Source organism: Prionailurus viverrinus, chromosome F2 (genome assembly GCF_022837055.1).
Source record: "Prionailurus viverrinus isolate Anna chromosome F2, UM_Priviv_1.0, whole genome shotgun sequence".
NCBI classification, from domain to species: Eukaryota; Metazoa; Chordata; class Mammalia; order Carnivora; family Felidae; genus Prionailurus; species Prionailurus viverrinus.
In genome coordinates, this window is record NC_062578.1 from 46,771,138 (window position 1) to 46,832,085 (window position 60,948).

General features: G+C 40.8%; 1 protein-coding gene across 2 annotated transcripts; it reads right to left on the reverse strand.

The window, feature by feature from the left end:
* Positions 1-17,369: 17,369 nt before the first annotated feature.
* ANKRD46 (ankyrin repeat domain 46) lies at positions 17,370-59,197 on the reverse strand. Of its 2 annotated transcripts, XM_047842207.1 has the most exons (5): positions 59,113-59,197; positions 28,580-28,681; positions 25,594-25,931; positions 24,608-24,766; positions 17,370-19,392 (listed from the first exon to the last, which is right to left on the reverse strand). In XM_047842207.1, exons 3-5 carry the CDS (start codon positions 25,902-25,904, stop codon positions 19,176-19,178), a joined length of 687 nt encoding a protein of 228 aa, XP_047698163.1. In that variant the 5' UTR covers positions 25,905-25,931; positions 28,580-28,681; positions 59,113-59,197; the 3' UTR covers positions 17,370-19,175. The 2 variants fall into 2 exon arrangements, with proteins under 2 accessions (XP_047698163.1, XP_047698162.1); XM_047842206.1 differs by lacking the exons at positions 28,580-28,681; positions 59,113-59,197 and adding an exon at positions 26,654-26,857.
* Positions 59,198-60,948: the final 1,751 nt, after the last annotated feature.

Genomic DNA, 60,948 nt, shown 5'->3' on the forward strand with positions numbered 1-60,948 from the left:
GCTGCTGCTGCTGCTGCTGCTGCTGCTGCTGCTGCTGCTGACAGTGAAGCACCAGGGCTAGACCCAAGGAAATGTGTACTGGGGAAACATTTGTAAGGAAATATGCTAAAATCCTCATGGTAGGTGGGTGCATTAGGAATAATATCCCCCTTTTCTCTAATTAAAAAACAAGAAGTTCTTGTTTAACAGGAAGATACATGGATTCAGTTTTAAAAATACATTCTCATTTATGCTGTAGGGGACAAAAGGGGCTGTCCCCCTTTGGGGAACCATGGGATGGTTCCCACAGTAGCCCTGTGGCACCCGTGAAAAACCAGAGCTTAAGCCTTTCTCAAACAGTGTTGGGTGAGAGGCCGGGGTTGTGTGGGGGTCGGTGGTTGTGTCCCCGGCAGGCATGTGAGGGAGAGATGCCATGAGGATATTTGTTGAAACAATTTTAGTGCAAGAGATAAAAACCACAAACTGGACCGAGCCAAAATAAACGGGAGAAGAGAGAGAAAAAGGCAGGAGGAGGAAGATGAGGAGGAGGAGAGGGAGGGAGGGAAAAAAGAAATTTGCTTGGTCTGTAACTGACAAGACCAGCTGGAGCCAAGCGCTCCGAGGATTCAGTCAGGACTATGTCCGCCCCTTAGCTTTCCTGCCCTCGGCATCAGCTCCGTCGTCGGGCAGGCTCCGCCCTGGCCCCCAGTCTAGCAGTGCTTGCCAAAGTCGACTCCGACTGGCTCAGCCTGTGTCCATTCCTGCAGCCAGAGAAATGTGCCGCTGTGCTGGGCCAGGCCTGGGCCCGTGGAAGCACATGAACAGACGGGGAAGAGCTGCTGCCCCAAAGGAAAAGCCTTGTGCTGCCCTCACAAGAAGGAGATGCTGGGCAGGAAGAACATTATCACATCTGCTTCGACCAATGGGGTTATCGGTTCTTTTGAGCTCACCCTGAGGTCTGTCCTGGGCAGTTTTCAGACTTGTGCAGAGGGTTTGGATAAGGCCTCGAGTGGCTGCAGGCTTCCACAGAGAAGAGCTGCCTTTGGGGTGGTGGGGGACAGGGAGATTCTTACTCACCAAGGTTAACACTGCGCATACTGTTATCCGGAGGAAGCGGGAATTTCCACACGGTAAGTTCCCTTCCTTGTACGATGAATTACTATCTTGATGAGAAACCCGTGGGCAGCTGGTTGAGAAGACAGCGGTATTCTCTGAATGAGAGGGAATTTACCACCTTCTTTTATGGTGGCCGTTCTTCTGGTGTCACAGCAGGGTATGGATTGATTCATCTACAAATATATAGATCTATATAGACACCATACTGCTAGCCTCTGCAAAATACATGCCTGGAGATCATTTCTGCCGCCCAGAATAGGTCACCTCTGTCACCACTCCTCTGTCCACCACCCCCACACCCTGCGGGCCCAGGCATGTGGGCCTGGGGTTCCCCAGTTGGAGGCCAGATGAGAGTCTCCCTGTGTAGGGATTGGGGGTGGGGGTGGGGAAGTGGGGCTGATAAGCTGGCTGGCAGTGGCCCAAGTCCCTTCCAGGGCCTGTCGCGGGCCTCTCTCTCCTGGGCTGTCTCTTCCACCACTGAGTTTCTGACCTGAACCTCCAAAGTCCTTCATATCTCATCCCCGCTGCCCTGGGGTGCTCAGACTTGGCTCTCCTTGGAGCTCCTTGCCAGGGCTCAGAGCCTTGGTTGTTGTCCTCAGAGCTCTGTCCTCCCAATGAGGGGACAGAAGAAACAGAGCCCACTGTTCTGGATTCTGAGTTGGAGCCAAGCAGCTCCATCTGCTTCTTCCTTCCCCTAGAACCCTCCCCTCAGCCACTGTCAGCTCCCACAGTCCCCGCCAGACGGCCCCGGCTACACAGTTCCTCATGACAGATGTCTGGCTCCTTCCTACCCAAGGAAAACACGGGCTCTTCCCCAGCTCTGGAATCCCCGTCCTGTCTGGGATCCTGTGGGCTGAGGAAGGAGAAGGCGGGAAGGTGAGGGCTGGGGAGAGGGGCCATCCTTCCGTAAGCACTGAGGGGTTTGCTGGATGACCGGATCTAATGCCGGGCCATCTATGAAAACTCTGCCCGGACCTCTACAGGTCCTCTGACTTCCAATGGGGCCTAAAGAAACTGAATAATGGGTAAAAGTGGCGTTTAAAATGACACGAGAAAAGGCCTGGTGGGGACTCTAATGATGAAAAATTTGTTAACACTTGCTGAAAAAAATGAAAGAAACTCTCACAATATCTGGCTCCACCAACATACAAATGTGCTGTTATTTCCCCATCGTTGAAAAAGAAGGTTTTTGGAGCGCCTGGGTGGCTCAGTTGGTTGAGCATCTGACTCATGATTTCGGCTCAGGTCATGATCCCAGGACCGTGGGATCAAGCCCCGTGTTGGGCTCTGGGCTGAACATGGAGCCTGATTGAGATTCTCTCGTCCCTCTGCCTCTCTCCCCCTCTTGTGCTCTCTCTCTCTCTTTCTAAAATAAACAAAAAATTAAAATATAAAGAAAGCTTTCTCTGTAAAAACGATTCAACCAAGTAAATAAAGAAGGGGAAATCTGCCCTAGAGAAGACTTCCAAGTAATACATGTGATGCCCCCCCCTTCCAGGAGCTGGAACTTAAATCCCCTTTCCCTGAGGGTGGGCTGGACTCAGCGACTGGCTTCCAGAAAGTAGAGCATGGAAAGGGAAAAAGAGTAACTTTATAGGGAAGACACCTGACAGACACCATGTTAACCAAGTGATGAGGGTAACATTACCAGTGATAAGCCATGTTGCTGTCATGTGCCCCTGATGTGATCTAATGTGAAGGGCACTTCACCTCTGGGGTGTTCTTCCTCCAAATCCTATCACCCCAGCTGAATCATAACAAAAGCTCAGATAAACTCATATTTATGGACATTCCATGAAATATCTGACCAGTACTCTTCAAAACTGAAAAGGCATTAAAAACAAGGAAAGATGGAGAGAGGGCCACAGACTGGAGAGACTGAGGCCTGACCCAACGTGGCCTCCTGGGCCAGAGAAAGGCCATGAGTGAGAAAACTGGTAAAATACGGTTAGAGACTGTAGAGGGGCTACTTGTATAATGTGAACGTCAGTCTCTTCGTTGTGACAAATATACTATGGTGCTATAAGAAGGTAACATTGGGTAAAGCTGGGCAAAGGATGCACCAGAGTTCTCTGTTCTGTCTTTGAGACTTGTCTGGGAATCTAAAGCTATTCTGAAATCAAGTCTATCCACTCAACCCCCGTAAAAAAAAAAAAAAAAAAAAAAAAAAAAATCTTCATCTACAATTTAAAGACTGACAATATCAAGTGTTGGTAAATCTGTGAAGCAACTGGAACTCATACATCGCTGGTGAGGGTGTAAAATTACATTTTAGAAAATATTTTGGTAGTTTCTCATAAAATTGAACATACATTACTATATGACCCAGTAATTCTACTCCTAGAAATTTACTCGAGAAGTGAAATTTATGTCCACACAGAGACTTGTATACAAATGTTCATGGCATCTTTAATCATAATAGCCCCAAACTAGAAACAACTTAAATGTCTGACAACAAGTGGATGAGTAGTCAAATTGAGGTATAGCTGTATGACAGGATACTACTCAGTGATATAAAGGAAGGAACTATGATACATGCAGGGCAAAAGAAGCCAGGCATAGGAGTACATCCTGTATGATTCAATTTGTACAAAATTCTAGAAAAGGCGAAACAAAGCTCAGTGATAAAAAGCAGAACGGTGGTTGCCTGGGGTTGGGTTTGGGAGGAGGGGGTGGGAGAGACTGACCATAAAGGGGCACAAGGGAATTTCTGGGGTGACGGAAGTGTTCTATATCTTGATTGTTGTGATTACATGGGTGTATACATTTGTCAAAACTCATTTAACTGCATGCTTCAAATTTAAATTATTCCTCAATAAAGTTGATTTTTTAAAAAAGCTTCCTCTTGCTCCCACTTACCCTGCCAGCTACTGTTTTGCAAGGCTCCTGAAGGAGTTATCTATACTTACTGTCTGCAGTTCTGCCCCAGATTCTCTTACATCCACACCAGTCAGGCTTTCGTTCCCCTGGCGCATGGAACTGTTCTCCTCAGGACTAAAGTGACCTCCATGTTGTTGTTAGACCCAACGGTCAGTTCTCATCTCTCACATCTGACCTGACCTGCCAGAACATCCCATACAGTTCACATTTTTTTCCTTGAATCTCTCTCTTCCTCTGGTTTCCAGGGCACAATAGTCTCCTGGTTTTCCTTCCGTCTCTGATTACTCTTCCCCAGTGTCTTTCTTTGGTTCTCCCCATCTTCCCAACCATCTACTGTTGGAGGGCCTTGGGATGCTCTTCCTGTATGCACTCGGATGATTTGATTTCATTGCATCTTAGGGCTTTAAGTTCTATCCATATGCTGAGAATTCCCAAATCTGTACCTCAAGCCCAGGCCTCGCTCCCAAATTCTAGCCTCATAATTCCAACTGCCTACTTGACCTTTCTATTTGGATGTCAAACAGACCTCTTACAGTAAACATGTTTAAAATTGAACCCCCTGGGGTGCCTGAGTGGCTCAGTCGATTAAGTGTCCGACTTCGGCTCAGGTCATGATCTCATGGTTCGTGAGTTCGAGCCCCGCGTCGGGCTCTGGGCTGATGGCTCAGAGCCTGGAGCCTGCTTTGGATTCTGTGTCTCCCTCTCTTTCCCTGCCCCACTCCTGTTGGCACTCTGTCTCTGTCTCTCAAAAATGAATAAACATTAAAAAAAAAAAAAAAACTGAACCCTTGATCTTCTCCCATAAACCTGCCCACCTGCAGCCTCTTCTATCTCCGCAGATGGTCCTGACATCTCACCGTTTATGCAAACCAAAAACCTAGGAGTCATACTGGACTATTCTTTTTCTCCTACTCCATTGGCTTTACCTTGAAAATACATCCATAAGGCGTGTATTCTTTGTCATTTTCACTACTACAGCCTTGGTCCAACCATCATCATCTTGTTGGAAATAAACTAACTGGTCCTCCTACTTCCACTCTTGCCTTCCTACACTCTGTTCTCAACACAGCAACTGGAGTGACCTTGTTAAAATTCAAGCCAGATCACATCAAAGTTCTGCAGTGATTCCCTCTCAGAATAAAAGCAATGTCCTTGCAATGGCCTCAAGGGCCCTACATGATCTAGCCCCCCCCTCACCTTACCTCTGTGATTTCATCTCTTAATATTCTCCCCCTTGCTCGTTCCTCTCCAGACACACTGGTATCTTTGCTATTTCTCAAACACACCAGGCGTATGCCTGCACACCTGAGGGTCTTTGCTCTAGCTGTCCTATCAGGATGCTCTCCTGGCCAACTTTCTCACCTCCTTCAACTCTTAGCATACAGATGTGCTACTGACCTACTCTCTTTAATACTGCAACTTGACCCACCATCAGCACTTGTTCCCTTACCTTGCTCTATTTTTCCTTTGTTTCTATAGCACTTACTTTCTAATGGGCTCCCGCACTGATTTGGTCATACCCTATGATCTCAAACAGATGCGGGCCTCTGGTTTGCTGGGCTACAGCTGTGTTCTCGGAGCCACTGCCCACTTCCCAGGACAGATGACACTTGTCTATAACTGCATCATCCAGCACAGAAGCTGCTACTGTGGCTTGAAATGTGGCCAGTCCAAAATAAGGTAGTACCAAAAAGAATATACAATATCTCAATAATTTTTAATATCGACTCCACGTTACTATTTTGGATATATTGGGTTAAATAACATATACTATTAAAATTAAGTTCGACTACTTCTTACTGCTTTTTAAAAATGTGGCAACTAGGGGCGCCTGGGTGGCGCAGTCGGTTAAGCGTCCGACTTCAGCCAGGTCACGATCTCGCGGTCCGGGAGTTCGAGCCCCGCGTCGGGCTCTGGGCTGATGGCTCAGAGCCTGGAGCCTGTTTCTGATTCTGTGTCTCCCTCTCTCTCTGCCCCTCCCCTGTTCATGCTCTGTCTCTCTCTGTCCCAAAAATAAATAAACGTTGAAAAAAAAATTTTAAATAAATAAATAAATAAATAAATAAATAAATAAAAATGTGGCAACTAGATAATTTAAAATTACTCAGTTGGTTTGTATTCTATTTTATGGGGCAACACTGATCTATGAGGAAAAACTACACGTATCTAGAAATCAAATCCCAGGAGCTTGAAAATCCACATTTCCTAAATGTGAACTGATGGTTTTTTAATTTCAAGTTCTACTGAGATACAGTCAAATTCCATTAAGACAAATTCCCCTTCAGGATTTGACTAATTGGGTTAATGGGGACATTTGAAGAAGCTTTGGCTTTGTTTTTATTCCTCTATCATTTGGTGATGCTGTGGCCGGGGGGCTGAAAGCCCCCACAAAGGACATATGCAGTCTCCTCCTGAGATTCCTCTGACATTGAACTTGCACCTGCTCTCCTTTCAAGAGCACGAACTAAGGTTCTCCTTTCAAGCTCTCCTTTCAAGAGCATGAAGCTGAGGCCTGGTGGGTCACTGAGGCTAACAGGGTGGAGGTGGGAGCCAGGAGGTGCCTGCCAGGCATGGGACAGTGCCCATGCCACGATGGCCCAGCTCAGACCTGCAGATGGGGCAGCTGGTGGGCTGAGATACTTGGGGCAGACCTGTGTGGGCTGGCAACCAAGCCATAGGCCAAAGGGAAGGGCTTCCTCTTCTCAGGACTAAATGCAAGGGGCTTGTCTCTAGCAACCAATCTGTGGATGGAAATCAAAGGCTGTAGTGAGTTGCAAGAAAAACCAACTCCCATGGCCTGGAAACACCATGGACTTCTCGGAGGCCAGGCCCCAAGAGAAGGACGCTGCAAAGCTGGGGGCAGGGGAACAGACAATATAGAATGAGAGGCTCAGTGACCTAGGGACCTGGCACCAGAAAGACACAATGATGGAAGGAAGGGCTAGGTTAGGGAAACTTTCTCTGATCTCCCGAAATTCTATAATCTCGCCATATTGTTTTTATATTCTTGAGGCAGGGAGGGGGAGAGGGAGGCAGAGCACTTGAAAACTTGCCCCTGGTTCTAAGCTCTCTGCCTCTGGTCTTTCCTGGCAGTGGTGACTCCTTCCTGACTCAGGGCTGAGGATCTGGACTAGGAATTATACTCTTAAATTTCTCATGAAAAGCAAAATAGAATTTCATCTTCTGTTTTCTCCCCTTTCTCACTGTGCCAACTGTAGGAAAAAAAAAAAAAAAGAATATGCAAAGTGAAAAGGATTCACAAGAGATTGCAAGGCTAGAAAGTGAATAAGAAATGAAAACAACAAAACAAAATGTTATTTTTAATTTGCTTTCAGAACTCAGAAATGCAGGTCAATCATTTAGGACAGGGGAGGTGGACGCAACTGTGCCAGATGCTCCAGGGATGAACTGGGCAGGAGGTAATTTCAGATGAGAACCAGGGAAAATCTGTCCCCAGCCAACTTGCCACTGGGGAACGGAGCATCTCCTCAGCGGACAGAGGAATTGCTCTCAGTCTTGCCAGAAGCCCCGGAGAAGCAGGACTGCTGGTGGCAGTGGGTGGGGGTGAAGGGCTTGGCCTCTCCAGAGGGCTCTGCTTCCATCCCAAAGCCATTGTCTGCCTGTGAATGTGCTTTCATCAGCTGCAAACCGTATTTATGGCTTCTCGGAATTTTCCGAATGAAGTAATTTTTTTTCCCCAGACCATTTTTCTTCACAACTGAAATCAGATCCCCGCATTCCATGGAGACAAACAAAACACCATGACATCACCGCCGGGGAGCTGTCATTTTCGACACCATCGCAGTCTTTTGTTCAAGATCAAATAGATGTGCTTTGCCTAGTGGAGGTCACATCCTGCTCCGGCAGAGGGGATGGTCCTCTGGTTTCAGCTTGAGGAACTGTGAGGGCAGCGGGTACGCTGGGCAGACTGCAGGGTGGGACTGGACAGGAGGGGCCCAGTGGTGAGGTCTTTCTGCTTCTTCTCCAACTGCAGAGCTTCAGAGATGCCGCTCCATGACACCAGTCATCATGGGGACAGCCCCAGGTGTCAGTGACACTGACGTCTGTGTCTCTCCTTTCTTGGTCTCTGATGCTGAGGCGACAGCAGCCAGGTGCAGAGAGCACTGACTGGGGGAGGTTAGATGGCTTGGGCTCAACTTCTGTCTCGCCTTGCAAAGCTCCCAGGCCTGTTTCCTCCGCTGTAGAAGTGGGGAGGGTAAAAAATCCCAATTCTGCTACCCTACAGCCATGCACTGGGAGCAAATAAGAGACCAAATGTCTGGACCTGGCAAGCACAGGCCCTGCTTCTCCAGTTCTTGCCCTTACATCTCTCAACACCCAGAGGAAAGTGCTCTGTAGCTCCTCAAATGTCCTGGGCTGCCGGCAGGGAAGATTTAGGGGAGACTGGTAGAGACTGGTCAACATCCTCTTGAGCTAACAATTAAGGTATTATTTAAAGAAAGCTCAAAAAAGAGTGCAAGCCATCCAGTCATCTGGGAACCCAATCAGCCAGCGCCTGAGGGTCTGACCAATTACAAGAAACCAGAAGTTTACCTTTCTGCAAATAAATGCTTCCTAAAGTGCAGGGTGGGGACTGGCACAGTTCTAGGTAGTGGTTGGCCTAAAGGGAAAGAAATCATGTAAATATGGTAATAACTGAGAGCTATCAGAGCCTGCATCCAGTATTTTACATACTTTATCTCATTTGAGCCTCTGGTTCGTGTTACTATTTTCATGTAACAGACGGCGAAGCTGAGGCTAAGGAAGAAGGGTAGGTTAACCTGCCCAAGGCCCCTCCACTGTAACTGGAGGCTGGGGATCCAAAGCCAGGTCCGACTCCAAGGCCCATGTGCTTAACCACTAAGCCACTCTGCCTCCCAATCACAAATAGAGGGTGTCTGTGAAAAGGCGTGCCTTGCTTGTTTTCCTGTAAACTTGGTAAATAGCGAGGTAGAGAGACCAAGTTGTGGGTTTGTGTGTGTTTCCTGTGGAGCGCTGAATGTAGGGCATCTTGTCTCATCCCTTCATACCCATTCTTGCAACTCAGAAGCACCAGAAGCAAGACTGTTACATCTTACTTTATCAAAATTAAATTAGTAAAAAACATTATACATCCAAACACATTTTAAAAGGCTGACATTTGACATAAGGTGGTCATCTATATTTATTCCACAACCGGAAATGTTATTTGAGCAGTTGTAAGCCAGCGAACCAAAGTTAGGCCACGGTCTTAGTAATTAGGGCTCTATTAACGACGACAGAGACTCTCAACCAGCAGGAGAAAAGGGCCTTAGCCATTTATCTCTGGAATTGAAATAATTTCTAATAAGAATAAGCCTTTTGATTTAATAGCAGCCATACTGCCTTTTGATTAAATAGAGGTTGTATTCTGAGTAGGGTCAAATGTTTAGTCTGTCCAAAGAGAATCATAGTGTAGGATGGGAGCTCCAGGCCCCTTCTATTTATAGCATTCTTTGAGTCAGGACCAAAAGAACAAGAACTCCTTGCTTTTCAAGTCTCTCTCTCTCTTCCAATTGTAGCTCAAGACAAGGGCAGGGCAGGCCTTGCAAAGGTGAAGGGTTTGCCAAAGGGGAAATGAGATAGTGCAGAGCTCCTCTGTGTTGGGGCCTGGGGCTGCCACTTTCCAGAATGGGAATTCCAGTATGGCTGAAGGTTTAATTAAGGATCTAGTGCATTCCCATTTCATGTGACCAACACGTACTTACTGAAGATCATAAGAAGTAATGGTGGGTTTCTAAGCCCAGCCATTCAAATATTTTTGTAATCAGGCAAGATGATGTCACCACATCTCTGGGGATCTGACACTGTCAACATAATCTAAGATACAAAAATCATGAGAAAAATATCATGCTTCTCCAACAGAAAAAAAAAAAACTCAACCAGAAAGAAAATACAGGCTTCCATAACTTTCATTTACTCTGTGATATTCAAGAGTAGCTCCATTAGAAGAACCCTTTTGAAAGAATATAGTCAATGTGGCTACCCACATCCAGATCTTTTTTCATGGCACTCAATGGAAATCACCCTCTTCAGTCTTACACAGTATGCGTTTCACACTTTAAAACTTCACAATTGGTTTAAAAGGTACACTTCCCTTCTCAATGTAAACCTGAGATTGGGCAGTCCAGCTGTCATGAGCTTGAACATTTTCCTTCTCCCTGTCACTAGAGAGGTCTCTGGGCTCTCTATTCATGGCCAAGAAGCTCCATTATTAAGAAGGGGCAGCAAGAGCTAATGAGATGATGCCTGGAAGGTTCTATGGGTTCTTCTAGAGCTGCAGCTATGAAAAATCATGGACAGGGGTCTTAATTAATAAAGCAGTTATTAAAGCTTCCTCAGTAAATCAGAAATTGTGTGATAATGCATAGATCATTTGCACATAAAAAGCTAGAGTTCAGTTAATAAACCACGTAATTTACTCTGTCAAGAGAAGAGGAGAACTTACACTGAATCCCTATAGAGTACTGAGTACTTTCAGATGTGGTGACTATGAGAAGCACCATGTTCTAATGGCTACGCACTAAACTGGAAGAATCAGACTCTTGATATGGTCTACTCCGTGACCTTAGGAAACGGACCAAATTTTTTAAGCCTTGTATTCTTTATGGGAATAACAACACTATCAAAATTTATAGGGTCAGGCACACACACACGCAGGCACACAGCACACAAATAAATAAGTTTTATTCATTGTTAAGTCTGTGAGGTAGGTATTAATTGTTTTACAGATGAAGATAGAGGTTTAGAAAGCTTACGTTATTTGACCAAGGTCAGTCTACACTAATGATAGCTGGGATCTATCACCTCCCAAGTCTGCATGTTTTTCAGTATAACCACAGCCTCCACTGTCTGATCCAGAACTGGAATAAAAGCTAAAATAAAAGATGAATGTGGACAGTTTAATAAGGTGAAATACAGAACTGACACCTGATTAAATATGTCTCCCTTCCCCCAAGTCAGGGGCCCTACTAAACTATAGGAGAATCAAAGCCTGAACGTTATAAGAGTAAGAATTTGGGGATCCCTACATTTTATTTTCTCCTAAACTTGAGTCACAGGCTTAAAAGAACAGCCTGTACTGATGGAATGGTGCTAACTAGGACTATCCAAAGTAAGTTATAGCTTTTTGCCAGCTTTCTGTGCCAGTGACCTAGAAACTATTCCAAAACCTATTTTTGTTTCTTAGGGGCTGAAATTTCAGTGAAATAGCCCAGCCAACTCTGACCCAGAGTCTTCAAATTTAGAAATTAATCCCCCAAAGAAAGGGAATATTAATTTTTATTGTGACAGAGAATAACCTTCTCGTAGCCCAATTATATGAAGAAATAACTAACTCTGTAAGGCCACACTTCTAAATACCTGCAATTTATAGCATGAAGTTGCAAGAGAATTAGGCTGGCAATTATTCTTTAACCTCCAAAAAGGTTTTCTGGCGTATGGACACATACAAAAATGCACAAGGACTCTGTGGAGCTAACACTACACACCATACAATTTTAAAGGCACATTAAAGAATACTGTAAAAAAGAGAAACAACAGAAACTTGCTTAACTATGTTTACTCATAAAATAATATATGCGCACGTTAACTTGTAATGATTCCTACAACACCAACAAAAATTTAGCCATCTATTATTTTTTTTATCTCAAGAGTAGACTAACTATTGTACATCTCAAGTTGGAGCTACCCTAAATCAGAGCTTATTATGAAATTGACCCTTAGACGAATTTGGACATGAAACAATAACCCAGATTAAAACGAAGACAGAACCTTTAGGGAAAAAAGGGAGCAAGAAGGATCTACTGAGCACCCCTAAATGAGGGATTGATTCCTAAGCAGATACAATGACAGTTTTATTCTGAGTGAGGGTTATTCTATCTTCACTCATTTCTCACTGCCTTTTTAGAACGACTTCAAAGACGTGGAAAAGGACACCTGGGAACACCTACTAGAGGTACGCACTTAACACCCACAGACAGCTCTGCCACACTAGAGAACTAAGCACTTGTGTGCCCTATGAAGCACCGGCAAGCAGGGCATTTTAGAACTCCAGGGCTGACATTAACAAACAGTCCTGCCACCATCAACCCCCTCACTTTTAATTAAAGTATACAGCAGACAACAGGACTGAAGAAATCATTGGTCTCGTAAGAAAAAGTACTGCGACTGACCAGTGAAAAAGTGCTGCAGAAACTCGGGGGCCTTCTGCCTAGCTTGCTTGCAGCGTCTCCACGGTATGAGGTGCTTTACAGAGAAAATGCATTATTCAAAGTGGGTTTTTTTTTCTTTTTGAGAAGTGAAAGATTTCTCAAAGTGTTTATCAAGAGAAGATGATAGGTTTATGGTGATTCTCCCATAAACAAATAGAGTGGGGTTACAGGAAAATACATTCTTGGCTTGTGACATTATCGGTATACTGATCAGATCAGTATTTTGGTTATCTATTTAAAGTACACAGGGGCGCCTGGGTGGCGCAGTCGGTTAAGCGTCCGACTTCAGCCAGGTCACGATCTCGCGGTCTGCGAGTTCGAGCCCCGCGTCAGGCTCTGGGCTGATGGCTCAGAGCCTGGAGCCTGTTTCCGATTCTGTGTCTCCCTCTCTCTCTGCCCCTCCCCCGTTCATGCTCTGTCTCTCTCTGTCCCAAAACTAAAATAAACGTTGAAAAAAAATTAAAAAAAAAAAAAAAAAAAAAAGTACACAGAACACAATGGCAAGAAAGTTTATATTTATGTGTTTAACACTAGATACTTGTATTTTTAAATCATATTTACAATAGCCTGTGGGGAGGCTGGAAGATGTGGATAAGGGAAAGAGTGATAAGAGTAACACATTATATCTGGATTCACATGAACAGTTCTGCCCCTTTCTTACTTGTGGGACCAGTCATTCAGTCCCTCTTGGTTCTCTTCCCCTCCCTAGATGACTCCTAATGTCCCTTCATCTTTAAAATTCTGTGACTATAGAAACTTGTTAATGTTCAATTTTCAGGCTTCACTCAAATGATTCATCAGAATGCTAGAACAGAACCAGGACATTCGATTTCCATAGTTTAGAATAATACCTGCTTATTCAGCAGAACTTAAATCCTTTTTGGAACAGAGAGACATATGAATAAGGGAAACGGACAATTGCAGCTACACCAGAAACCATAAGTGTATTTTGAATAGGAGGCAACAAACTATTGTTTCCAATTGCAAAAGGTCAGTGTATTTTCTGCCGTTAGTTTCCAGAAATTGAGTTTTGTTGTAGTCCTACCAATCCACACTAATAAAAATAACTGTCTAATTAACTATCCATCCCCTATCACAATTCAAAAATAAATAAAGGGACTTAAATAATACAGAATTACATAAATAAAAAGTGAACATTTAGAATAGGAAAATAAAACTAAAGATGAGCATATAAACTAAACCAGGAATGAGGTTCTAGTAAAACACCATACTGACCTACATTGCAATTCCTTCTAGGGGAACCCAAATTTGGCATTAAGCTTTCCAGCATCTAGCGTGAATGAAAAATTCTACCTAATCGATTACATAAGTCATAGAGAAAATAAGATGAAAGCAAAAGCTCAGAAGAAATGTAGTTGTTTGCAGTTGGAAGAAGCAAAAGTTCCTCTTCAGGAGTCTTCATAAAGAATTGTGCCAACAGCATCCTCAGTAACTTCCCTTAAATAAATGCAGTGGTTGGGTACACAGGACTAGTCCTCAGGACAATTCTGGAAGCATCAGAGCACGAGGGTTAGGAGAGATTTCAGTCCTACACTGCCTGAACACAAATCCCAGCTCTGCTGTGTGACTCTGGGCATGCTATTCCAACCTGCCTCAGGTGCCTCAGTTCTCTAACTGTGAGGTAGGAATAATAACAGCAATTTGCAAAGATTTTGCAAGTCAAAAAGCATTGCATAATATTACCACCTATTAATGAAGAGCTAGGGAAAGTAATTGGGGTGGGCACTGCCATAATACAATTCAATATCTAGCTTTACACTGATCTGATTTGACCTCATAGATTTTAGAACAGTGCTGTCCAAAACAACTTTCTTGTGATCAGTATAATAGCCGCTGGTGGCTACTGAGCACTAGAAATGTGGCTAGTTTTATTTTAAAATGTACAGTGGAATTGGGTTTTAGGCTCAGATAACTGTGCTAATGAAGTACTGAATTTCTAATTTAAATAACCCACTAGTAACAAGTGGCTATTACACTGGACAGCAGGGATACAGAAATTTCAGAAAGTTTGAACGATACTAATCTGTAAACATCTTCCAAGCAATAACCTATAAATATCATTATAAGTTTTTGGCGAATATTAGGCAACAAGGACTCCATATTGCTTTCCTTGATATCTAACTGGGGTGTGGCCACCTCTACTGCTGGTTAACGTAGACGCTATGCCTTGGGCTTTGGAACTGTCCATTTTTGATGTGCAAAGTCCAAGGTGGCTGAACAGAACACGAGACTATCTGTGCTGTGAGGAAAGTCAAGGAGGTATCCATGGCAAGGCTAAAATCGTCCCTAGAACACCGCGTTGAAGCTACTTCAGAGCACAAAGAAATGTCTTGATCCCAAAGTTCTACTTCGTCTAGCACAGTTGGAATGGTTTAGACCTGAGCAATTTTAGAGAGTAGTTTCACCAGATGCTGGTCTCTTCCCTGCATCCCCCACACAGTGTTCTATTAACTTTGAGAAATGCTACTTCTTGGTGTACCCTCTAAGATAAACTATGTGGAAAAGGCATGCCAAAATGACTAAATAAGAGAAGCCGTAGTATGAATGTGAGTCCCGGATGAAAGTAATATTTGCTAAAATCAGTAGAACGATTTCATGTAAGTCATGTAATATAAAGGCAAAATAAGTGGAAAAAATTGATAATAAAATGTGTATTTCAATACATAAGTGCTCAGGCAAAGACACACAAGAAGAAGCAATAAAATCATTAGTACCTATACGCTACGCATGTCAGTGACTTAATTATCATCAGTGGCACTGCTGTCAGTAATAAGATTTTTTAAAACAGGTACTAGAATTCTTGGTCAAGTTTTAACAAAATAAAAGTATGATCTCATTGGTGTATTCTTGGAGAATTCAGTGTATATTAAAACTGTATAAAAAATACAGTTGGGTTTAGGGCTCAAATACCTAAGTTGTTTTTTTGTTTATGTTTTGAACGTTCAACAGAACATTCAAGAATCATGTAACATAAGGAATCACTCTTTGTTGAGCTAAACCATCCCATGTGCTGTGGGACATAAAACATCTACGGCCCCCGCCCTCTAATTGCCAGCCATACCTCCAATCATTTCTAAAACCTCTGCTCCAAGCCAATCATATAAACTCTATCACTTCCACCCTCACCAATCACTGGTTCATCAATCCGGGGTTAATCGTCCAATGCGTGGCCTTGGATGGTTTGAGAATAGGGAACATGATGTAATGTCAGTCAATGAAACCCAGAGAAAGTTTGCTGGGGGCCTGGCAGGAAAAGTTTCCCAGGAGAACACCACAGGAAGACAGTCTCTTTCTTCTTTTCTACATGGTTACAGATGGATGCTGAGGCCTGAAAATTCTAAACTCTTCTCAAAACTAGCTGGAGGATGAAGTCAACAAGCAGGAGGGCAGACCCAGAGGCATAGGAGAACTTGAGGTAAATGTGAATTGTCACCCTTGGGGTCTACTCTACCTCGAGACTTCCAGTTCCGTAATTTCCTATGGTTTAAACCACTTTCTTTTTTTAAAGTTTATTTACTTATTTTGAGAGGGGGGAGGGACAGAAAGTGGGGAGAGAGGGAAGGAGGGGGGAGAGAGAGAGAGAGAGAGAGAGAGAGAGAGAGAGAGAGAGAGAGAGAATGAATCCCAAGCAGTCTCCACCCTGCCAGGACAGAGCCCAACTCGGGGCTCAAACTCATGAACCGGGAGATCATGACCCAAGCTGAAATCAAGAGTTGGGACACTCAACTGACTGAGCTACCCAGGTGCCCCTAAACCACTTTCAATTTGGATTTTGGTTTCCTGCAGCTGAAAGCACTTTGATACATACACGAACAATTTCATACCACAGAAGCCTAATTGAAAAAAAAAAAAAACAACCCAAAGTAACAAACAATAGCAGGTGAATATTGTTCCTGGACTTCTATACCATGTATATACCAATTATGCTTTTTTGTTCGTTTGTTTTTTACCTGTAGTAAACGAGCCTGCACGCTCACACGTAAAGGAGCTACACTGATCGAGACTGCAATTCTTCCATCAAGTGGCAAGCATACTGTAGAAGAATGACCAACACAGGTCACACATGCAGCCTGTTAAAGAAAACATGTGAAATGTAAACAGCTATTTAAGCTGAAAAAATATATAGCTGCAGGTGAAAGAGTAATAGTATATTTGTGTACAGAGTTCTCCACAGCACAAGATGCGCTGTGGGCAGACAGGGTAGTACAATGGACTAAGCCCCTGGTCTCACGAAGCTTGTAATTACAGACAAATGAAACACAAACAAAAAACCATGTTTATTGAGTATGGTAACTGATGAGAAATAACAGCAAAGAAGGTTAATGAGGAAAGGTTTTCTGAACATGCCAGAGTCTGAACTTCAATTTTAAAGGTTGGTAATACTGAGAGGGTGTGGGAAATGGTGCATTACAGGATGAGGAAAAGTTAAGTATTTAGGAACGTGGGTGAAAATTCAGTAACATACTGCTGTGATGGCAGCAGGTAAGGTTCTAGACGACTCCACTGTCAGGTTCATGACACAGTAGGGCAGAAGGAAAAAAAACTTATAATCGGAGACAGAGCTTCAACTTGGAATGCCTGTTCCACTATGTCCATCTGTCTGACTCTGGACAAGTAACAACCCTCCCTGTGTCAGTCTCCTCACTTTACAAAATGGGAAAATGCAGCTTGGGTCGGGGGCCTAGAGATGACACGAGACGAGGCGTGTTAAGTAACATGTGATAGAAAGGTACTTGATCGTGGTAGTTATCACTTAAAATTTTTTTTTAAATGTTCATTCATTCATTTCCATAGAGAGAGAGTGCAAGCAGGGGAGAGACAGAGAGAGGGAGAGAGAGGGAATCCCAAGCAGGCTTCGCGCTGCCAACAGAGCCCAATGTGGGGCTCAAACTGAGATCATGACCTGAGCCAAAACGATGAGTCGGACGCTCAACCTACTGAGCCACCCAGGCACCCCAGTTATTACCACTTTTAAATCCACAAGCAATTCACCCAAATTAGTTTCAGAGCCTTTACAAGACAAACTTATGTGAAACTGAATATACCTATTACATCAGGTTTGAAAAAAACTTTTCAAAGGTTGCAATTGCAACGTATTCCAAAGTGCCCTAAAAGACAATGACACACTAAGAAAATGGGTTGTGATTAAGAGACTACAAATGCATTTATTGGTAGTATTACTGAATGCTGAATGCAGAGATTAAAATACAAAGAAATCAGCACTTAAAATCTTTTAAAAATGCAGTATCTGTACACACACATTAACCAATTCTGCATATCTATTTAGATTTACAAACATAGAGAAAATTCCAAAGCTTTCACTCTGAGTATACTTTGATTTTGAGTTCTAGTGTTCTCCATTCTAAAGCCAGTTGTTTTTTTGTTTTTTTGCTGTTTTTACCAAGTATGATTTATTTTGTTTCTACCCTAAAAACAAGACTCTGTGAGCTGATCCTGAAGCAGTCCGTTAAATCAGGAATTTTTAAACAGCTCTTTAAGAGAGGATAAAGCCACATGAGAGAAAATGCCTAATCCTACATATATAAATACAAGAGAAAATATCAAGAAGCAACAAGAATCACAGAAATACCAATCCTATTCTAAACTATAATTTCTACTTCTAGCGACAATTCAATTAGCAGTAGCTTAGATGCCTTTGTTCTAAAAAATAAAACCATTAGTTCTTTCACTACAGTTTTCTGACTATACTCAATGAATAATTAGGAACTCTTCATATACTTTTTAAAAACTCAAGAATATGATTTATATGGAACAGGATCGTTAACAAACAAAAGAGACCTTCAGACATACTGCTGAAAGCTGCAACACAGTTTGGGGACCAGATTTCAATTTCTCCAGTATTGCCATTCATAAAGAGTTTATGGCACCCAGCACATAGTGCTCAGCACTGTCAACTTAGAAACGCTACATCCGTTCCTGCATCAGAGAATTACTGACATGGATGGGACTGTTACAACAATTCTCACAGGGCCTCTAAACAGGACTGCGTGTAAAGTGAAATGATTGTAAACTATGAGACTGCTGTGACAACACAGCTAGCTTGTAGAGCTGAATTTTTCACAATAATAACACTACAGAATTACAGTGACAGCGACATGTGTCAGAGTCCTCTTTACCTGCTGACTATTAAGTAGAAAAAGAGTTTTCTGACTATGTTTTTCATGAACAGGAGATCTTTGAAGTAAACATTAGGGGAAACTGGAAAGTGGACAAAACGAACTCAAGTTCTCTTTTTCACAGACATTAACAACAAGCAAAGCAGTTTACAAAAAAGAAAACCAAAGTTGCCCTATAAACAAATAAATATATGATCAAATCAATCGTTTTTGAAGAAAATACAGCTCATTTTCAAAAGTTCTGTTTGGTTTGTAACTAGACTCGAAAATATTAAAATAAACCAAACAGATTCCTGCAATACTGATTTGCTATGTGAAAAAAGCACAAGTTTTAAGCTGAATCTTTCATTCTCTCCCCTACTCCCAGAAAATGAAAAGAAAAAAAAGCGGGGGACTCTTGCAAAAATAAAACCAAAACCAACCAACTAACAAAAAGTAATCATATAAGAAAACCCTTTTTTTTGAACACCTCACTTGAGTTGGTCCCATAATCAGGGTAAGGTTTCCGTAGCAAGGACTCCCTAGTCTCTTCCTTTGTCTTTCATTCTTCAATCACCTCCACGTTTTTATCAAACAAGGCTATGTGAAGGCTTTCCTAACAAGTCAGGCTGAGTCAGAGGTAGCTTTAGGATGAAGTATACTTGACTACGGTATGTGGTTAGTTCAAATGAAAACGTTACGTTATTCAAAAAGGATTACAACACCTAAAAATGCACAACGAAAAAAATGTACAGCCTCACTGCCTTGCCTAAGAGAAAACTTTTGAGAAACTCAGAACGTTGAGGCACTGGCCTCATCCCCATTAGCCCCTTTAATGCACCAGTTCAGGTTGGTTCTCCACGAAGGGGAGCACCCCGCTCACATAGTAGGCAATGCCAAGAGACAGCAAAGCAATGACAAAGATCAAGAGCAACACCCTCCAGAAGCCCAGATCCTCGACAAACTCCTGCCATGTGGTTCGGAAGCTGGACAGGACTCCTTCCCCTTGCTGCAGGTTGGGGTTGAGGAGAGAATGGCTTTCCATGGCACTGTGAAAGGAGCAAAGAAAAAGGAAAGAGACATGAACAACGCATTCCACCCATTTTGGAGACATACAACAGTAGCCACGTAACTTAGAAAAGACAGGACACAACACTTATAAGAAGAAAACTGACCTATTCCTACTCGCACACATTCAGATACTCATGTACGTATCTGCATATATCTGCACAGTCTACCTTTGACTGTAAATTAAACCACAATGACTATGTTTCTTGGTTTAGTATCCAGCAGAGCCAGAGTTAAAAATCATTTTCTAATGAAAAGGTCCTAAGCAGAAGTCTATTTTTTTAAAGTTTATTTTTGAGAGAGAAAGGGGGAGGGGCAAAGAGAGAGAGGGAGACAGAGAATCTCAAGCAGGCTCCACACTGTCAGCAGGAAGCCCGACGTGGGGCTTGAACTCATGAAACCGTGAGATCATGACCTGAGCCAAAATCAAGGGATGCTTACCCGACCGCTCCCCCAAGCAGAAGTTGTGAAGTTTGTAAAATGAGTTGTTTCAAACTCACAGTATCTAAGTAACCAAATTTTGGTTACTTTAAATTTAGAATTCAAAACAAAGATTCATACCTTGAGAATTCATGTTAATGAAAATAAGTCAAGATGGGCAAATCTAAAAAAGCATTTTATATACAGTGTGTGACTCTTAGAGTTAAAAGGAAATTATCATTTATTTAGTTCAATTATCTGACCAATGAAGGAATTTCTTCTTTTAACTGTAATCCTCTAAAAACGGACATTTAGCTCAGTCTGTTGTACATCTGAACAGGCCTAGTCATTACGGAATTCTTAATAGCTTCCTCCTACTGGTTGTAGTTCTATCTGGTACAGTAATACAAAATAAGTTTATTTCACTTCTGCATAAAGGCTGAATCTAATTGAAAATACAGTAGCACAAGTGCCATAAAAACGGATTCTTATGACGCCTGGGTGGCTCAGTTGGTTGAGCATCTGACTCCTGCTTTCAGCTCAGGTCGTGATCTCACGGTTTGGGAAATAGAGCCCCATGTGTGGCTCTGCGCTGACCGTGTGGAGCCTGCTTGGGATTCTCTCCCTCTCTCTCTGCCCCTCCCCCCGGGTGTGCACACGTGCTCTCTCTCTCAAAATAAATAAACTCTGAAAACACTAAACAAAGAAACACAGATTCTTGATTCTGGTTTTCAGAACTCTATCAGTGAGAAATATGACCCCTATAAGTAGAAAACAGGATATCTGACTTTGGTATTTGGAAGGCCACACTGTGATGAATTCAAAGCTCAAAGGGATTAGCACCCACAACTATGTCACAACATACAGGCCCAATAACAGGGTAGCATTTAGATTAAAACCACAATGACCATAATCATATGTGCCAACTCTCTCTTGCTTATAAAAGGTCATTTACTACCCGTCCTCAACCCCTTCTCTTCATATTCTTCCAACTATCTGGGTATAGAACAATGGAAGAATGTTCATCATGCAAAACCGGTTGGTTCATCATGCAAAAACCGGCATTCTTATCTAACCTACAATTTTACTTTACTTCTTGATACTTAATCAGAGGTCCTTCAGCATTTACTAGTATTAGAGGTCTTCTCTAGAATCATAGGAAGCTGACTTCCTAATTGACCAGTCTGCCTGACATCCAAGCTTTTCTTCTTTATATATGAAAAGATGTTTATTTTCTAAATAAGAAAGGACATTTTCAGTGGGAGTCTACCAGAACACAAAAATTTAAAAAAACCAAGTTCAAAAATAAGATTGGAACTTTGAGGAGGTTTAAATACATAATACCATAAATAGATAAAGAAGTTCAGGACAGGTTAATTTTGACTTATCCAAAATTTATTGACTATGTCCAAGTTGACATAATCTCATACTCAAAGATGTTGGGTATAAAATAAGAATTTAGTTGGGCATTCTCTAGGAGCTCATTGAAGCTCTGCCAATCAGAATTTCCTAGGGTGACCTTATCCAGTGAAATGCTTTCTACTGTATGTGTGTACATAATATTTTTTTTGTACGTGTGTCATCAACACTGTCTTTGTCATCCTATGCTCACAAATTAAAAAATGACTACATTAAGCTTAGGACCTATGGGGGAGTGGGGAAAATATTTTTCACCATCTTGATTTATGGGCCCTTTAGTTATGCTTTGTCTCAGAGAACCCTAAGGGTAATGGAAAATGCTAGGTACATTCAAAACTTGCTTCATGTTCTGCTAATCATCACACAGCTTTGCCACAATGCCATGTGCTAGCCAATCCCATTAAGCTTTATTCCTTAACCTTTTCTATTGATAAAATTCACATATCATAAAATTCATCTTTTTAAGTTGCACAATTGAGTGGTTTTTAGTATATTCACGAAGTTGTACAACCATCTCCACTGATTTCAGAACATATTCATCGCCTCTATAATAAGCTCTGTACCGCTTAGCAGTCACCGTCCATTGCCTCTTCTACCAGATCCTGGCAACCACCAATCTACTTCCTACGTGCTGATTCTGGACATTTCATATAAATGGAATTATCTATGTCTTATTTAACCGGCTTCTTTCATGTAGCATGGTTTTAAAGCTCATCCATGTTGTAGCATATTGATATATGGTATGTCAGGCCTTTTTATGGTGGAATATTCCACTAGATGCATGAATGACATTTTGTTTATCCACTTATCAGCTGATGGACTTTTAGGTGGTTTCCACCTTTGGGCTTTTATAACTAATACAGTTATAAACATTCATGTACAAGTTTTTGTGTGAACGTATGTTTTCAATTTTCTTGGGTATACACCTAAAGTGGAACTGTTGGTTCATATGGTAACTCAGTGTGACTTTCTCAGAACTGCCAGACTGCTCTCCAAAGCAGCTACTCTACTTTACATTCCCACCAGCAATGTATGAGGGTTCCAGTTTCCCCACATCTTGCCAATCCTTGCTGTCATTCCATCTTTTTGATTACAGCCATCCTATTGGGTATGAAGTAGTAACTCACTGTGGCTTTGCTCTGCATTTTTCTAATGACCAACGATGTTGCCTTTAAGCTTTTTAAGCGTTAACCACCACATGTCTACCATGATACTGAGGGGCAGGAATAAGATAGGGCAACGAGGTAGTACAAGCATTAATAATTCAATCTCTGGGGGCACCTGGGTGACTCAGTCGGTTGAGTGTCTGACTTCGGCTCAGGTCATGATCTCACAGTTCATGGGTTTGAGCCCCATGTCAAGCTCTGTGCTGACAGCTCAGAGCCTGGAGCCTGTTTCAGATTCTGTGTCTCCCTCTCTCTCAGCCCCTCGCCGGCTCCTGCTCCGTCTCTCTCTCTCTCTCTCTCTCTCTCTCTCTCTCTCTCTAATAAACATTAAAAAAATAAAAAATAAAAACAATTCAATCTTTGGGGGCACTGGGTGGCTCATGGAGTTAAGTGTCCGACTCTTGATTTCGGCTGGTCATGATCTCACAGTTCGTGAAATTGAGCCCCAAGAAGGGCTCTGCACTGATAGCATGGAGCCTGCTTGGGACTTTCTCTCTCCCTCTCTCTCTACCCCTACACTGCTTGCATGTGCATGCTCGCTCTCTCTCAAAAATAAACATCAAAAAAAAAAATTCAATTTTTTAAGAACTGGCTTTACACAATGCTATAAATAATACAAATCCTTATACTAAAGGAAATGACAGGTATGCAAAAAAAGCAGGAGTAAATATTTCATACTGAGCCACTCAAATGACTAATTATACGTACTACTTAGCTAATAAGTAATCACAACTGAGGCAAAATAAAGCTAAAAGTATACTTCTGACAAGAAGATGCCAAGAAACTGGCTATTAACAAAATATAGCAAGAAAGGTCCCCAAAATATACCAAGCAGAAACACATTCTTGGACATTTTTCACGGCAAAGAAGCTTAAAGTATTTGTGAAAATAAACTTCAAGTTATCTTGGAAGAGCATATTTAACAAATAATAGATAACTCAATGTTATTATGTTGCTTATAGCATTCTGTCAATCCGGGGTACAAAGGTGTGAGAAAAGGGCTTGTCAAGGTATCTCAATGTATCTTGGACTTCCTGCTTATTTTATCTACTTGTCAGCTTCCAGTGATAACTCATGAGCAGCATGTGCTGTTCTAGAAGTAAAACTTACTCTGGACAGCAGTAAGTTCTTGAAAGTATCTAAACAAATAGTCCTAAGCTTGAGAGTGGAATTAATGGTTCCCACAGAGTACACCAGCCAGCACATGAAGAGGAGGGAAAGCAATCGTGGGTACAAAGGAATCAAATTAAGGGTCAACTATAAGAAATAGAGATGATTCCATTAGCACTCACAGAAACCATGACCCCAGCAGTCTACGTGGACCATATTATCCTATTTCCCAGTCCAGATCAGTCAAGCTACTGGGTCAACAGCTGATGAGGGCCCTTGAAATATATTCTTTTGAAAATTTTGGGAGGGGACGATAGTAGGTGCATCATCCTTCCTACCCTGTAGCATCTGGATGGCTGAAACTCCATGGCAGTCAACTAAAACCCATGCTAGTACAACTCAGTCTGGCCTACTAACTTTACCTGATGAGCCAGTGGGGCCAGGAGTTTCAGAGCTCCCTGAACTGTACTGTAAACTGCTTCTAGATGAGAAACGATGAGACACTAAAGACCCTGTCAGTCACCACATCTTAGCCCCAGTTTCTTACAAAAGCCCAAATTTCATTTGTTTCAACTCATGGGAGAATCACTTTCATTTTCCCATTACAGAATTGTGTGTTAAATCTTAATTTCCCTCCTCCGGTTTTTGCTTGTCCTCAGCACTCCTTTCCTGCCTTTGAAAGGGCCTTTTTGGTCTTAGTTCTAATACTGTCCAAGTTTTGAGCCTTATCTTTCTCCCCATTTTCTGAATTCCATTCTGTTTGTGACCTGCACTTAAAATTCTCAAACTCTTTGCTTCCCTCCCTAATACGCAGCTCTTAACTACCTCTTCTCTCTTATGCTGACAATATTGCAGGATTCCTTGCACGGGTCTAACAGAACATTACATGCATGTGGGCACGTAGTCCTTTCTGTTAACAGCTTCTCAATTGTAATCTGGAGCCATACGGACCTATATAAAGTTCAAAGAAAGTACCAAAGCTCTGTACTTGAAAGCAAATAAATAGAAAGCTCACAAAGTTGTCATAAAAGATCTAAGGACTTAAAGTGGCTTGCCCCTTAAAAAATTATATCGTAAGTACCTTTCACTCTCAGCTGTCTGCATGGTCTCCAGTTTTGAGTGAGTTCCTCTGTTAAATCCTTTCACCTCTTGTTCTTCCAAAGATTCCAGCAATCGGATGACATCTTTATTCACTCCTCTGCGCTTTGCCAGAACTAAGGGTGTAGCACCTTGATGATTGCTAAAAAAGTTCATACATATAAAGAGGTTATCGTAACAGCTGGACTGTATTGTTAGTACCCATTTGTGTATATCTAAGTGATAAGGCACAGGCCAAATTAACTCAAAATTAAAGCGCAGTGCAGAACCAATAGTTGAACTAGAACTTGAATTTTGAATTCACCTATTTTTTTTCTTATAGGGAAAAAGGAAGAATATACAGGTAAAAGTGAATAAATGAGAATAAATAAATGAAAAAGAGAGCTGCTTCTTAGAAATTAATTGGAAAGGTCCAGATTCTAGATTTACTCTTATCTGACATTTATATTTTATAGCAAAAAAATACATTACAAAAAGTCTAAGAATTAAAAACAAAAGTCTAAAGCAACCACATAAGGTTCAAATTCCAGCTGTGTGCCCTCTGCCTTTGTTTAAACTCTTCTTGTCTCAACTAATTCATCTGTAAAAGGAGGATAATACCTACCTCAAGAGCTATTCATTCTAAGGATTAAATGAGCTAACGTTACGTAAACACAGTGCCCGGTCCATAACAGATTTTCAACAAATGTCAGTTCTTTTCTTCTTTTTCCCTTGTCTCACACCACAGTTGTTAGCAGAACCTCACCACTATTTTCATAAACAAGCTTGCACTGCTTCCGCATAAATCCAGAAGTCAGCCTCTTGTTTCCTCACTCCCCTAACAAGATTACCTTGTCCTCAATGCCTTTTTGAACTTGTCACTGCAGCTGATCAATGAGAAAGCAGAATCAACAGACTCTGAGATTGGACCACTGGTTGACAACCTAATGGAAAGAAATGACTAGACTTCAAAAACCACAGAGAACTTACCAAATATCAATTTTGAGCCCATTGGAAACTAAGAATTGAATAGTGTCCACATGGCCACAGAGATGAAGAGCTGTGTTTCCTTGATAATCTGTGGCCAGAAGATCAGCACCGAATTTATGCAACAGCTGGCAGATGTCTACGTTCCCTCTGGCTGCTGCGAGGTGAAGGCCTGTTCTGCCCCTGCTGTCACGAATATTTGGGTCAAAGCCACTTTCCAAAAGCCGCTTGGAATAGTTAAAGTCTCCATCAATACAGGCTTGTAGCAAGGGCACATTAGTTTGAGACGAATCGTTTACAAAAACGTAGGACATTATTCTGATGTGATGGATGGAATATGCCTGCAACGAAATATGAGGTAAGTGAGATTCAGTAAAGCCAAACTAAATCAAGACAATGAAGTCATTTAGAAAAGCACTATTTCTTATCCTTCTTGGCCTCCTGCCTCTAATAACTTACCTCACCAAACAGAAACAACAACAAAGTTATCAATTATATTTTATTTTCCATTAAAATGCCTTTTATTCATATCCATTCAATCAAAACCGCAATTGAATTATTCTAAAGCTCTATTTCGTTGTTCATTATGTAAAAAGATTAAGAAAGATTTTCAAAGTTAAAAAAGATATAATGGCTTAGATTTAGATTCATTGCATTGTCAGAAGACATATATAACATTATCCTTAAACTTTAAACACATGCTACTGCTGATAGAGATTTCTTACCTAAAACAAAAAAAAATCCTCTTTCACATATTTGCCTCTTATCATAATTGAGATATTCCATAACAACTCTAAATAAACAACTCTAAATAAACAAAACTATCTGCTCAAAAGTTAACTAAATCAGCATGAAAAAAAAACAATGAAATAACTTAATTCACATTCAATAAGGACCTGCTAAGTGTTGTATCTATAGCACAAACCTCTATTTTCATAGAAAGAAAAAAGCTAGGAAGAGCAATAAACTGAATTTAAAAATTGGAAATATCATGGAATCAACTCAGAGTGTCTTTCTTACAGCATCGATCCTATTCGGCTCTGTTCTGTAGTTATCTAAATACCTGATTTTGCCAAATTCCCATTTCCTGAAAACTGAGAGATGAAAAAAAAAACAGGTCTGTCTGGGAATAGAGAGGCAGGGCAAAGGCAGCAATCCCAACTGTCTCCACTTTAAATTTCATCCATCTGAGTAACTCAGCTTTCCCAGCTTCACCAGTGTGTCCACACCTCTTTCACTGATACTTCCCTGCCCCAGCAATCTCTTGGTCTGTGTGTGTGTGTGTGTGTGTGTGTGTGTGTGTGTGTGTGTCTCTCTAACTGGCCCCCTCTTGGTTGCTTTAAGAAAAAGTTAAAGCCTGACAAAAGAAACCTTACTAAGAAATTGAAGAGAAAACAAACCCAAAGAAGAAAACACAAAGGCAGAGACCAATGTCTTTATAGAGATGACTTCCTCCCTCTACAGTTACAAAAGCTGAGTCACAGACAGGGTTGCCTTGTAATTTATCAGACAAAGTCTTTCTTTCTGGAACACTGATGGAATTGGATGTTAGACCAATCTATGCTTCTGTCTAACCTCAAGGGGATTCAAGAAAGCATGGCTACGGAGTTTGGTGAGATTCTTGGCCCCTTCTCCTTTTATCCTGGTTTCCCAGCAGAGCCTCTGTCCCTCTAGACACAGGTTACTTTCCACTAGAGCTCCGCTGCCTCCATGGGTTCCCTGTAACAAGGGGAAACATTAATACACGCTAAGGGCTTGCTCCAAGCCAGGCATCGCACCCAGGGTTCCCAGTAAATTTTGTTTAATCTTCCTCACAACTCTATAATAAGGGTTATTATATTGAATTTTAATAAGGAGTCACTGAAGGATTTCAACCCCAGGAAATGGCATGGTCTCATGATATCAGTCTTTCGGAAAGAGTAATTCCCTGTTGGCAACGGGGAGAGAGGCTAGATTGGAGGCTAGATTCGAGGTTGGAGACAGGGAGATCAATCAGCTGGTCACTGTTGAAATCTAGGGAATAAATGATGACAGCCCGATCTAAGGCAGTGGCAGAGAGAAGGGAGCACACTGGAGAGGGACAGAAAAATAGCATTAGCTCAACTTAATGACCCACTACATATAAAGGGTAAGAAGCAGTTGTTAAGGATAACTCTAAATAAGTGGGAAATCTGCTTCTGATTAAGAATTACAGAGATCAAGATAAAATAAACTTAAGATTATGCCACTATATAACACTTTTTAAAGAAAGTATCCTGTCGAGAAGAAATTACTCATTAAAATAGTCAGGAATTCTCTTTGGGGGCGCCTGGGTGGCTCAGTCAGCTGGGTGTCCGACTTCAGCTCAGGTCATGGTCTCACACTCTGTGAATTCAAGTCCCACGTCGGGCTCTGTGCTGACAGCTCAGAGCCTGGAGCCCGCTTCAGATTCTGTGTCTCCCCCTTTCTCTGCCCCTCCCCTGTTCATGTTCTCTGTCTCAAAAATAAATAAAAACATAAAAAAAAAAAAAAAGAATTCTCTTTGAACAGTAACCTCCTTATTTTCCCCTATAGTATTCACTGGATTATTATCATAAAAAAGGAAAAGCTATCTGAAACTTTTTAAAAAGTAAAATATCACGTATCAAGAGCTTTTCAAGAGATAATGTGTTTTGGTTAAATTCTGTAAGAATAGACAATGAAAAACAAGCTACTTGGTATTTTTGGTTCAAACACAGTACGAATTCTTGTGGTTTAAACACTTGGGATTCTTTCGAATGTTGGCTCAGTTAAAAAAAAAAGCCTTTCTTGTTTATTTTTTAAGTGAGAAGAAGTGTGGTGCATTTTGTGAGTGTTTCTGTGTCCTTGAGAAACTAACTTTGCCCCCAGATTTAATAAGGTCAATGAGAGATAACATTTTTCATCTTGATCACATAACTGAATCTGCCATAAAGCAAGGCATCAAAGCTTTCACATATTATGAGGAAGTCGACAGTAGAAAAATACTCACGTAAAACTTAAGATTAGATCTTTTTTTTCAGTGGTCACCCAGCAGTTTCTCTGAAATCTTAAGAAGGTTCAACAGAATATCCAGAAATGTGCTGGCAAGGATCTACAGTAAATAGAAAATTTAGTTATAACAAGGGTGTGACATGAAGAAAGTCTAGCTGTTTTATCAAACAGAGAAACTAGTGGGGCTATGAAAATCTATGGGTAAGGCATCAATTTGTGAGGCTGGTAAAATAACAAGTAATAAAGTAATGAAACGGGAGAACTGAAGGACTTATTAAGGAGAGGCTCTGTCGCCCACAAACAAGAAAGCATGGTCAGAAAGATAAAAGAAAAAGAATCAAATTATGTGCCGTCAGTAGAGGACAAACTGGGCTCAGAAAATTCACCCCAAGTAACTGGAATTCAGAATGCATTTTTTCACATTATAAATGGTGGCTAGATCTCAGAGTAGCACACAAAAGCATTTTTAGAAATAAAATGCTATTTGCAAGGGGGGGGGGAGGGAGTAAAAATAATCAATACTTATATTTAAACCAAACAGGATATATTTAAGGAAAAATATTTCTAATCCATCCTGAATGCCGGTACTTAAATCTGCCCACGATATTGTCCCCTGCCCCTTTTGCTGTTCAATGTGAAAGAAAAATTGGCTCAAATCTGCCTGCGATCTTTGCCATACACCAGATTCTGCTCCTCCTGAAACATGCTGCTGCCTGTCCTTTATGCTCTTGCTGGGACCCACTCAGGTTTCCCCTCTGCACTCAGGGACATCTCGAGTGCCTGGTCTGCCCCACTGGACTCTACTCTTGAGGGATGATGGAAGTAGGGTCATGCACAGACAGTATGGTCCACAGCATATCAGTGTTAATTCATTAAACATTTACTATATGCCCCAAATATGGCAGATACTACACTAAGTGGTAGGATAGAAGTACAAAATCTCAAATCTGTAGCTCAGGCTGAAATTCAGGTTAAGCTTTTAGAGGTCATTCATGCTGTTATCAAATTCCTTTAAGTAAACTTATATGGGAATAATTAATGGTATTTTTTGAAGCTCCATTTAAATACATAAGTCAGTTTGCATCATAAGGGTTATCAGCGCTAGGCTGGAAGATGAGGACTGACAAATTACATGTACCATTTTAGACAAACTTGGTATTACTGAGCCACTTAATCAATCTGCTTTAACAAAATTCTGAGTTCACCCACAGTGTATATCTTTACTTTCTTATTGTAACAACTGGGGGTTGAATCTTCATGACTAGAGCTTATCTCTAATATTTGATTTTTAAAGTTAAAGTGGTGCAGGTGTTAGTCTGAAGATAGTAGGGTTCACACTATGAAAAGGACAAAGTTTGCTTCTCATTTGGAGATAGAATTATAGATTATATAGTTACCCCCTCAAATGACCCATTAAATTCACAAGGAAGTTCCTAAACTTTCTTGGTCAGTAGAGGGAAGTGGGTGGGGAGGAAGGGTGAAATAGGTGATAGGGATTAAGGAATGCACTTGTGAGGAGCACAAAGTGTTGAATGGAAGTGCTGAATCACTATATTGTACACCTGAAACTAATATTACACTGTATATTCACTAACTGGACTTTAAATAAAAACTTAAAAATAAATTCACAAGAAAGTTCCTTTAAATTCACAGGAAAGACAATGCCTCTGCCATTTTCTTTTGAAGACAAGCCCCGTAAGACAGTACATTTGATCAAATTACAGATTTATTTATGTGATCTCAAAGTTAATATCATACAAATGCATTAGACCTAATTACACTTGAAACCTGAAAGAAAATGTCTGGACCCCAATTAGACCTTAATCACTAGGAATCTATTATTGCTTCTCCGGAAGTTATAAAAGTGAATAAAATTGAGAACATCTATTAACTATTATTCAAGGGGTGAGGAGGACTAAAGGTTTTTTTTAATTAAACTTTTTGAGATAATTGTAGATGAAGTTGTAGGAAATAATACGAGGAGATCCTGTGTACTTTTACCCAGTTTCCCCTGGTGTTAATATCTCACAAAACTACAGTATAATATCACAACTGGGATACAGACGCTGATAGTCAAGATACAGAACATTTCCATCACCACAAAGCTCTCTCATATTGCCCTTTTACAGCCACACCTACTTCCCTCCCACCCCCACCCTCTTCATCTCCTGGAAACCACTATCCTGTCTTCTACTTCTACAATTCTGTCATTTCAAGAATGTTATATAAATGGAACCATGCAGTATGTAACCTTTTGGGGTTGGTTTTTTTCACTCAACATAATTCTCTGAGGATTCATTCAGGTTGTCATGTATAGCAATAGCGTGATTCTTTTCTGTATCTGAGGAGCATTCCAGGGTATGCTTGTTTAGCCATTCACCTTTCAAAGGACAAGGGTGTCACAGCTTGTTTAGCCATTCACCTTTCAAAGGACATCTGGTTGTCTCCAGTTTGGGGTGTTAAAGCTTCTAAAACATTCGGGTACATATTTTTATGTGAACCTAAGTCTTCGTTTCTCTAGGATAAATGGCCAGCAGTGCAAATTGCTGGTATGGAGGCTTAAAGATTTTGGACAAAAGACAGTTGAGTCTGAAGGTACCTATTGTCCCCATGCAAAAAACAAAAAACAAAACAAAACCAAAATCAAAACAAACAAAAAGAATGTAAGGTCTTCTTTGGGATCATCTGTCTGGGTGACTCAGGCAACCAGGACAGTTAAGAGGTTATTTATCGAAGAGTTTGCTGGACCAAGCATTCACAGGGGTCCTGGTATTTACCAAAGGTAGTGTGTAATAAGAACCATTCCACAAGTAGAGTTAGAAACACTAATGTGTGAGTATGAACAGGGAACTAGTATCTTTTGAGATTCACAGACGGCTGAGTCTATTCCCCTGTGAATGAACGTAAAAGCTGAGCATAGTGAAGATTTCTTTTCAAGGTAGGAAAGCAGGAGGGAGAAAGACAAGATACAGTCTGACTTTCCTGAAGGACTACTGTTAGGAGTGTATAATACTCTAGAGGCAGTTTTTTACTGTCAGAGGCTGTTAAAAGAACTTGGCTACTTCACCCAGAATGCTATCTGGACCCAGACTGCCTAGGTTTGGACTCCGGGTCAGTTGTATGACTTAAGCACTCAAAAGATAATAGTTACGCCCCTCCCAAGGACAGGCACAGCTCTGGGGAGACAGTTCTCTACTGTACTGAAGAGAGCCTGTGTGGAGCCTTGAACATTGATCCCCTGGTAACAGAGCACCGTCCAGCAACGGGGTGACCTCTAGTGGGGAGTAAAGGCCTCCAAGAAAGGAAAAGAGAAGGGATTCCTGGCAGAGGAAAAATCCACAGGAATGGTCAACAGTGGGAACACTCAAGCCCCCCCAAATCCTCTAGTTGTTCACCACAGCCTAGTTCCTAGTTCCTAGTGTCCATGAGAGACAGTGACTGGTTCAGAGACTAATTCCCTGGGACTGTGAAAAGCAGGACTCTGGGGGTAAGTCTTGAAGGGCTGGCACGGCCTAACATTTAAAACTCCTAACTCCATGCTCTGTGGCACCACCTAAGAGACTTCATGAGGCTGGAGCCACTCATCCTTTGGGATGAGGTAGTCACCTAGGTGTCAGTAACAAGGGCTCCCAGCACCACACAGTGCTTGTCTCAATCCAAATAACAAAACAATAAGGAGGTTTTAGTGGAAGCATGTGAGTCACTGTCTTGATGGAAAGTTCTAGTTAATAATCTTTCTCTTTTATATTTTTCTTTTGTTAATATTGGATCACATCTATAGAACTTTAAGATAGTATTCTTGATGGTTAAGAACTAATGGAGAAAATCTGTTGTATTTTAATATATACTTATTAAACCTAACTTTAAATTGGTTTTCTATATCCAATATATATATACATAATGTATTGATTTATTTTTCATTTTGAAAGGCCACTGGGAAAAGGCAAGACTAAGTGCTACATTCCTGGTTCAAATGGACTGACATTATGCTTACATAGCAACTTTGATCAGAGATCAAAGCAGCAGACACTTCAGCAAAATGCACAGGAAAAATGGCATACCTGGAGAGAGACGCATTTTCAGATCTGACTGCCTACATTTTCTAATGTCAGAGGGAAGTACTAAAACTGAGCGGTATACAGCAAATGGAAACCCAAATCTGGATTCTCTATACCTCATGTGGTTATTCTTAACCTTTTAAAAGGATACAGTTGTTTTAAAATATAAAAATAACCTCAAAGAACCATAAAATAAGAACTTCCAATGGAGTCATTAAATCCAAACTGCTAGCACTTTAGAATGACTGTTCTTAAAACCCAAGCGCTGCACAGATCCACAGATAGTGGGCAAGGGAAAAAAGCCGTATCTAAAAGAAATCTAGCTCTGTCCAAGTAAAAATTGTAACAAAAATTTAATTCCTTCCCAAAACATTAATAATGTGTTCCTTGTCTGCTTATCTTCAATAGCTATGTTTCTCTAATAGAGTGCTCTTAATAATTTCCAAGGCTCAGAGAGGTTAATGAGTCTAAGGCCGCACTGCTGGAAGTGGCTTCAAATTTAGTCTGCAATATCTCGAATAGGCCGTGCCACCTCTACACAATTAAGAAAATCAGTAGAAAATGGTTCATACAAAGCTTAGTTGTTTGTTCACAACTGTTTGCAAAACTTCCTGCCAGAACTCGTCTCTAGAATGCAAAAAACGGATCTGATCTGTGTATCCTTGTAGATGACATAGTGCCTGGCACATTCTTTTTGAAATCTAAACTTGGGAGAATCCAAGAATTCTTTGTGGGATATACACTCAAATTCATCTTAACAAGATTTTAAGGTAACATTTTTTCTTATGACTAATTCTACATTTTGTTATAAATTTTTACAAAATATGAATATGAGCAAAGAGAAGAAAATAAAAGTTACCCATAATGCTACCTACCAACTAAAAATAACTATTATTACTATGGTGGGTGCTATGATCCCCCAGCCTTTTTTCTCTGTATGAATATATATTTAATTCATACTCTAAATACAAATGTTAAACTTTTTTACTTACTGTATTGTGAACATACTTCCATGTTACCAGTCTTCCAAAACAATTCTTAATTTTTAATTTTTAATGGTTACATTCAATAATTTTCCATAATTTTATTAAATTCCTTAGCACATTAAAAAAAACTTTTGTTCCGTATTTTTCCATTACACACATTTAAGCTGACATTTTAAGCCAATCAAAACAGTCTAAGAGAGTTTTAAAATAACATTTCTGGTCAAAATTTGACTATCATAATGGGTTCACAGGCAATGTACTTAAAAGATGGGACACAGGTGGATCTGGCTATAACATCTGGCTGTGGAACTAGTCTAATTTATGAACAAACAGTTTTACTTTGACAGCAATCCTGATGCAACACTTGCTTTACTCACTATAAAACTTCAAAGATTCTGCTGTTCCGTTAATCTTAAACTACAGTTCACTTTAGTTAGGATCCCTTTTATAGAATCCTTGTATATCCATTTTTTTGGAAGCTGTCTTAGAAGACCCTGGGAAATAAATTCTCATAGATCATATGATGAGGATCTCAATTCTTAACCTTTGAGGTATCTGTCCAAAATAAAGGCAAAATATATGGATATTTATTTTGAGCTTCAAAAAAGGAAAAGGGTAGCCCTCTTCTGAAAGCATGGAAATAAATTTTTTAAAAAGGACTGAGAATATTACCCTTTCAGGATACTGCAGCACCATGAAGAACATGGGAAGGAGGAAGTTTATAAGTAGAACCTTCTGAATTTTACTTCTGAGTCTCAAAAATAATTGACAGAAGTTCAAAGAGTAATTTTAAGATAGATCTGGATCTGCTACAGATACATTTTTACTTTATATGTAATTTTGTGGTATTTCCAAGACTAATTTGATTTATTTAAAATCCTTGGGCCGCCTGGGTAGCTCAGTCACTTAAGCTTCCAACTCTTGATTTCAGCTCAGGTCAAGATCTCACGGTCGTGAGACTGAGTGAGATTCTCTCCTTCTCCCTCTGTCGCTCTCCACTTATGCACACACTCTCTCTCTAAAATAAAATTCTTAATTCTGTCATTTCTTCAATTACTTCATAATTAAAGCCTTATTAATGCAATAAAGGTGAGGTTGATTTGAAATGTGTGAACTACAGAATGCTACTAGAGGCCAGTTCTTTATTTTTAAGTCCATATAATAATTGGAAGTAGGCTAATCAGGTATTACTTAGTAGAGGTTCTTAGGAAAGAAAACTCACTGATAAAAAAAAACCAAGGATTTATTTATATGTCTGCTATTACTATGCAGCAACTGCTTAGCAATATGAGATAGAAAATATTTAACATTTACTAAGTTATTACATTCCAGGCACTATTTAAGTGTTTTTCCTGGAATACCTGATTTAATCCTCATATAAACCATTAAGGTAAGTATTATCATTATCCTCATTTTATGGGCAAAAAAACCTATGGCATTAAGTTTGGTTTCATAAAATTCTTTTCCATATAATGAAATAGTTTGGAAACTTTTTCCTCAAAGATTACATGAAGGGAAACATTAGTCTAGCCCACACACTCTGAATTAACTCCTTTCAAACATCTCATGCAAAGTAAAGTTTTCAAACTGCGAAAAAACCCAATAAATACCTGGAAATGTTTCTTTACAGGAAGTATTGATCACATGCTTACAGGAAACATTCAGCCATACATTATGAATTAACTCTTTGCAATCATCTCAAAATAATCCTTTCTAAGTGTGAGAAAACAACCACAAAATATTTGGAAATATTTTCTACTTTATAGGAAGTGACTAAATTCCTGGACTCATTATTCTCAAATATCTCTTACTCATTGGGATAATGAGAAAATGCTTGTCTAACCTTCTCTTTCTCCATCAGAAAATAAAAAAACACCAAATAAGGATTTCCGATATATATTTCCTCTGATGTTTGTATTACTTATAGTTTTGCATTATTAAAATTTAGTTACAATTCAACTTTTGAAAAGATATTGGCTTAAAATAAATAAAATTAATGGTTTCCAAAGGGTGTACTGGTATCCTGGATATTTTATTCTATTCTAATACTTTTCAGTATTTTCCAAAATCTTTACTGTGCCAATTTTACGCTGTTTAAAATGCTTAGCAAGGGACCTTCCCCCATAGGAAGTCTTCAGCTTATATTTTGTAATTATATAATAAGTATATTAAATAAGCACTGGGAAGTCAATCTGAAGTCTTTCATGCACATGTATTATTTTTGTAATAAAGTGATTTTTAAAAATATCAGTTTTATCTACAATAGCAGCACTTTATTTATATGACCTAATGGTGCCACCTTGTGGCCCACCTGGGCTTCAACTGCAACTTTAGCATCTAGGACGAGAATAAAGCAAGAGGGAGTGTTTGTAAGTTTCTCTTTCATTTCATTTTTTTTAAAGTTGTTTTTTAAATTAAGTTTCTTTATTTATTTTTAGTAATGTCTACACCCGACGTGGGGCTCAAATTCACAACCCTGAGATCAAGAATCCCATGCTCTGCTGACTGAGCCAGCCAGGTGCACCCCTCTCTTTGTTTCATTTCACCGTTACTTACCATTATAATTCTCAATAATCCTTAATTAGTGAAAATTCAGAGTTGGGATGAAGCTCAATGTTCCTTTTTAAAAAAAGTTTAGGGGGGCGCCTGGGTGGCGCAGTCGGTTAAGCGTCCGACTTCAGCCAGGTCACGATCTCGCGGTCCGTGAGTTCGAGCCCCGCGTCAGGCTCTGGGCTGATGGCTCAGAGCCTGGAGCCTGTTTCTGATTCTGTGTCTCCCTCTGTCTCTGCCCCTCCCCCGTTCATGCTCTGTCTCTGTCCCCCCAAAAAATAAATAAACGTTGAAAAAAAAATTAAAAAAAAAATAAATAAAAGTTTAGGGGCGCCTGGGTGGCTCAGTCAGCTAAGCGTCTGACTTCAGCTCAGATCATGACCTTGTGGTTCACAAGTTCGAGCCTCACCTAGAGCTCTGTGCTGACAGCTCAGAGCCTGTAGCCTACTTCGGATTCTGTGTCTCCCTCTCTCTCTGCCCCTTCCCCGCTCGTGCCCTCTCTCTCTTAAAAAAAAGTTTACCTAACATAATGCTGTACATCAATTATACCTCAATTTAAAAAATTAATTTTTAAAGTAAAATTAAAGTACATTAATAGTATAAATGACGACTCTAGGATTATTCAGAAATCTAAATCTCAAACCCACCATAGCAGATTTCGTTTACACAAAACTGAAGTGCTAAAAAAGTGATGTTCCTACTTATTCATTTATTTGGTGTTACTTAAAAAATACGGGAACTACAACTTTTTGTAAGTTATTCTTTATTTTCTAAATAGTTCACAAAATTTAAATCAGATTCACATCAAATAGTTTGAAGGCACAAGTGTTCTCAGGAGAAACTTAAATTCTTCCATGAGGTTTCTACAGCCAGGAGGCCCATGCAGGATTATTCAACCCAATCTCCTTATTTTACAGATAAGGATACTGAGAACCAGAGAGGCTGTAACTTCATAGGCTACTTTACAAACCAGCCCTTATTCTCAAGGTTCTAGCTCCATTCAGGATCCACAGTGAAAATAAAACATACATCATCTACACAACATAATGTTTACCACAATTCTATTGTCATCTGTCTGCACCTAATGCTTTACATTGCGCACCAGATGGGTGCTAGCATGTCCTGCACCCTTCGTGCAAAATACCCATTCTAGTGACACAGGGCGGACAAGGCCCTCCCTATACCCTGCAACCCCACAGAGGATCCAGTAGACATCTCTGAGGTGTCCTCTGGTTGCGTGTGAAGCTATATGAATCACCGTAGTCTAGAGCTCCATACTGCTTACATTTACGGCCTAAGACAACCCTTAAAATGCAAGAGCTCCTTACACATTATTAGACCCACATCCTACCCGACTCATTTCAACTTCCAGGGGCCCTGGTAAATAAGGAGACACAATGAAAAACCAACTGAAGAGAGACTAAGGAACCAACTTACCAAATAGCCTCTAAAAATGGCATGTTTATTTATAGGCAAAAAAGGACCACCATTTGGGGTGTGAAGCATTTCCTATTTCTCCCTACTGGAAATAAGAATTGAAGTTAAGAACTTTGGTAGGAAGCGAGTAAAGGGTTGAGAAGTGTCTGAGACTTTAAAGGAAACCTTTGTTTCCTTTCCTGCCACCCCTTCTTTGGACTGGAGGCAACCTATTGTGGGAAGGCATCTTCTGATACCCAGAGAAAAGAAAGTAGAGAGTGACATACTTAGAAATGACTCTAGGTTCAAGAAAGAGAAATAGGGACTTTTTTCCCCTAAATTTTCTAGGCCAGTTTGTGAGGATAAAAATAAGGATTACAGGAAGAAGTTGTTTTGGCTGGGGCTTTTCTCGTGATGCCACTTAGGAACCTAAGATGTGGGAAATGCCAATATTCTAAGGCACAGCTGAGTCAGCGGTCCTGATAGCTTGTTCAACAGCATAGTAATCCCAAGTGAAAGGGACAATGAATTATAGCAATCTTCTTTCCGACTGAGACCTGGCTTAACAGAAAGCATCTCCTGTTAAAACGGCAGATCCATGAGTTGGCTCAGTTTAAGTCTATGTATTCAGAGTTCTAGAGAATCTTTCAGAAATGGGAATAGGGCTGGCAAATCCCTATATCAGTTTCCTAAGAAACTATTTTTACAGACTGCCCAGAGACCTACCAGGTCGCTGTGACCAATGTGAGAAAGGGTGGTTAGTGACTAAGGATCTCAAGTTTTAATAGCAACATGACTCTTCATATAATTCCCTTGGTATGTCCCAAGACATAAATACTTAAAGGTTTTAAAAAATAACGCTAAGCTCGACAAAAATGTATCATGAAAAATACTTAAAAACAGCACTAAATACTAGCACACCAGGATGCTGAGAACCAGCACTGTAGTTATTAATGCTAGGCACTTTACATTTAAAATTTAAATAGACACAATAGTGGACAATGTAGTTTAATATACAACAAATTTCTGTCTGTGTATGTCTGTTGCCAGGTCTCTATTCTGTTCTAATAGTCTACGGGATATACATGTGCCAATATCACACTGTTTTAATCGCTTTGGCTTCATCATAGTTCTTGGTATCTTATGTGGCAAGTCTCCCAACCTTGTTCTTCAAAAACATTATAACAATTGTTTGCCATTTTCTATCCCATCTGAATGTCAGGATTATTTTGTCATGTATGACAGAAACCTTACTGGAAATTATATTTACTGCAAGTCATACCCAGATAACATGACAGAAACCTTACTGGAAATTATATTTACTACAAGTCATGCCCAGATAACATGGAATATCTGGATATTCTTTGGTATCTTTGGTATTCGTTGGTACCTTTTAATACATTTTTATAATTTTCTCCATTAAGGTCTTATACATCTTTTACAAATTTTATTTTTAAATAACTTATTGTCTTTATTTCTGCTTATGATTGAGGTCTTTATTACAGTTTTGTTATTACTAGTACTAAGAATGAAACTGATACATGTGTGTTGACTCACATCAGCAACCTTGCTGAATTCTTACTAACTCTATTAATACATTTATAGGTTCTCTTGAATTTTCTTTGTTGAATTACCGTATCACTTACATAAGTACAGTGTGTTAGTTTAAAAACATGCCTGCAAATTCTTTACTACACCTTTCTTCAAGAGGAGGAGTCAAAATCCCCTCCCCCTGAGTATGGGCTTATTAATTCACTATTAGCAAATAGATATGGTAGAAGTGGCTTCCAAGATGGGTCATAAATTAGACAATGAAGCCTCCTCTTTACTCTCTCATGGATCATTCTGAAAAAAGCCAGCTGCCATGTCATGAGGACACCCAAGCAGTCCTACAGAGGTTTGTGTGATGAAGCATTGTCACTAGACAGCAAGGAACTGAAGCTCTTTGCCAACGGTCACGTGAGTGAGCCACCTTGGAAAAGATCCTCCAGACCTAGCCAAGCCTTCAGATGACTAGCCCAGGCTGAAATCTTGACTGAAACACTCCGAGTTTAAACCATTCAGCTAAGTCACTTTCAAATTCATGACCCACAGCCACTGTTAACCTTTGTAGTTTTCAAATTTATTGGCATAAAGTTATTCATTATATACTCTCATGACTAAAAAATCCCTATTATATCTGTATTGTTTCCTTTCTTGTTTCCGGTGGTTTTCTTGGTGTGTGTGTGTGCTTTTCCTTGTTTTTTCTTTCCTAGATTGTTATTGATAGAAGTTTGTATATTTAGTTTTTTAAAAAAAGGTTTTAATGTTTATTTTTGAGAGAGAGACACAGAGCATGAGTGGGGGAGGAGCAGAGAGAGAGGGAGACACAGAATCCGAAGCAGGCTTCAGGCTCTGAGCTGTCAGCACAGAGCCTGATGCGGGGCTTGAACCCACAAACCGGGAGATCATAACCTGAGCCGAAGTCGGCCGCTTAACTGAGCCACGCAGGCACCCTTGTATATTTAATTTTTAAAGAACCAGCTCTGCTGTTTTATTGCTTCTGGTTCTGGTTTCTCTTTTGTTAATTTGTTATGTATTTATTTTTTCTACTTTAAGTTTTGTGGTTTCTTTTTCTACCTTGATTTGTACCCTTAACTCACTTTTACTTTTCCAACAAATTTATTTAAATCTATAAATTTACACTGAAGTGTCAACTGGACCCTACTGACTTTCACATGTAGTATTTCACATTGTTGTTTAAATATATTTTTTCTGCGATGTCTTCTTTAACCTATTAATTACATAGAAATGCATTTGAAATACCCAAACATGGGATTTGAAAAACTTTTTGTTAATTTCTAATTCATTTGCATTGCGGTAAAAGAAAATGGGCCTTTGGGCAAGAATTTATTAAAATTTATTGACTTCCTTTTGGTTAATGTGCCATATATATCTGAAAAGAATGTATGAATATTAGTTGAAGACAGGATTCTACTCCCGATATAAATTTCATCAATCTTGTTACTTTTGTTGTGCAAATGTTCTACATTCTTCCAATATTTTGCCATCTGATATACTAGTTTCTGAAAGCAATGTTACAATTTTCCCCCAGGAATTGCGGCTTTATCAGTTATTTCTGTAATCCCATCTAATTTTGGATTACATTTTGAGACTATATTTAGGTACATGCACCACTGCTCTATCTTCCTGGAAGACTTATTAATGTGCTTCTTTATTCCTATTAATGTTTCTTGCCTCAACATTTGACATTATTTAGCTTTCTATGTTTATAACTTTGGGGGAATATTTTTCTATATCAACCTTTATGTATAGCTTTTGTCTTACATGCATGTCTGGTAAACAGCAGGAAACTAGATTCCTTTTTAACTGTTTTGAAGAATTTTTTCCCATAAGTGAACTTAATCAAGTTACATTTTATATGATTTCTAATGTATTTGGACTTATATCCACCATTTATTTTGTGTTGTCTATTTATTACCTTTTTCTTTTTTTTTTTTTTTTGGCTTTTTTTCTACCATCTCTTTCATTATTACCTTTGTTTCCTTTTTTTAAAGTTTATTTATTTTTGAGAGAGACAGAGAGTGAGCATGAGTGGGGGAGGGGCAGAGAGACAGGGAGACCCAGAATCGGAAGCAGGCTCCAGCTCTGAGCTGTCAGCACAGAGCCCGATGAGGGGCTCGAACTCAGGAACTGTGAGATCACGACCTGAGACGAAGTCGGACGCTTAACTGACTGAGCCACCCAGGCGCCCCTATCAATCATATTCTTTTTCAAAAAAATCCCATGCCTCCCCTCTGGATTCACTCTTCTTTCTAGCTGAAGTTCACTTCTCCACTTCTTTCAGTGACGATCTGTGAGCAGTAACCTGTCCCAGTCTTTGCAAATTTGCAAACGGCTCGATTTTGACTTTATTCTTTTGAGGTGATCATGAGGCTGTAGTTGCTAGTTACTTTGCATTAGCACTTTGAAGCTCTCGCTCTAATGCTTCCAGGCATCTATTATGGCCAGGAGATGTCTGCCTCAGTCTAATTGTTGTTCTTGTGTAGGAATGTCTTTTTTTCTTTGTTTGGTTTAAAAATTTTCACTTTCTGCTTAATGTTCTACAGTTTCACTAAGGTCTACGTGGGAGGATTTATTTATCATGTTAGGGATTCATAATGTATTTGTAATGTAAAGCACTCATGCCTTTCTAGAATTCTGGCGAGTTCTCTTCAAATAGAGCTTTTCAACCCTATCTTCCTATTAGATATGTGCTGGAAACTCAATGTTCAATTTATCCTTTACTTAAAAAAAAAAAAAAAAGTTCTTCTATGCTACATTCTAGGTGCAGTTTCTAGCACCTTCTTCTAATTCACTTAGGCTCAGGCTGGTTGGAGTCTAAATGGTTGTTACACTTCAGAAAAGGACCTCGAGGGAGGCGTTAAGGTGGTGGAGAAGTAGGGGGACTGGGATTTTCCTCCTCCCTCCAACACAGCTGTACTGAGGTCAAATCACGTGGAACATCCAGGGAATCAATCTGCAGAGTGGCAGAAGGATCTCCATAGGTGGAGGGAGACGGCTTGGCCAGATTGAGGTGTGTGTATGTGAATTGGGGGAGATCTCTGTTTTATCAGAGTAGGCACAGAGGAGAGCAAACCCCTTCTGTGGAGAGACAAAAGGGACCGGGAGACTGGAATTGTGGTATTGTGTTAGGACATGAGAAACACCTCTGTGGACAGCAGACTGCGTGACTTTTCTTTGACACTGCCATGTGTGTGCTCCTGTGGGGGAGGGGAGCCACCCCCAGGGTGCAGCAGCGATCTCAGGGGCTCCCAGGTGCACTGGGAGAGAACAGACCCCTCCCTTGAGTATGGTGGGAAGAGGGTGTATTGCCTCCCCAAGGACAAAAGACCCTGCAGGCACCGGCCAAAGGCCTTTTATCGGCAGGGTTGAGTGGCGCTATACTAAAACAGGATCCAGTTGGTGTAGGGCCCTTTAAGACATCGAGTTTTGAATCCCAGCCGAGCACCTAGGAGGCACAGGGGACCGTGGAGCAGGACAAGCTGACCGCCCACGCTACTTGTGAGGGTTGCCTGAACAGTGTGGTTTGAAACACCCAGTCTGGGGAGGAGAGATTGGGGTGTTGCCATTTCGATCCCCATCGCCAACATGGTGGGGTTTCAGGGAGCAGCAGAGCTCCCCCAGTGGAGGCGGGACACTTACATCAAACCCTGCCCCTCTGTGCCTGGTAACTGCTCACCTACTGGAGTAGGACTGACACTGAGCCAACCAGATGGCCCCTTCTCCACAGGAGCACAGCCACTGGTCCCAGGCACCAACAGACCACTGTCTTGCGTTTTTGTGTGTTAGTCTGTCTTTTGCTTTTCTTCTTTTTCTTTCTACCCTATCCTTTTTTTCTTTTGAAATCAGGCTCATAGTTTCTGATTTGGTTTTTGGTCAAATCTTATTATATATATAATTTTTTTCTATTTTGTTTGTTTGTTTAATTAGGCATTTTTACTCTATTCTTTTTACACCTTTTCTATGTCTCCTTTATTTTCCTTTCTCTCTCTCTCTCTGCATTAAGCCTTATAGGTTTTTGGGTTTTGTTGTTGTTGTTTATTCTCTGCTTGGTCTTTTTTCTGTCCCTTTTGTCTTTCTCTTTGTATGGGATCAGGCTCCCCACCCCCCTTTCCTTTTTTCCAGGCTTACTTCAAGCAACAAATCAAAGCACACCTGGTGGAAGGTCCAAACGCTCCACCACTACAAGCAAGGAGGAGTTTTGCAGAGGACTGACCAATTGGATAGAGCAGTCGAAACACAACGCACTGTGAAAAACACTTCCTGAAGTGCCAGGCCTTGGACAGTGTATGACCCATTTTTAATATAGTAGTACTTGCAGGAGTACTTGCAGTAGTATGTGCAGGACACATAACAAGCTATTAAAACACACAAAAGACAAAAACCTAGCCAAAATGATGAAACAGAAGAATTCTGATAAGAAAATCCATCAAGAAATGACAGCCAGAGAATTTCTCAAAACAGGTATAAACAATAAATCTGAACAAGAATTTAGAATAATAGTCATAAGACTAATAGCTGGGCTTGAAAAAAGCATAGAAAACAGCAGAGAATCTATTGCTACAGAGACTAAAGAGCTAAGAAATAGTCATGATGAATAAGAAATGCTATAAATGAGACACAAAATAAACTAAAGACAGTAACGGCAAAGATAAAAGAAACAGAGGAGAGAACAGGTGAAATAGATGATGATATTATGGAAAATTATGAAGCTGAAAAAAAGAGGGAATGGAAATTACTAGACCACGAGGGAAGAATTAGAGACCTAAGTGATTCAATGAAACAAAATAATATCGGTATCATAGGAGTTCCAGAAGAAGAGAGAGAGAAAGGGGCAGAAGGTTTATTTGAACAAATTAGAGCTGAGAACTTCTCTAATCTAGGGAAGGAAACAGGCATCCAAGTCCAAGAGACACAGAGAACTCCTTTCAAAATCAACAAAACAGGTCAATACCACAACACATCATAGTGAAACTGGCAAAATACAAAGATAAAGAGAGAATTCTGAAAGCAGCTAGGGACAAACGAGCCTTAACCTACAAGGGTAGACACATAAGGGTAGTAGCAGACCTGCCCACTGAAACTTGGTAGGCCAGAAGGGAGTGAAAGGAAATATTCAATGTGGTGAATAGGAAAAACATGCAGCCAAGAATCCTTTATCCAGTAAGGCTGTCGTTCAGAATAGAAGGAGAGATAAAGGCTTTCCTAGACAAACAAAAACTAAAGGAGTTCATGACCACTAAACCTGCCCTGCAGGAGATCCTAATGAGGACTCTGTGAGTGAAAAGCAGCAAAGACTACAGAGGACAAGAGACATCACCACAAGCATGAAACCTATAGTTAACACAACGACACTAAATACATATCTTTCAATTATCGCTCTGAATGTAAATGGACTAAATATCCCAATCAAAAGACACAGGGTATCAGAATGGATAAAAACAAAAAGAAAAACAAAAACAAAACCCAAAACAAACAAGATCCATCTATATGCTGCCTACAAGAGACTCATTTTAGTCCTAAGGACATCTGCAGATTGAAAGTGAGGGGATGGAGAACCATCTATCATGCTACTGGATGGCAAAAGAAAGCCAGAGTAGCCATACTTATGTCAGACAAACTAGATTTTAAAACAAAGACTGTAACAAGAGATGAAAAAGGGCATTATATCATTATTTAGGAGTCTATCCATCAAGAGCTAACAATTGTAAATGTTCATGCCCCCAATGTGAAAGCACCCAAATACATAAATCAATCACAACCATAAACAAGTGTATACATAATAATACCATGATTGTACGGGACTTTAATACTCCACTTACAACAACGAACAGATCATACACGCAGAAAATCAATAAGGAAACAACAGATCTGAATGACACATTGGACCAGATGGATTTAACAGATATATTCGGAACTTTTCATCCTAAAGTAGAATACACATTCTACTCGAGTGCACATGAACATTCTCCAAAACAGATCACACACTGGGTTACAAGGTAGCCCTCAACAAGTATAAAAAGACTGAGATCATATCATGCATATTTTCAGCTCACACTGCCATGAAACTTGAAATTAACTACAAGAAAAAAATGTGGAAAGCCTCCAAATACAGGGAGGTTAAAGAACATCCTACTAAGGAATGAATGGTCAACCAGGCAATTAAAGAAGAAATTAAAAAATATATGCAAGCAAGTGAAAATGAAAACATGACAGTCCAAACCCTTTGGGATGCAGCAAAGGCAGTTGTAAGAGGAAAATACACTGCAATTCAGGCCTATCTCAAGAAGCAAGAAAGGTCCCAAATACACAACCTAACTTTCCACCTAAAGGAGCTACAAAGGCAGCAGCAAAGAAAGTCCAAAGCCGGCAGAAGAACAGAAATAATAAATATTAGAGCAGAAATAATATAGAAGCAAACAAAAACAAAAACAAAAAAACAACAACAACCAAAAAACAAACAAACAAAAAACCAGTAGAACACATCAATGAATCTAAGAACTGGTTTTTTGAAAGAATGAAAAAAATTGATAAACCCATGGCTAGACTTCTCAAAAGAGAGAAAACCCAAATAGATAAAATCAGGAATGAAACAGAAGAGATGACAACCAACACCACAGAATATAAGCAATTATTAGAGAACACTCTGAAAAATTATATGTCAACAAATTGGACAATCTGGAAGAAATGTAAACACACTACCAACACTCAAACAGGAAGAAACAGAAAATTTGAACAGTCCCAGTGAAGAAAAATTTGAACAGTGAAGAAATTGAACTGGGTATCAAAAATCTCCCAACAAATAAGAGTCCTGGGCCAGATGGTTTCCCAGGGGAATTCTACCAGACATTTAAAGAAGAGTTAATAATTATTCTTTTCAAACTGTTCCAAAAAACAGAAACATAAGGAAAGCCTCCAGAATGATTCTATGAAGCCAGCATTACGATGATTCCAAAACCAGACAAAGAGCCCACTAATAAGGAGAATTATAGGCGATATCCCTGATGAACCTGGATGCAAAAGTTCTCAATAAGATACTAGCAAATCGAATTCAACAGTAGATTAAAAGAATTATTCACCATGATCAAGTGGGACTCATTCCTGGGCTGAAGGGCTGGTTCAACACTTGCAAATCAATCAACACGATACTTCACATTAAAAGGAGAAAGGATAAGAACCATATGATCCTGTCAACCGATGCAGAAAAAGCATTTGACAAAATACACCATCCCTTCTTAATAAAAACCCTCAAGAAAGCCAGGATAGAAGGAACATACCTTAACATCATAAAAGCCATATATGAGAGGTCCACAGCTAATATCATTCTCAATGGGGAAAAACTGAGAGCTTTCCCACTAAGATCAGGAACATGACAGGGATGTTCACTCTCAACACTGTTGTTTAACATAGTGTTGAAAGTGCTAGCTTCAGTAATCAGACAAGCACATGAAATAAAAGGCATCCAAACTGGCAAAACAGAAGCCAAACTTTCATCCTTTGCAGATGACATGATACTCGACATGGAAAACCCAAAAGACTCCACCAAAAAAACTGCTAGAGCTGACACAAGAATTTAGCAAAGTCACAGAATATAAAATCAATGTACAGAAATCAGCTGCATTTCTACACACCAATAATGAAGCAACAGAAAGAGATATCAGGGAATCAATCCCATTTACAATTGCATAAAAAAACATAAAATAACTAGGGAGAAACCTAACTAAAGAGGTAAAAGATCTGTACACTGAAAACTACAGAAAGCTTATGAAAGAAACTGAAGAAGACACAAAGAAATGAAAAAACATTCCATGCTTATGGATTAGAAGAACAAATATTGTTAAAATGTCGATACTACCTAAAGCAATCTACACATTCAATGCAATCCCAATCAAAATTGCACCAGCATTCTTCACAGAGCTTGAAAAAAACAATCCTAAAACTTGTAAAAAACTACAAAAGACCCCAAATAGCCAAAGTAATGTTAGAAAAGAAAACCAAAGCTGGAGGTGTCACAATCCCAGGCTTTAGCCTGTATTACAAAGCTGTAATCATCAAGACAGTATGGTACTGGCACAAAAACAGACACAATGGAATAGAATAGAGAACCCAAAAATGGACCCACAAATATATGGCCAACTAATCTTTGACAAAGCAGGAGGGAGTACCCGATGGAAAAAAGACAGTCTCTTTAGCAAATGGTGCTGGGAGAACTGGACAGTGACATGCAGAAGAATGAAACTGGACCACTTTTTTACACCATACACAAAAATTAAATTCAAAATGGATGAATGACCTAAATGTGAGACAGGAAACTATCAAAATCCTACAGGAGAAAACAGGCAGCAACCTCTTTGGCCTTGGTCACAGCCACTTCTTACTTGACATGTCTCTGAAGGCAAGGGAAATAAAAGCAAAAATGAACAACTGAGACCTCATCAAGATAAAAAACCTCTGCAAAGTGAAGGAAACAATCAGCAAAAAAGGCAACTGACGAAATGGGAGTAGATATTTGCAAATGACAGATTAAAAGGATTAGTATCCAAAATCTATAAAGAATTTAATAAACTCAGCACCTGAAAAACAAATAATCCAGTGATGAAATGGGCAGAAGACATGAAATAGACACTTTTCCAAAGAAGACACCCAGATGGCAAACAGACACGTGAAAAGATGTTCAACATCGCTCATCATCAGGGAAATACAAATCAAAACCACACTGAGACAACACCTTATATTGGTCAGAGTGGCTAAAATTAACAACTCAGGATACAACAGATGTTTGTGAGCATGTGGAGAAAGGGGATCCCTCTTGTGCTGTTGGTGGGAATGCAAGCTGGTACAGCCACTCTAGAAAACAATGTGGAGGTTCCTCAAAAAATTAAAAATAGAATTACCCTACAACCCAACAACTGCACTACTAGGAATTTATCCAAAGGATACAGGAGTGTGGATTCAAAGGGGCACATGCACCCCAATGTTTATAGCAGCACTATCAACAATAGCCAAATTATGGAAAGAGCCCAAATGTCCATCAACTGACGAATGGATAAAGATGTGGTATATACATACAATGGAATACTATTTGGCAATGAAAAAGAATGAAATCTTGTCATCTGCAACAATGTGGATAGAAATAAGCAAAATAAGTCAGAGAAAGATATGATTTCACTCATGTGGCATTTGAGAAACTTAACAGATGAACATAGAGGAAGGGTAGGAAAAATAAGATAAAAACAGAGGGAGGCAAACCATAAGAGCCTCTTAAATACAGAGAATATATTGAGGGTTGATGGGAGTGGGGAAAATGGGATGGGCATTAAGGAGGGCACTTGTTGGGATGAGCACTGGGTGGATTTAAGTGACAAATCACTGGAAGCTATTCCTGAAGCCAGACTACACTTTATGTTAGCCAACTTGAGAATAAATAAAAAATAAGTAAAAAAGATAAAAAAGGATTTCAACTACTGTAACTTTTCATTTCTAAGAGTTCTAATTAATTCTTCATATCCACCTGTTCTTGTTACTTTTTGTTTCATAATTTACTGTTCATTTTTAATAAATGAATCCTTTTTCTCTTTCAGCATATAGACACTTACAAGTCTGTTGGATGGTTTCCTAAAATTCTTTACATCAGAATTGAATTTGTGTTCCAATGCTAATATCACTGGGTGAGTTTTTCTTAGCATTAGATCTTCATTCCTTTTGGAATTGGTGCTGCAAGCTTATTTTGAGACAAAGGTTTAGTTGTTTCTGTTCCCCATTCCTTCTCCCCCTGTGCTTACTCCCTCTGAGAGCTGCCTCTGCCTTGCCGCCTGGGAATGTAGTTCAGAACCAGGTCTTATAAAAGGTAAGTTTGAGCTCTTGTCTCTCAGTGATAGTGGGGCTATTACAGACTTAGTTCCAGAGCCAAAGTCCAGTTCAGTTCCTGGCCGGGAGACTGCCATGTTGTGCCTTGCCAGGTCCAGCTTCCTGAAGCCATCTGGTTCTGGCAGCAGCCAACAGTTTTACTGGGACTCCTCCTGTGCTCCGGGAATCTCTACCCAAGGCCTTGACTTGAAGCTGTAACCCTACTTAACCCTACTCCACCTCTGCCTTGTGCGGAGCATTTTCAACCCTCAGCACCCAGCAGGAGCCAAATACTTGCCCACCACTGCCCACCTCCAGAACAGCTGCAGCTCCACTTGTCACCCGGTGTTTTTACTTTACTTTTTGCTTTTACTTTTATAAAGGGAGTGAGAGAGGGAGGGAAAGGGAGGGGGGGGGAGAAGGGGGGGAGGGAGGGAGGGAGAGAGAGAGGGAGAGAGAGAGAGAGAGAGAGAGAGAGAGAGAGAGAGAGAGAGAAAGAGAGAAGCAGGGCTCACCCCATGTTTATTTACTGCTCTGACTACACCTTTCTGGCTTTCTCTTTTTATGTTTGATCAATTATGGCCATGTGCTGAAATATGAACTTAACATACCATTTTGATCTAAAACTAATTATGTGTTTTTCTTTTATGTTTATTTTCTAGAGAGAGAGCACGCACATGCACGCAAGCTGGGGAGGCACAGAGAGAGGGGGGGAGCAAGAGAATCTGAAGTGGGCTCCCAGCTGTCAGCGCAGAGCCTGATGTGAGACTCAAACTCACCAGGCACGAGATCATGACCTTAGCTGAAGTCAGACGTTTAACCGACTGAGCCATCCAGGAGTCCCTATATGTGTTTTTCTATCCTCAGATGCCCAGTGTCATTGTAGTGGACACGTCGGCTGCCTATCTAGTATCCATTCTTACCTTCTGCTGCCTATAGTACACAACGGTATAACTTTTCACTGCCCATATGCCTTGAAAGGGTCATCCCTGATTATTTTTAAGCCATGTAATAATTACATTCCCCCAGCTGTAGTGTTTATTTAGAGGTGGACATGTCACAAGTCCATTAAGACTCTGCTTGGAATGTTAGAGTGATACATTATCTTTTTTTCCTGAAAATATGGTATGTAAACACCTAAAACTGCTTTAGTCATTTTGACATATATTTTATATACATGTGCACACATACACACACGTACACACACACACACACACACACATACAGCCTGCACAAAGAGTAGATAGAGAAATGGAACCAAGCCTTGATTAAACCTCATTTAAAGCACATTATTAACTCTGGACTTTTTAAATACAGGCATTAATAAAGTACCTTTCATATTAAGACAATTTAAATTGGGTTTTCTGTTACTTAGAGCCAAATATTTAAATGAGACAGAATCGAAAGTGGTCATTACTACTTGATACCTAACCTACTGCTACGTGCGCCTGTCACTGCTTTCCAAGAAGGAAAACATATTGTTTGTGTTCCATGTTTCAGCAAAAGACAAAGGTCAAAGGAAGGGTGGGGTGTAATGATACCAAACTCTCTTCAAGAATGAGATGAACTGAATTATGGTCTAAGAAAACCCACATCTAAATGGAACAAATAGCACAAGGGATCGGATGCTGACAGAGCACTAGGTAAATTCTAGGAACTGACCATGGAGATAACCAGCAGAACAAGCTAAAAAGATACTCTGAATAAACAAGTGAGATAAAAATACGCTCACTGTGGGAAAACTCTTTATAGGGAATACCAGTTTTTGTTTTTAAGAAAACAATCAATGTAACAGTTAACAGGCAAAAAACAGCCAAAAGATGGGGAATGGCAGAGAGACTTGAAGAAGCAGTGTCAGTTGGCAACTGGAAAAAAAATGACTGATGTTAGGACTGAAAGTGCCACCAAAGTTACAAATGCCTAAATTCTTCCAACAATGTTACACTGAGGATATTTATTATTATTATTGTTATTATTATTATTTTGAGTGAGAGAGGGTGCAAGTAAGTGAGGGCAGAGAGAGAGAGAGAGAATCCCAAGAGGGGCACAGAAAGAGAGAGAGAGAGAGAGAGAGAGAGAGAGAGATAAAGGGAGTGAGGGAGGGAGACAAAGGAGGGAGGGAAAGGGAGAGGGGGAGAGATGGAGGGGGGGAGAGGGGGAGAGAGGGAGAGAGGGAGAGAGAGGGAGAGAGAGAGGGGGAGGGGGGGAGAGACGGAGAGAAAGAAGCAGGGCTCACTCAAAGCTGGGCTCGTATTTTTTACCCGAAGTGGGGCTCGAATTCACAAACCATGAGATCATGACCTAAGCCAAAGTCAGATGCTTATCACCTGAGCCACCCAGGCACCCCTCAGGACATTACTTTAAAATTAAACTTTGGTTAAAGGGGGAAAAAAAAGACATTGTAATTAATAAGATAAAATATATAGGATATTTGGCTAGCTTTAATATATTGAGTTTAATTTTTTTTTTAATGTTTATTTATTTTTGAGAGAGACAGAGACAGAGAGAGCATGAGGGAGGGAGGGGTAGAGAGACACAGGGAGTCACAGACTCCAAAGCAGGCTCCAGGCTCCGAGCTGTGAGCACAGAGCCTGATGTGGGCCCCGAACTCATGAACCGTGAGATTGTGACCTGAGCCGAAGTCGGATGCTCACCCGGCTGAGCCACCCAGGCGCCCCTGATATACTGAATTTAAAAAGGATCATATAGAAGAGTATCTAGTCTCATAAAGACCCAACGTGGAAAAATTAGCTAAATAAACTACGAATTTGTGTTCTTGCATTTCTTTCTGACTCACTTGCTACCATCCCTAAATAGCATTGTGCACATATCTTTTAATTGACCGTATTCAGAAATTTATGAAATGTACTACCTGTTAGTACTGAGCAACATTTTCATAGATATGTCTCCTCAGGGAAGGGAAACAAAAGCAAAAATAAACTATTGGGATTACACCATAGTAAAAAGCTTTTGCACAAGAAACCATCAACAAAACAAAAGGCAATCTACTGAATGGGAGAAGATATTTGCAAATGATATTACCTAATAAGAGGCTAATATCTAATATATATAGAGAACTCATAGAACTCAACACCAAAAAAGACAAATAATCCAACTTAAAAATGGGCAAAGAACCTGAATAGACATTTTTCCAAAGACATACAGATGGCCAGAGACAAATAATGTAAAGCTGCTCAACATCACTAATCATCAGGGAAATGTAAATCAAAACAACGAGGTATCACCTCACACCAGTCAGAATGGCTAGGAACAGAAAGACAAGAAATAACAAATGTTGGCAAGGATATAGAGAAAAGGGACCCCTCCTGCACTGTTGGTGGGAATGCAAATTCGTGCAGCCACTATAGAAAACAGTATGGAGATTCCTCCAAAAATTAAAAATAAAAATACCATAGGATCTAGTAACTCCAATGCTGGCTATTTACCCAAAGAAAATAAAAACACTAAGTTGAAAAGATATATGCACCCCTATGTTTATTGAAGCATTATTTACAATAGCCAAGATAAGGAAACAACCCACGTGTCCATCTATAGATGAACGGATAAAGAAGATATGGGTTGTGTGTGTATGTGTGTGTGTGTGTGTGTGTGTGTGTGTGTGTTTACATACACATACAATGGAATATTACTCAGCTATGTAAAAAAGAATGAGATCTTGCCATTTGTAACAACATGGAAAGACCAACAGGGTATTATGCTACGTGAAATAAATCAGACGGACAAAAACCATACGATCACTTATATGTGGAATTTAAAACAAACAAACAGAAACAGACTCATAAATAGAGAGAACTGGTGGTTGCCAGAGGTGAGGGGAGTGGGGGAAATGGGCAAAAGAGGTGAAGGGGATTAAGAGGCACAAACTTCCAGGAAAAAAACAAATACCACTTATTGGCTAGCTTGTTGAATACATACAAATATCAGTATTTCTTTGGTATATATGTGTTTATGGTTAAAGGACAGAGAACTAGAAAACAACAAACTGGGGGCGCCTGGGTGGCTCAGTTGGTTAAGCGGCCGACTTCAGCTCAGGTCATGATCTCGCGGTCCATGAGTTCAAGTCCCGCGTCAGGCTCTGTGCTGACAGCTCAGAGCCTGGAGACTGTTTTAGATTCTGTGTCTCCCTCTCTCTGACCCTCCCCCATTCATGCTCTGTCTCTCTCTGTCTCAAAAATAAATAAACGTTAAAAAAAAAATTTTTTTTTAATTAAAAAAAAAAAGAAAACAACAAACTGTCCCTTTTTTAATCAGATGGGTATATGTCTGTTTGTCAAACATGGTTTGGTCTTAGAATTGTTTTGTTTCTCTAATAATTACTGGCAATAACAATAATAATAAATAAGTATTTAAGGTTTCTAAACTCTTCCTTGGAGGAAGTGCAACAATCCTAGTGAACAAAGACAAGCTTCAGAAAAAGTAAACAGCACTGGGGCACCTGGACGGCTCAGTCAGTTAAGTGCTGGACTCTTGATTTTGGCCCAGGTCATGACCTCATGGGGCATGAGATCAAGCCCCACGTTGGGCCCTGCACTGACAGCATGGAGCCTGCTGGGGATTGTCTCCCCATTATTCATAATAACCAAAATGTGTAAATAACCCAAGTATTAGTTGACAAATAATACACACACATACACACACACACACACACACACACACACACACACACACACTGGAAGACTATTCAGACATAAAAAAAAATATGGAAAATCTATCATTTACAATACCATGATTAAACATGGAGGACATTATACTAAGTGAAATAAGCCAGACACAGGCAAATACTGTATGATCCTATTTATATGTGGAATTAAAATGTTCAATTATTTATTTTTGAGAGAGAGAGAGAGTGCAAGCAGGGGAGAGGCAGAGACAGACGGAGACAAAATCCAAAGCAGGCTCCAGGCTCTGAGCTGTCAGCACAGAGCCTGATGTGGGGCTCGAACCCATGAACCATGAGATCATGACCTGAGCCAAAGCTGGATGCTTAACTGACTGAGCCACCCAGACGCCCCATATGTGGAATTTTAAAAAGCCTAACTCAAAGAACCAGAAAATAGAATGATGGTTGTCTGGGACTGAAGGGTAGAGGAAAAGATATCGGTTAAAGCGTACAAATGTTCAGTTTCAAGATGACTAAATTCCGAGGTTCTTTTTATTTATTTATTTTACTTATTTTTAAGACTTTATTTGAGAAGGCAGAGAATCCCAAGAATGTTCCGCTGCTGTCAGCAAAGAACCCGACATGGGGCCCGATCCCATGAATTGAGAGACCATGCCCTGAAGCTGAAGTTGGATGCTTAACCAACTGAGCCACCCAGGCACCCTAAGTTCTGAGGTTCTAATGCATAGTATGCTGATTATAGTTGGTAATACTGTATTGTGTACTTGAAATTTGCTGAGTAGATATTAAGTGCCTTAATACATACACGTAACTGCGTGAGGTGATAGATGCATTAATCAACTTGATTGTGGTAATCATTTCACATAAGTATATAAGAATACCAAGGGGTGCCTGGGTGGCTCAGTTGGTTAAGTGTCCAACTTCAGCTCAGGTCATGATCTCAAGGCTCCTGAGTTTGAGCCCCACATCAGGCTCTGTGATGACAACTCAGACCCTGGAGCCTGCTTTGGATTCTGTGTCCCCCTCTCTCTCTGCCTCTCCCTCACTTGCTTGCACTCTCTCTCTCTCTCTCTCAAAAATAAACATTAAAAAAATTTAAAAAACACAGATAAAGAATACTAAATCATCACATTGTACCCCTTAAAGAATCACGCTGTGCTACCTAAATATATACAATTTTATTTGTCACCAATACCTCAATAAAGCTGGAAGAAAAAGGAACAAGCATCTTTTTAATCTGTAGATTAGAAGCTCCTTTGTCAATGATTTTAGTTTTCATATATAAAGTTTAAGTTGATCATTCTAATGTTTATGTATTGGTTTTTTAAAAAAAGGATTTTATTACAAAGATATAACCATAAAGTTAAGTTTTAATGGCAAAAATTATATTAAATAGGTAAATCTTTTACACACAACACAAAAGAGTTCTTTATGGAATGCCTACACACGATCTAATTCTCTATTTTCCTTGTAAGACATCTAGGAAAAGTCTTTAGTAGAATGGTACTAAGCAAATTTGGTATGACAATTTCCATAGCATAGTGACAATCTCCAAAGTTCTTTCATTTTTAAAGGGTGAATAACAAAAGAAAAGTCAACGTGGAGTTAATGAAAAATTCTGCACCAAAAGAGGTTCATCAGCTCCACATGAAGAAAGGCATACCACTGAAAATTATTACCCATAGTAGGAGTATTTCTTTCCACCAGTCATTGATAAAATAATCCAAGTCTAGTTGCCAAGTAAGAGAAGCTGGAAATAAAATTATTTACTATGGAAATGACTACAGTGCTTTCAAATTACATATGGAAAATGTAGTACAGTTAACCTCCTCTGCAGAGTTGTCTATACTTGTAGACTCCAATCCCTCTCCTATTTTCTCTGTAAACCGGGTTTTAGACTAGGTTTTCTCCCTCACTGTTCTCCTGAAAGTGCTTCTGCACCATCACCAATGAATGACCTTCGCGTTGCTAAATCCACTGGCCATTTCACCATCCTCATCTACATGACTTCTCCAACGAGCAGGACACAGATGATCACTTTCTCCTTCCTGAAATACTCTCTTCACTTGGCTTCTAACACTCCACACTCCTATCTCCAAAGGCTTCTCCTCCTCAGGAAGATCTTAATCTCACCAATCATCTTTCCACAAAGCCCAGAGCTCAATCCTCTTTTCTTTAGACCAGATCTCGTACAATCTCATGGTTCTAAACACTATCTATTTGCTAATGACTCCCAAATTTCTATTTCGAGTCAGGATCTTTCCCTTGAACTCCAGCCTCCTATAGCCTCATTTGAACAGGCATCTTAAATCTGACACATCTAAAACGAAACTCTTGATTGCCATCCCAGTCACCTCCCCTTATCTCTCCACCCTCAAATCTTTCCCATCTCAGTAAACAGCAACTCCATCCTTCCAACAGCAGGCCAAAGGCCTTCGAGTCATGCTTCCTTCTTTTAGTCCCGCACTCCGCATCCAGTCCATCCGTAAATTCTGGCAGATACCACCTGGTCTGAGCGTCCATCACCTTTTCACTTGGATTTCTGAACCAACCTCCTAACCAGTCTCCCTGCTCCATCCTTGCCCCAACAATTGATTCTGAACACAGCAGCCAGAACAATCCTTTAAAAACATTGGGTCAGAGAGGCACCTGTGTGGCTCAGTTGATTGAGCATCTGACTTTGGCTCAGGGCATGATCTCAGGGCTCGTGGGTTCGAGCCCCACATCAGGCTCGGTGCTGACCGCTCAGAGCCTGGAGCCTGCTTCGGATTCTGTCTCTGTCTCTCTCTCTGCCTCTCCCCTGCTCACGCTCTATCTTGCTCTCTAATATAAATAAATGTTAAATTAAAACAAAAAACAACAAAACAATGTTGAGTCAGATCCCCCAACTCCTCTGCTCAAAACCTTCCACCCACTCCCCTCCTCACTCAGAGAAAAAGTCAAGGTCTTTACCAAGGCCAGTTTAGCTCTCAGATCCCACCCCACCCTCCCTCACTCTGCTCAAACCTGCCGGCCTCCTTTTGCTGGTCCTCCAGTAAGACTGAAAGTTTCTGGGCTTCAGCACCTGCCTGGTATACTCTTCCCTAGATAGCTCCAAAGCTGTCCCTCACTCCCTCAGGTTTTGTTCAAAAATCTTCTCCATGACGCCGTTCCTTATTTTAAAACTACATCTGTTTCTTCTCTGGTTCTTCCTATCCCCCTTCCCTGCTTTATTTTTCTTCTTAGCAACTGTTACCATCTGACTGGATATATTTTATTTTAGTTCTTAAAAATTATTTTGTTTAGGGGTACCTGGGTGGCTCAGTCAGTTAAGCGTCCGACTTCGGCTCAGGTCATGATCTCGCGGTTCGTGAGTTCGAGCCCCGTGTCGGGCTCTGTGCTGACAGCTCAGAGCCTGGAGCCTGCTTCCGATTCTGGGTCTCCCTGTCTCTCTGCTCCTCCCCACTCACACTCTGTCTCTCTCTCAAAAATAAATAAACATTAAAGGGGCGCCTGGGTGGCGCAGTCGGTTAAGCGTCCGACTTTAGCCAGGTCACGATCTCGCGGTCCGTGAGTTCGAGCCCCGCGTCAGGCTCTGGGCTGATGGCTTGGAGCCTGGAGCTTGTTTCCGATTCTGTGTCTCCCTCTCTCTCTGCCCCTCCCCCGTTCATGCTCTGTCTCTCTCTGTCCCGAAAATAAATAAAAAACGTTGAAAAAAAAATAAACATTAAAAAAAATTTTTTTTTAATAATTTTGTTTATTGTACCCACCCGCACATTCCTCCAATGGAAAGTTAGCTCCATGAGGACAAAGATTTTCCTTTGTTCACTCTTCCATCCCCAGTGTGTAGGACAGTGCCTGGCCATGGAAGGCACTCAATATACAGTTGCTACAAGAATGCTGAATACGCAAACTCTTGGATCCTGATAAGGCGAAGGGATTTGGGAGACGGTAATATCCAACCTCTTTCCACATGGGAAATAGGACATCCCTTCTGACGTTCATAGGAACTGTGCAAAGTCTTTATCCTTTAGAGTAACTCAATGTGTTCTAAACATGGCAAAAATCTCTTCATTCTCTTTACTTCAGTCTCTCTCCAATGCCTTTCCTACATCCAGTAAGAGATTAACTTACTGTCATTGAAAAATCTCTCGTTTCCCTTCAGCACTATGTCATAATATTGCAAAGGCAAAGCGAACGCATTCAAAATGGTATCGAAATACAAATAACGAAGAGAAGTAATTAAGTGCATAAACAACCAAATAAACCCAACTCTATTCCAAATCAAACTGCACTGGGAGCGATGAGCTTAACTTATTATCCACTGTAACCTTTAATGAGCAAACAGTTTTCTCATGAAACTCCTTTAAAACTAAAAAGAAGCTGGTATGGGGCCCTTGCTCATAGCCATGAAAATTAAGCGCGAGAGAAACCAGTTCCGGCTACAAATCAAATCAAACATGTCTAGAACATGCCTGGACAGGTGACAGGTACAGAAGCAGAACACTGGAGTAAGGCAGATGAGGCTCAAATCCCAGCTCACTCTTGTCTAGCTGTCTGACCGGCGACAAGTTAACTCAGACTCTCCGTGCTCGGTTCCTTGTCTGTAAACTGGAAATGGAACTTCACAGGGTTGCTGCAAGAGGTATTAGGTATTTCGAACACTCAGCACAACGTCTGACACATAGTAAGCTCGGAAGACAGTTATTACTAGAATTCCTATACCACTGATACTATAGCTAGGAGCTCCTTGGTACCATTGTTATTCTTTAGTGAGAAGTGTTACTATTCAATGGTGTTTTGTTTGTTTGTTTGTTTTTACCTAGTGATGTTCAGTAGCCAGTTTTAAAGAAATGTATCTTTTCCTCGAGGCAGAGCACTGTACTGGATAACCTGGCGGGTAAAGCACCTGCTTCCTAGCATTGCATATTAAGAGGTAAATGCTGTCTTTAAACACGGGGCCATGTGCCATTCTGGACCGCTCACTCACACCGCAACAGCTGTTTACGCCTAGACTGCAGGGTCTTTACGACCAGCCACGTCGCGCGGTGCGCAAGCCGCGACAGCACGCGCTGGGTCCGGGCGCAAAGACGAAGCGCTGGCGGAGGGCTGCGGCTCAGGCAGCCCGATTCATCGCGAGCGGGCCCCGCCCCAGGCCCGCCCGCCGCGGGCCGCACACCCGGGCTGCCTCCTCCTGCGGACTGTCACGGCCTTTACCCGCAAGAGCAAACAAGAACCCTCGCCTCGCAGGCCTTTTCCCAGCCCCCACGGGCGGCACGGCCCAGAGGGAAGCCAACACGGACCCGCGACGCCCCGGTCTGGCTCCCTCCGGTCGCCGAATAGGGGCGGGGGCCCCGGGCCGCCTCCCCCACTCACTCCCCCAAAGCCCGTCTCCCAGGCCCCCGGCCGGGGCTCTCCGGTACGTCGGGGTCGGGAGGGGAGGTGTCAGCGGTTCCGTCCTGGGGCCGCCTACGGGCCCCGGTCCAAGTACCTTCGAACAGATCGAGCACCGGCGGCGGCGGCGGCGGCGGCAGCTCCCGGCTGAGGGAAGGAGAGGGGCGGACCACCGAGACAGGCGGAGCCCCAGTTGTGCCAGAGCGGCCTCACGCCGCGTCGGTCGGCGCGCCCTCTGGAGGCGGGAGGCCCCCTCAGCGGCTCGGCCTGCCCTGAGCTAGAAACTCGGAAAGAACCCTCTCTCCATTAACTGCGCCTGGAGAGGAGAATGACAACCGCAGAAGAGGCTTTTCAGACCCGAGTCCAGGAGCATTTCGCACTTTTCACGTCTTTTTCTAAATATACATCCCACCTCCAGCTAAATGAAGGCTTCAAAGCAAGGACAGTTTTATTAAAAGCTGTAGGCATCAACTATACTCACTGGCTTCTGGGTAAGTCTAATGTAATAACCCAAATGGACATAGCCGTGACTGCTCTAATTCTAAAATATGATGCGAAGTTGTTGTTTGTTTGTTTTTTTTCTCAAAAACGGTTTGAATATTTACATCCCACTTTTCTAAGATTCCTGGACTAAATGCAACTTGTATACAACCAAAACTCATTGAAAATGTGGTGGGTGGTGGGATGGTTAGAAATTCATTTACTGGGAACTTAAAAAAAAAATACATACACACACACACACACTCACACACTCAGCTGGTTAAACGACTGACTCTAGATCTCAGCTCAGGTCTTGATCAGGATGGTGAGTTCAAGCCCAGGGTGGGTCCCGCATCTGGGACTTGGAGCCTACTTAAAAAACAAAAAGAATAAAAATTTAAAAAAGAATTATGATTTCAAGGCATTTCACATTTTCTTGTGCATTAACTACCAATGCATTAACTACTCTTTGAATTGATGACATTTATTAACCACTTCGTCATGGATGTCTTCCTTGTGGTTTGGGTTGAGTTTAAAATATCTTCATCGATGCCTGTAAATTGTGCCAAATCGGGAAAGAATTTAAATCTTTTCCCAGTGTGTTCACAGAATGCACTTCTCTTCATTAATTGGTTTACCAAACAATCTGAAAGCCCATTTATTACTTCTTTTCAAACATATTCCCTCCCCTTTATGAATTACTGCCTTTGTTTGACCTGAAAAAATGCAGGGACTGTGCAGACAGCCTTTTTTCTCTGATGAGATTAAGAGAATGAAATGTATGCTACACATATTCTGTGAATCTTCCCTATCACTACACCAGGGGACATCAGCAGACTGGTCATTGGGAGTGCTCAGAGAATCCATTCCTGCACTTCCAATAAGTTAATGCTGCACATGACCATGAACCCATGAACGTGTCCTATTAAATGCAAACCAAAGTATCCCCAACTGCATTTCTGCTTAGCAAGAGCCCAAAAATGTCTGTATTCACTCCAATGTTACTCACCCAGAGAAGAGAGCCTTGGGAAGTCTGAGTGGAAAAAGACAGCAGTCTTTATTGTAGTTAAAATGTTTTAATTTTGCAAGCTTTACAGAAATGTTTGACCATGTGTACATACTTCCAGAGTTCCTACCAGGGTCTTGGAAGGGACCTGTATAAGGGAGAGGAGAGGCTGTATTCCATATTGTCACTGTAACAAATCATCACAAACTCAATGACCTAAAACAACACTAATTCCTCATGTTACAGTTCAGGAGGCCAGAAATCCAAAATCAGTTTTATTGGGCTACAAAGTGTAGGCAGGGCTGCATTCCTTCTGGAGGCTCTAGGGAGAATCTGTTTCTTTATCCTCTCCAGCTTCTAGAGGCTGCCCACATTCTGTGGCTCGTGGCCCCTGCCTCCATCCTCAAAACTAGCAATGTAGCATTGTTTCTCCTTCTGTCCTCTGCT

Bases quoted from the DNA above. Each gene is read 5' to 3' on its own strand.
- ANKRD46 (XM_047842206.1), bottom strand. From the start codon at position 26,773: ATGAAATTTAAAGTGGAGACAGTTGGGATTGCTGCCTTTGCCCTGCCT. The intron at 25,932-26,653 runs GTATTTAGATAA...ATTTCGTTGCAG, and splicing joins TGGGAATTTGGCAAAATCAG to GCATATTCCATCCATCACAT. The intron at 19,393-24,607 runs GTACTTACGATA...CTCCTTTCACAG, and splicing joins CAGACAGCTGAGAGTGAAAG to TGCCATGGAAAGCCATTCTC.